The following is a 51,796-nucleotide window of genomic DNA, read 5'->3' on the forward strand; positions in this document are numbered from 1 at the left end:
AAAGTCTTTGTATTTCGTGTGTCTTCAACAGGTACTCAGGTGAGAAATTAGGTAATTTTCCTCTGGAGCATTTTTTGCAAGCTCGGTACTCGTGAGCTGAAACCTAATGAAACCTATTTTTTTTTTGCTCAGTGTTGACAAGCTATCTTTGGGTTTCAGATACATCGCCGCTAGATGGCGGCAGCGAACGCCACAACACCAGTCCAATCATCTGCTCATTCACATTTTCTTTGAAGAATGATATACCTGTGCAATCGGACTAATTATGCCATTAAGTACAATAAATGTCTGGGCAATAAATAGTATGGGCAATTAAGTTAATGTGCGATAAAAAAATAATGATAATATTTGAAAATGTTAGTTTTACAAATCATTTAGGGGCACGCACATATCGTTTGATATCGACTTTTCCTGTACGCACGTTCATCACAGAGTACTTAAAAAGGGTCTTCTTTGGTTTACGACATTAGGAGATTAAACAAACGGTAATACGTCGTCACTTCGCTTGTCATTCGATTGTTGTAAATTATCTACAAAAAGTGATTTGTTTTCCAGATATTAATGCAAGTAGCGTAAATTTAAATTATAGATAGACTACGATACGTTCCGAAATATAAGAAAAAAATCGCTGTACGTCATCGCCATAGGAACGGCATAGCGTCGTAGGTCGAGGACCCCCTTTGTAGTGTATTATTTGCGCATGCGTAAAGGAGCCCCCAACTCGCTTGCTGAGCAAGCTCAGCTGACGCCAGGCAAGCAATAGCGGCGCATCAGCAACATCTCTCGGCGGAAGATGATGGCAGACTCTGGAAGTCTTGAAGAACAAGTGGCGGTGATCGGCAACACCGACATCACGCCAACGGAGTCGGAAAACAATATAATCAACACGGTAGTACAGTTATTTGCTTTCGTTTCTATGAAGTGCACGTTGAATTCTAAGTTATCTTTAGCATATTTAGCTAGCAGGGTTGTGGGGTTAATTCGAACGCCATTAACAGGCGTATATTTGAGTAGAAGCAAAGCTTTTGGTATTTCACGAGACGTTTAAAGTTATTACACAACTGCAATGTTAAAAGTGTAAAGAGTATGTTGCTTTCAAATACGTTGCTGTACTACAAACTTCACTCGTGATGCTACATGCTAGCTAGCTTGTACACTCGCAGTTGGCGTTAAAGGAGTTTGTCTTTCTTGCTCAACTTTAAATGTGTTCTCTCGTCTTTATTTTATTTGTTTATTATACTTGTTTGTTTTATTTTATTCCAGTTTTGGAAAGGCAGAAATACGGGGTAAACGAGGAAGTCGTCGGGTCTCGTGACCTCCTAAATAGTTACAACCGTTTGCACCTTTCGGCAGGGTGTCTAGTAGTTAGCACGTCTGTCTCATAGTGTGAGAATCTACAGGTGTGGAGTTTGTAGGGTTTCTCAAGGTACGCGACTTATCTACCTCATTCCCAAAAATGAATGTTAGGTTGATTGAAGACTAAATCGTCCATAGGTGTGAGTATGAGTGATTGTTTGTCCATGTGTACCCTGTGATTGGCTGGATGGCCAGTCCAAGGTGTACCCCAGTTCAAGTGCAACCGACCCCATAATGATGATAAGTGGTGGATGATAAACTTGCACCTGTGTGTATTATCTGTCCATCTTTACTGTCTTACCTTATTGTTTTATGATTCAGCAGTTGTGATGCTAAATGTGCATTCTATGTTGTGCAGATGGTGGAAAAGGGGACGTCACTGTTGAAGAAGCTGGATATCAATGTGGCGGAGGCTGAGAAGAGAACGGGCAAGAACACGGTCAACATGCAGGAAACCTACACCGTCTACCTCGTAGAAACACGGTGGGTTTCAGCTATAGGGTGGTGTACACATATACCAGTTTTTAACATCCAAACTATTTTTTTGTGAGACCCCACACACACGATAAGGAAAAAAATCATCCAAGTGTGTGATGTACTCTTGATAACATACCACACAGATTGATAGCTCCATGACAGATGTGAATTTCCTTCCGCAAACCGTGTTAGTTGATGTAGCAGGACTGACCTGTGAGAGGATATGCAGCATGGTACCACAGGGTATCTAAACTCAACTCTTATTTGTATAGCGCTGTTAAAACTGCAAGCTACCCAAACTGGGTACTGTATTTGCTGTATGTAAAATGTATTTTTTCACTAATTCAATCAAATGTGTCGAACTGGTGAATTGTTGTTGTTGTCACGTGTGCAGACCATCTGAAACAGTCCCCAATGTTTCTCCACCAACCACACCTGACACTTTGTGGAGACGCTACAGTGAGTTTGAGCTACTCCGAACGTACCTGTTGGTCACCTACCCGTACATCATCGTCCCTCCGCTGCCAGAGAAAAGGGTGAGTGGAAGCAGAAATGTTCACTCACTCATTCATTCTTGTCCATTGATTCGCGGTGTGGTCCGATTTTAGGCGGAGTTTGTGTGGCACAAGCTGTCAGCTGACAACCTCGACCCTGACTTTGTCGAGCGGAGGAGAGTAGGTCTGGAAAACTTCCTGCTGCGCGTGATGTCACATCCTGTCCTTTGTAAAGACAAGATAGTTTTCTTTTTCCTTACAGAGGTTTGCATCAGTTTCAATATACACAGAAATTTTGACTTTTATTTTTGTACTCAGTGGTCCCTTGCTGGTCAACCTCCGATTTGCTCACATTGAGAAAAAATATACTGCAAATGTCAACTGAAAACCTCCTGTGTTTACTGTCAAGCATTTTTTTTTTGTTTAGGAGAAGGGGTGGAGGGATGCAGTTTTGGAAACGGGTTTCCAAGACAAGGTATTTTACTTTTATTAAGTTCTTTTTATTTCATGAGTTTAATATAAATTCATGAAACGCATAGGAAAATATTTTTCGGAATGCTTATTGCGATGTAATTTCTTTCTTAAAATATTTTTCAAATTCTTTCATTTGGAGAATTTGGGTTTTTTGTTACTTTAAGCTACAATCATCCATATTATAAAACATGAAATATTTCTTGAAGTTTTCACAATATTCAAATACATTCAGATGCATCTGTACTAAATTCTATCTGAGCAGTGCTGGAAACATTATGAAAAATTATCTTCCTTGTTAGGCGGATTCCAGACTGAAGTCCCTGAGTGCCATGTTCAGAGTCAAGAACCCTGACAAGTCGGTGTCATTTTCTTCAACCTTTTTTTGTCTACCTCACAGACTTGAGTTACGTTCATATTGCCGTATAAAAATAATGGATGCTGACTGGATGTTGTTGTGCTGCGTTTCCCAGGCGTTTTACAGCACTGAAACAGTATAGCGACGAACTGAACACCGCCATTTCGCAGCTTCTCAGAGTGAGAGCGGTGAGTATCCGCACGTGTATGCAAAACACACATTCTGATAACGCTATTGCAATTTGTTCTGCATTGAGGTGACAGAGTAATTAAAAGTTGCGCTTACCTGTCATCAAGGTCCTGTAAGATATTTTTTCATTTGTACTCTTCATGGTAGTTGTCTGTGTTTATCGCAGAGAGTAGCGGACAGACTGTATGGCGTTTACAAAGTCCATGGAAACTTCGGACGAGTTTTCAGGTGAGTGCTTTGTGTTTGCATTATTTGTTAGTGCCACCAGGGGGTGCCACATTGACATGTTATAAATCTACTGGTCGATAGCAGGGATTATGTGCTCCACAAGATGTCATGTTGCTGTCATTTGACATGACAATTTACAGGAGGCATTTTGTGTACTGTTGTCATTGTTGTCTGTCCAGTGAATGGAGCGCAATAGAGAAAGAGATGGGGGATGGACTACAGAGTGCCGGTCATCACATGGACACGTAAGTACAAATTGACTTCCAGCCATCTGTTTTTGTCAAGAACTTGGCTGGTGATCTTGAGCTTGTTCTAGTGAATTCCAGAACATAGAGACATAGAAATATTCTCACCAATGGACAATTTTGCGGCTTTAGTAACGTGTTTTAGGAATGTGGGAGGATGACATAGTAGAAAGAAAGAGCAACAGAAAGAACCAATTGACATTGAAGTTGAGTAGTTTTTCGCTGCTCTTTATGAGGTACAAAACTGACACCATTGTTTTTGTGTAATGTCGGTTGATACATTTTTTACATGTGGCCAGATACGCTTCATCAATAGATGACATTTTGGAGGAAGAAGAGCACTATGCTGACCAACTGAAGGAATATCTCTTCTACACAGAGGCTGTGCGGTAAGTTTTCAATGTCAATCATTTCAATGTCAGATTTATTATACATAAATGTTTTGGTCTTTAATGTTAGGCTTATGTTAAAATAAAGGCGAACGAACCATGAATTAATATGAGAAACAGTTTATTTATCTACTTCAGAGTCGTGAACTTACTAAACACTTTAACCTTTTGAGTACTGAACTTATTTAGACATGATAAAAATAATAATAATAATTACATACAATGAAAAATAAAGCTTTCCGACCAACTGAATGAAGCAGAGTCAACCCCGAAATTGCAGCCTTTGCAATTTTGAAAATTACCTTCTACTGCATTGCAATATAGATTTGAATTTTTGTAATTATTCAGCTCTAGTTCCTTCCTTATGTCAGCATTACATGTATGTTTTGCATCGTTTTGACCGCTCAGGTCGGTATGTCGGAAACACGAGCTGATCCAGTATGAGTTGGAAGTCACAGCTCAGGACCTGGCTCACAAGAAGCAGCAGAGAGAAGAACTTGCCACTGGGGTAACAAATAGATTTATGGATGAGGCAAAGCTTCTTCTGCGCTTCACTTACTTACTGTATGTGTTTCTATGTTGTAGATGGTGCGTGTCTTCTCCCTGAAGGGGATGACCAGTAAACTATTTGGCCAGGAGAGCCAAGAGCAAAGGGAGAGCAGACTGGCGGCCTTGGAGCAGAGCATCCAAGAGGGAGAGCAGACGCTGAAGGAGAAGAACGCCGAGTGCCAGTGAGCTCATATCCTCATCCTTAACCTTGCTGGCTTGTTCTTATCTTTTAAAAAGGACAAGCGATCCAAGGGCTTCTTCTGTTGAGTCGTCATCTGTTCTTCTTTGCAGAGAGTTTGTGCAAACAGCCTGGGAGGACATTGAGCGGTTTAAGGAACAGAAGGACAGAGATCTGCGCGAGGCGCTCATCAGCTATGCCATTATGCAAATTAGCATGTGTAAGAAGGTAGGTTTGCTGGTACACCAGCACAATCTATAGAGAGACAATGCAAGAGGACTTTTGTAGGTTGCTCTTAGCGGTGGTGTATCATTTTGTCCTTCATAGATACTTGTGCATTTCAATCATTTGTGGAAATTGAAAAGTGAAAAGAAATTAATTTCTTGTTTTTATTATTATTATTATTATTATTATTATTCAGTATTCAAAAATGAAACTCGTAGCGATATATTAAAAATTTTACCTTAATGAAAATCCTATTGTTCTGTTAGATTATGGTTAATTTATGAACGAGAATGAGTTCACCTATGCACTTGGGTAGTTACAGTTACAAGTTTATTATTATTAATATTATTTTTTGCCTGCTGGGGTACAAACAGAGGCATATATTTGAAGTAGGATTTTATTGATCTGATGTCATAATTTTGTTGTATTCTGTCGCTGCTTTAGGGAATCCAGGTGTGGTCCAATGCCAAGGAGTGTTTCAACAAAATGTGAGCCACTTTCCAGCCAATCACCAACCCAGCCAAAAAAACAATTGTCCAACTCAAATATTCAGCCTGGTACCACGCTGGTCAGGTGATGTCTGACTAGTCTTTTGGAGATAAACTCCGTGAACCGTTTAATCTCACGTTCCAGCCCCAGGTTTGTCCACAGTTACTCTCAGCATGATGTGGAATCATTTCATCCAGAGAGCAGGTACTATTAACACGTCACGCTTAATACTTAAGTACAAGAGATGTTCTTTGTGAATAACAAAAGTGCATGATGCCTCAAATGTTCTATTTGGGGGTTTTCCAATTTAAATCTGGGGTGGGGAACCGATGGCTCGTCAGACTTTATGACAAAGAAAGAGTATTTAATCTGACCCACTATAAACTTCTTAAATTAAATAAAACCTCAAAGTAACTGAGGTGGGGCGGTTGTGAGAATAAAGTTTTCCACCCCTGACCTAAACAAAACTGCAATTCATTGTGTCGAATACATAATCTCGATAAGAAAGGCGTAATTACTCAGCCAAAGCCTTTAACTTTTTGACATGTGCTCTGATAAGAAGGAGTAAACGTTGGTAATTTATTTTGACATGTTCTATTGTGCAAATAAACCACAGTGAGTAAAAGCCACTTGAGGCCCCATTTTGCAGTGTATTTTTTTTTCTTTTTTCTTTTTTGAATGACTGTAACGTGCCACTCCCACTAACTGTCCCATTAAACAGGTTACCAAAGCATGCATGTACTGTACATGTCGACCCTTATAATCACTTTAACAAAAAGGGTAACAGCCAAATAAAATCAGTTAAAGCTTTGTTTTTCTTCTGCCCCAAATGAATTTGTTTCATGGGAGATCATTTTTGTATGTTATTGTAATTGTGGTAATACACAAATAATAAATATTTCTATTAAAAAAAAACGTTTGTGTATTATTCAGAGTAATGCAATCAAGACTATTAATAATTAATATAATAAGAAATAAATTAAATTTAGTTCCTGTCGTGCATCTGTTAGGATTATTAATGAACATGTAAACATTCAAATCCATGTTCTTTCTTGTTAAATTATTGAAACTGGTTGGGTTTTTTTTAACCATTAAAAAAAAATCAAAAATCGTTCAAACGATTTAAAAAGAAAAAAGCATGACTGCGATCTATAATACAGTATGTACTCTAATTGTTTTATTTCTTGTCTGTGTGACTCTTCTGCTCCACCGAACAACGCTCAATTAACCCCCAAATTAATTCGTTTAAATAATAATAATTTATGACCAAGAGTGTTGAAGTGATTCTGACTTGACTACTGTGCTAGTGACGTTTTTCAATTTAAGTAAAAATATTGAGTTACGCCCGAGAAGTGGAATCCCGACGTAAACTGAGGACCATCGTGATTTGTAACGCATAACAGGAAATGGTGTTTCCATTTAGAGTCAGTTAAGGTATGTGACATTTTTCACTTACACTATTAAATGTGTAGTTTGGGGGACACAAAACGGCCAGGGGTGACACGGGTCTTTAAATTTAAGAGGATAATTAAACGAGAGGGGGGGAAGCCGGCTCCGCTCATTCCTTGTCTGATTTTGGGAGGGAAAAATATATAGCCCCGCCCACCCCAATAAAGCCCGGAACCTTCTTTCCTCCAATCGAGACAAAAGAAGCAAAAAGGCGAGGGAGAACCTCATCGCAGCACCTTGGACACGGCTGCCGGCACCCACACTCCCTTCTGAACCTTTCCACCTTTATTTTCCAATAACTACCATAACCCCGTCCATTCGAACCGCTGAGCGCCGTATTTCAATGATGTCATACCTGTGGATCATCCTGCTCTTTGGAGGCTTGTTGGCTGGACGTGCTAACACACAAGGTATGTATGATTAAAAAAAAAAAAGAAGAGATTTTCGACCTATCTTCACTGTCCATTGCAGTGTTTGTGTATCGATACAGACTGTTAACAAGCTCGATTAATAATGATGATGATGAATAAATGGAAAAACCATCAAGGGGCTTTCTTGGCCCTACTGTCATTTACTAATTGCTTTACTTAATTACTTAATACTTAAATTGCATTTCTGTCCAGAAATATTCGGACAGGTGCACATTTTTTGTTATTCTGTAATTTTGCCACCCCAATGGATTTGAGCTAGAGCATGGGATTAAATTGAAGTATTTTAGATTTATTCAAAGAGGTTTTGTTATGCAAAAACTGCATTTACCATGAAGGGATTTTAGCTCTTTTATGCTTCAATTTTCAGGGGTCAAAAGATGACGTGACATATTTGCAAATGTAACCATAATTATATGTAGCTGAAAGATTGAAATCTGGAGCCTAATGGAATCACTAAATTCAGTATTTTATCCACGGAGATCCTTTTTGCCAGGCGTTCACTTCGTAATGCTGTATTCCATTTCTTTGGAATTTGCATACACGCATTAGGTTACACCCAGACAATATAATCAGATCCAATACAAGTATGTCAATCAAGTCGGCCTTTACAAGTTTTGTTTGTTAAGTTTGATTGACACTGTCAGACAATCATTAATGTGTATGTTTGTGCATGTGATTTACCTGTAACTGCCGTGCCTGGTACCAATATATATTTAAGGTAAAGGTAAGCATAATATTATTGTAAAAATGTGCGAATTATCATCCGCACTCTTTTTCCATATTTAACGATAAACTTAGAATTCGTCCAACTAAAATGATCTCATTGAAAGATTTTAAAAACTCATTGACCTTGGGAAATTTCAAACAGAACAGAACAATTGGACGCAAATTAGTAATCCATTAGAATGACACTACTAGTATTAGCACCTCAATGTTTACAATATGTAAATCCTTTAAATGTTAACCTCTGTTAACAGTCATTTTCTAGATTTACAGTTGGAACTACAAATCAATACTTCCTTTTAAAGCAAACATTCCATTTTTTTCATATATCAAAACGGTTCCCAGGTGTTTTAGATCGCTCATCAAAAAGTACAGTATTCAGATTTCTGACTTGAAAATGGCTCTGGATCTTCACCTTACCTTGACCCAATTCATGGACTTGGTATTCGGTAAATTTTCTGAATTGAAACATCACAATTTAAAGTAAGAACTGCTTGCTCACAAACAGGCAGATCAAATATTTACTTGTTTAATTTCACACTTGATGGGTAGCATACACCGTACTAGTATACAAGCCATTAAAAAAGTTAATTTGTTATTTTTTCTTACGCCCAAAAAAAAAAAAAAATTTTTTTTTTTGAAAAGCTGTTGCATCTCCTCAACATCCCCTGGCGCCCTCTAGTGGAGAGTAGCCTCACTTTTAGCCGCAAGTTTAGCACGTGTACCTAATGAAGTGGCCAATGAAAGTGATAGCAAGCTTTATGCGGTTGGGCTTTGCTGGACGAATGAGTTTGTTGGGCAAAGTGGCTGTACCGGTTCCCTTATGGCTTTAACCGACAGACAACCAGACGCACACATGCTCATTTGTGTCCCCTCACACCATGTTCTTAACCGCCAGCATGTGTTGACACTGGAAAAAGAGAAGTGCTTGCTCGCCTGTTTGTGTGTATTAGTTAGCCTTTACGCCCTATGTAAAGATATAAACGTGACGTATGTGCAGGGAGTGTCTATGTAATCAGAGCAGACATCCAGCTGGAGGAAATACCCCACAACTTCACTTTCTCTCCCCTCGGGGGTCCTCAGCATATGTGTGTGTGTGTGTGTGTTATGTATGCATGAGTATAGACAATGTACAGAACATGTAGTCTTAAAAGTGAAATGGAAGGTTCCCCAGCTGAGATGAAGGCTTGTATAATGTGTGCCAGGTGTGTGTTTACACATTTAACTGCCCTCTGGTGACTGACTATGTGCGTGATTGGGGAAAAGTGCACTTTGCGTCCCACAAACACAACAATAGAGAGAAATACCTGACGCAACAGTGTGTGCGGTCGTATCGCCTGACAGCACGCACAAATCAACACACATTGAGGTGTGATATTACTCACAGCAAGGTTTGGTTTCTGGTTCAAGTACAAACAACATTTGCAGGTGAGCCATCAAGAAAGTTGGCATTATTGTAGTGGTCTTGTTTGCCAGCGTGGTGGTGCCCTAGTGGTTAGCATGTCTGCCTCACAGTTGGAATGTTCTGGGTAGGGCTTGGCGTAATGGCGAAATAGATCATCACGATTATTATTTTTTTCATGTCGTCTGATCTTGGTTTCAATTTTGTTTTGTATGAAAGGAAAGTAAGATCATAATCGTTTACGAAATGATGAACAAAAGAGATTGCTCAATCACATTACAGCTTACACATTTTATTTATTTATTTACTCTTTTAGGAAAATGTTCAAATCCTTTATTGCAAACATCACGTGATCAAACCAGAAAACAAGTAAGCCGTGACATTTGCAATGCGAGCCCAATTTCAACAAAATGGCTGTTCCCTTGAGGTTGATTAAAAATGAATATCCAGTTACTGGGGAAGACAACCCTCCCCCAAAAAATTCTTGACAATAATATGTTCTACGCAGCCCTACTAGTGTAAATACAATATTTTGATTAATATTGTGTTAATTTCATGAGTAAAGCAGCAAAATCTAGCAATTCAAAAAAAATCTGTATCAGAAGGCGGCCATTTTGCCACTTGCTGTCAAGTGCAAATGACATCACAATTGCGCAAACCTCAGGTAACAACCAATCACAGCTCAGCTTCAGAAAACAGGTGAGCTGTGATTGGTCGTTGTCTGAGCCATGAGCTACTACGATGTCATCTTCAGTCGACAGCAAGTGGCAAAATGGCCTCCCCCCGAAAGTTTGACTCTGGGATTATTTCTATTTCAAAATTTGAACGCAATCATGTGGTACCAGGGTGGCATATCACAATAGTGGTGCCTGCATCAAACAGGCGTGAAAGGTGATAGACGTGGAAAAGTTTCTTAAGGTGGTGCCTTGCCTGTTTTGTTTGTAAGACTTTGTTAAGCTCTCTGCTTTCTCCACTGCACCCGTAAAATGCAACCCATATGTAACGGAAGAAATAAATATACAGGATGTCACTGTAAAAGAGTCTGTCCATATCGCATGCTTACTTTTACACAAACTGGCTCATAAATCAATGTCATTCTTTTCAAGGAACTTTTTCTTATTGCCAAGTATATGAAAAGACGAACGCGAGAGTTAGTGTTTTTAATGGGCTTTTGATTGTTGGTTAGCAGGAAGAAGCTAAAATCTTGATGTAAAATATGGATGGAGGAATTTATTTTTGATTTTCACAATGATGCTGCTCCTTTCGACCCATATTGTTAAACCGTGGTTTAACATCAGAAAATAGCCTGCTAGCTGAAATACAGACGCTCTGCAATTTGACTGTTGGTGTATGTCATTTAGATAGTTTACCCGTGACGTCAAGCACCTCTCTGGACACGTCTGAGGTCACCATTTTTAAGGTCAACACATTGTTTTGTTCTGGTGCTTATTGACTGTTTTAGTAGAACATACTTGTATGCTATGTTTGTAGCATGTAGCCTACAAGTACGCCCGAACGTATTAAAATACAAATGTGGCAATTTCACATTTCAATGCAAAATATCAATATGCACATATATATTTTTGCTTGATTTATTAACAATGCCATTTGTTCCTCAAGTTAGGCTGCTCCTCGCTGTTCCGAGTCGAGGGTTAACGTCCGGGGTTTGTTGGCTTTGGTTTGACATCACCATGTGGTTTGGACTCTGAGGATCGCGTGCGACCACGCAGAGACGCAGATGAGTCAGAAGCCTCCAGGGAAACATGTGGCGAGGAAACGACGAGAGTGCGAGAGACAAAAGGAAAGAAAAGGAATCAGTGAGAACCTTTTAGATGCAAAACAGAATCACCCAAAGTGAAGCAGAAAATGTTAACACCTTTCCTTTTAAGGCTAGTCCTGTACTTTTGTGTATATATTGGCAGCGTTGAGATGGAGGGAGGGGTGTTAATGGTAAACCCCAGCTCCCAGCCCCCAGCCCCCACCCCTTTTTAAGAACGTGAAGGTAGTAGTTAGCAAAGGAAGTGATAAATGAGAACACAATGTTCTATGAAGTACTGCTACAAGCACAATGATTTTTTTCCTTCTTTCAACGAGGGATGGTTTGGGCGTAATGTAAAATGAACAGGCCAGCTTGGTAGGCAAATTATTTATTAATTGCACAGCACAGGCAATGTTTGACGTAACATTTTACCATTTTCAAATTTCATACATTTGGCATGAGTCCCTTTGTCCCTTCAATTTTCTGTCCACCCTGTCATTATGGGCTAGCTGCCCCTCTAAAGAAACCCCCATAATGTTTTCGTTAGGACCAGTATTTTGTCAAAGGTGGCAAAAACAGTGGATAGTTATGTGTGCAATTGGATGTTGTCAAATTTAACATGTCCACTCTGTCATAGGGACATCAATTGATAAAGCCACCAGAAATTCAAAATATTAAACTGTATACAGTCAACGTGCTATCTGAATCCTGTTGCAAAGTCAGCTTGCTGACAGGGTGGACATTTATCAAAAATGTCCACCCTGTCAGCAAGTTCACACAGTGGATAGTTTCAGTGTAAATATTTCACTGATATTTCACTTCCATCATATTATGTGTATAATTGGATGTGAAGTTTGTCCACTCTGTCATAGTAAAATATCAACTGATAAAAACAACCTTTCAGAAATGTGAACTATATTTGTTAAACGGTATACAGTCAGCTTGCTAACTGAATCATGTTGTAAAGTCAGCTTGCATTTTTGACAAATGTCCATTCTGTCAGCAAGCTCACACATTTTGCTGTTTGTTTACTTTGTCTGCTTGCAGTTAATTTATATTTAAAAAGTTCAATGGAAAATCCCCAAAGGCGCCTTATGGTGATATCGTCTCAGTTGTCTTCGTAGTTTATAGAGTAACACCACAGCTGCTGCCACTAAAACACATTTGTTTTCAGTTACTCAACACAGAGGCGAGAATAACCTTTGCCATGAGCCGCATGCTGCTTCACCTAGTCAAAAGACAAAGACTTTGTCTGCTGACATGTAGCAGCGTGCTCTGGTTCCGTTACAAGCTCGTACACATCTGCCGCCTCATGACTCTTCAAATAAATGATTGAGCGCTTGTGTTTACATTAGACTCGGGCCTCGGCACTGCGCCACGAGGTAGGGAAAAACAACCAACAACGTCGCTCTTATCGCATTTACTCAGCATGCATGCGGGTGTGCTTTTCGGCTGTTTTTGTGCGGGTGTGTTTTTTCAACATGCCGCTGAGATGTGTTGGTGCATGTTAAGTACTGTAAGTTTGTTTATGCATAACTATTTTTTTTTTGGGTTGATCCTTGAAGGTGTGTTAGTGCTCGGAGCGTGCCTGGTTGTCTCATTCGGAGGATTTACAAGGCGACGTGCTAACCTTCGAGCTTCCACTGACTTGGCAAACAGAGATGTTCTGTTACCAAGCTTGCATATATAATGTGGAGAAGATGAAGAATCGTTTTCCATGACAGTAGTGGCACTTAAATCATTATATTCAGTCAGTGTATTCATTTGTTTTATATCGTCAGAGGTGGTGAATCCAAGTCCAGAATGTAAAAACCCTGCCACAGTTTGGCTTTAGCCCCTGATGCTAGCTAGCTTGCTCCCTAAAAGGTAAACAAGCACCATGGGAGTTAGCTAGCTCCCTAGCTAGCTCCCATGGTGCTTGTTTACCTTTCAGCTAGCGTCCTAGCTAGCTCCCATAGTGCTTGTTTACCTTTTAGGGAGCAAGCTAGCTAGCACCTGGGGCTAAAGCCAAACTGTGGCAGGATTTTGACTTTCTGGACCTGGATTTGCCACCTATATCGTGCTTGCTTGTCCTCCTCAAGTGGGGCTTACCTCGCGTGAGCTACACCCTGGACTGGTCGCCAGTCATGTACACAAGCAACTGTGATCACATTAACACTTTTTAAAGTCTTCTATCAAGCTAACATGCATGATTTTGTCATATGGTAGTGATCAGGTACCAGGAGGAAACGCATGCAAGCCAAATCATCAGCCGAGATTCGAACCCTGAGCCTCATAACTGTGAGGCAGACTTGCTAGCCACTAGTGCGGCGTGCTGCCATAATCAGTACATTGTCGCTTCTTTCAAAGTCAATAGCAATGTCGCCTCCTTGGTTTACACCCCAAAAAAAAAAGAAAAAAGCACGTCTCTCTCAAACCCTCTCGCCCATCAGGCTGCTGGCTTTGCTGTCTCAGCTCCTCACACGCATCAACAGAATGTCACAGCGCCGTCTCAAAGACGCACAGGCGCACGCCAAACAAAGACGGGCTCTTCTTATTTTCTCATTAGTGCACACTCGCAATGCCAGGGTGGATGCAAGCTTTTTTTTGGGGGGGGGGGGGCAGGTTGGATATGATTGATGTCATCCTATTGTGGCTGCAGCAGGAACACATTAGTACAGGGTGGGGTTGTCTGGTTGTGTGTGTGTGTGTGTGCGTGTCAGGGAGGTTGTGCATGTTGGAATATGTGGTGAAACTGTTTTTACCTTTCAGGCAAAAGTTAGAAGTAACAGATGGACAACTCATGTAACGGTTATACAAATCCTGAGCTGTCTTGTTTTATATCTTTGTGGCTCATTCAAATACACGCAGTGGAGCCGCTAATGTTGAACACAATTAAGTATTTTTCCTATGGGCAATAATCATTTCAGGATCAAACTGTCATCATAAAACATTGTTTACTGTACCAACGAATTGCAGTAAATCATTTTAGAACGGTTTAATATCACACTTGATGGTATTCCACGTATACAAAGGCACTTCTATTTGTATTTCCTTGCTTCACATAACTCCTCACTCTTTGTTTATTATGTCCATGTCTTCCTCCATTAACTGCCGGTTTTTAGATGACGAGGCCCCAACAGAGGAGGCTGCCGTCCATTCAACTTTGGAGCCCGAAATTGTCGAGCTTGCAGACTTGGAGGCCGCTGAAGCCGGAGTAGAGGTGAGGACATGTTGGTTCATTGTAACCGACTAACCGGTCACATTAGCAATCGTCACTCAAAGACTAAATTGCTAAATCCCTAAAAATATAACATTATGTTACAATATTTTATTTAGGGATGCCACTAATTAATATTTATAGAATTGATTAACCTATCAATTACGCCATTGATTACTTAAGGTAGTGAGACTTTGGTCCTCTGTTAAATACAGGAGATACTACCAGCAAATGAGCCCGAGCCCACTGAAGATGGAAACCATGAAGTGACTCCAGCTGAAGGAGAAGCAGAACCGGAGGCTCCGTCAGATACCGACCCGGAACCAGAGGACCCTGCAGAAGTTGACTCACAACCAGACACTACTGCAGGAGAAGCAGTGGCAGTTCCAGAAGGAGAAGAAGAAGAAGAAGCTCCAGAAGCAGACCAAGAAGCTACAGATGAACCAGAACAAGAAGCTGCAGCGGAAGAAGAACCAGAGGCTGCGGAGGAACCAGAACCAGAGGGTGCAGTAGAATCAGCAGCCGTACCAGAACCAGAGGATGCAGCCGAACCAGAACCAGAGGATGCAGCCGAACCAGAACCAGAGGATGCAGCCGAACCAGAACCAGAGGATGTAGCAGAACCAGAGGATGCAGCAGAACCAGCAGCCAAACCAGAACCAGAGGCTACAGCAGAAGGAGAAGCAGAACCAGAGGCTCCATCAATCCCAGGTGATAAGAAATGTTCACACTCAACACGACTTCCTACCTGGTGATGGTTTGAAACATCTCCTGTCTGCCGTCTACTCTTTCAGCTCCTGCAGCTGATCCGGAAGATCCAGAATCTGCACAAGACATTCCCGATGTAGATGAACAACCTAGCGCCAGCGCTGATGCAGCTCATGCCCACGAAGAGGTCAGTTAGTGGAAGTCTTGTAAGGCTTTTATTCTATGGAAAATAATTGGATTCTGCTACAAATTACAAACTGCATTTTAAAGAGGAACTGAACCCAAGATGTCAACATTTTATTTTCTGAAAGTGCATATCTTCTTTGTCAGCCGCTTTTTATGTCACCAGACGAAGTAAGCGCCACTTGAGCTTTGGCGGCATTTCTGGTGTACAGCTTATGATGATTTCGCTGAAGATGTTGAACCCTTACATTGATTAATTACTCCGTGTTTTGACGAGTGCTGTCACATGCAATCAGTTTTTGCAAAAATAGAAATTGGAGGGGATTTAGTTCCTCTCTAACCCGTCCAAGAGTCCCTATGTTAAATAAAACATTTTCACAGCATGGCTCCAAAGATAAAGGCACAGCAGGAGCAGATGCAGCTGTGACACATGACGAGTCAGCTCATGCAGGCGAGGAAGTGGACGTTGGCACAGAAATAAAGGACCAGGACCCTTCAGGTGAGGATGCGCCGTATCGTTTAGGAATAATACACATTCAGATGTGCTATATGTATAATAACCAGTGTGGAGTCATCATTTTTTATGTTTGAACATACTTGCTAATACATTCAAATGCACTTGCAAATATGTTTAATGCTAATAACTTAGCATTTGTCCCCATAATGCAGCAGGGTAATGACTTGCGCATGCAAGTAAAAAAAATAAAACAACATACATTTTTAGCAATTGACCTACATTATGCCAATACATTACATTAAGTAACTTTTATCATTTATTCTTATGTCTGCAAGGTAAATGCTAAAATGCCACGTTTTTAGCATTTAGCATACAAGTCTGTTTGAACATACTTTCAAGTTCATCGGATTCGGAATGTACTTTCAAAATACGCTCCAACGCACTTGTAGGCTCAATGCTAGATGCTAAAAACTAAAAACTCCCATAATGCCACTGGGTATGCACATGCTCAAGTCAATACCCTGTGGCATTATGGGAAAAATGCTACATTCTTAGCATTTAGCCTACAAGGATGTCTGAAAGTATTTGCACGTACGTTGGAAGTTGGAACGTACTTGCAAATACGTTCCGATGTATTTGCAAATACAGTGCAAAAAGGTGCTTGTGGGCTAAATGCAAAATAGAAAAAAAAACCTCATAATTTTGGGCATGCGTAAGTCAATATCCTGTGGCGTCATAGGCAAAAATGCTAAGTTTTTAGCATTTAGCATACAAGCATGTTTGAACATATTTGCAAGCACATCGGATTTGGAACATACTTTCAAAATACTTTCCAACGCACTTGTAGGCTAAATGCTAAAAACTAAAAACTCTCATCATTTTGGGCATGCGCAAGTCAATACCCTGTAGCATTATGGGGAAAAAAGGCTAAGTTTTTAGCATTTGACCTACAAGTATGTTTGAAAGTATTTGCAAATACGTTTATACGTACATGCAAATAAATTCGAATGGATTTAAATACGTTTAAACGTATTTGCAAATACGTTCAAACGTCAGTAAAAAATTTTTTACTTCACATCGGCAGTTACACATTTCCGTATATTGTAATACTGTTTTGTACTAAGTAGGATTTTCTACCAATGTTAGCAATGTACAATATAGCGCATTTCATACACAAGGTAACTCGACTGTACTTCACATCGTAGCAAAGCAAAACAAACAAAAAAGACATTTAAAAGCAAGATAAAGAAATAAAAAGTATCTTACTGAAATAACTACCAGAGCGTACAATGCAAGATTATGGAAAACATGAAAACACTCACCTTCACCTCTGTGGACAACTTATAATCTTCAGTAAATCTAACATATCATATTTTGGAATGTGGGAGGAAGCCAGAGTACTTAAGCACGGAGAGAACATGCAAACTCTACACAGGAAGGCCGCAGCCCAGATTTGAAACCAGAACCTCCGAACTTTGAGGCAGACATGCTAACTAACCACTATATCACCCTTTGACCGCGAACTATATCATAACTCAAAGCTAATGAAAAATAACATTTGTGTTTCGTGTGTGTGAGCTCTTCTTTCTGAATGACCGCTGCATTTTCGCCAGTGCGTCATGCTGTAACGCGACCCCACGAATATCCATGGAATAAGTCAAACATGTTGCGTAATCATTCATTTTGACACATGTCCAAGTTCTCATGCGATCTCCTGTTTCATATTGGACGGCAACTCCCTGTTTTTCCAGTGCATTAATATGAAACATCCTTTTGGGAGGTTCTCTTTTGAACACAAATGACCTTGACAGGTTATGAGCTGGGTGACTTAATTCACCTTGAATTAAGAGTGGTTATGTTATAAGCAAGTGTGACTTATTGACTGTGGAGGTATCGCCCTCCGGTTTTTTTCTGTCCGTTTTTGATTCACTTTTTTTTTTTTTTCTCCACGCCTTGTTCTCACTTCAGCCGTTATTCATCTGTTAAATATTAGCCCTGTGCTGTGTCAGTTCCTCCCTGATAGCCTCGTTTTTATCAGTTATGAATAACGGTGGAGTCTTGCAGGTCCAACACGGCTCAGATGCTGCTTGACCTTTTATTTGTGGATAATTTGCAATTATTATTTTTCTCCCATAGTAAACGTTGGACAGTTTTTTCCATGGTCAAAACATTTGTTAACGTTATGTTTAAAAAAAATTATTTCATGTTGACTGGGTTTATATGAAGTCCTGCAAGTTTTGTGCGACTTTAAAAGCATATTTTGTGTCCAACCTAAGCCACGTCCCTCACTAATGTGCACAAGCATGATTGTCAAATTCACAGCGACTATGTAACCATCTTTAATGAAATGAGTAATACCAAGCTAGCTAGCTGTAAGCAAGTCAACGTTAGCCATGGCTCCTACGTTCATGGAGTTCTTCATGGAGTATTACAATAGCAATGGTATCGGATTGAAGTTTGATTTGTTGGAATGTACAAACATTTTAATTTACCACTCTCAGAGCACATGGACAGTAACAAATACGACCCAAAATTGTTTGTTTTTTGTTGTTGTTGTTGTTTTTTAACTACAAACTCCAATTTTAGGCCTATTTTTTGGTTGTGACTGTGATTTTGATTGGGTCTATGTCGTTGCTCTGGTCCTGGATTTGTTCCTTGTCAGGATAATGTTGTCAGTTACTATGCAATTGCTACGGTCCTGTATTTGTCACTCTTATTGTCTTTTAACTTGGGTCATTGTGATCTTATTGGTTGCTATGCATTTGCTATGGTCCTGTATTCGTCACTTGTTACAATATTGTTAAGGTTGTCAGTTGCTATGCAGTCACTATGGTCCTGTATTTGTCACTTGTCACAATGTTGTCAGTTGCTATGCAGTTGCTACCGCCCTGTTTTTGTCACTTGTCACAATAATGTTAATGCTGTCAGTTGCTATGCAGTTACTATAGTCATGTATTTGTCACTTGTCACACTGTTGTCAGTTGCTATGCAGTTGCTACTGCCTTGTGTTTTTCACGTGTCACAATAATGTTGTCAGTTGCTATGCAGCTATAATGGTCCTGACTGCTGTATTTATTACTCCTATTTTGTCATATAGGTTGGGCCATTGTGATGTTGTCAGTTGCAATGCAGTTGCTAAGGTCCTGTATTTGTCCCTTGTGATGATGTTGTCAGTTGCTATGGTCCTGTATTTGTCACTCTTATTTTGTCATAAAGGTTTTTATTCTGTCATATAGAAATGTACCTTGCCCTAGAAGAAAATATTGAGTGACACTTTTTTCAATGCGTCGAGGTGACATTTTTACTAGAATTTTTTTTTGATGTATGTTCGCAACCTCCATTTTTTATGTCAATAAACTGTGTGGATATATTTTATGCTGTACTACTGGTTGGATATTAACTCATGACATTGCGGGTATCTGGCTTAACGCTCATCTACAAAGAAAGTTGTTTTTCATCCAAGCCTGATTTATAATCATAATTTACTGCCTGAAACCGAAACTAAACTACCACGAACTGTAAATAATATACCGATGCTACTTTGACCTGCCCTGCCTTGCACTGTACATGCTGTATAAATCTTCCCGGGTTTTCCCCAAAGTGCACAGTGCGAGGCTATAATGTATTGTTGCTGTGTGATGATATCCTAAAATGCATGTCATCACCAGTTCACACAATCACAGTCAACGCCCTTTGCTGTTATTATTACGGGCCTGTTATTGAGCACAGCTCTGCGAGGTTTTTACTTATAGCCGTGGGGGGAATGACATGATGATGGAAGGGCGAGGTTGCTATGGTGACGGTGGGAAGAGACTCCTTCGTCTTGCCGGGGTCGGGGGGGAACATCTGGACAATATCCCACTTGGGTGGAGATGGATGAAAAGTGACCTGCGGGGATTAATTTCGCCTTTCGCTCACCGGTGTGTGCGTGTGTGTGTTTGTGTGTGTTTTGTCAGATGGAGGCTTTAACTTGGAAGATGCTCTGTCACAAGGCGATGCGCAGGACATGCCAGCCCACTCAGGGAGGAGCAACAGTGCCGGATCAGTGGGTTAGTAGCTTCAAATGTTGAAATAGGAACACTATACTATAAGCATGTATGAAGAGCTGTTTTTTTTGGGGGGGGGGGGACATAAACATAATTTATGTTGCTTTTCAAGTTCTGTCTACAGTTCTATCTTCACACATTTTCCTTTTGCTGTAACTAATGACTGAATTCTTAAAATGTATTTTATGTGGGAATGACTTAAGACATATTTGTCTCTGTTTCAAATCTGTATAACCTTTAAGAGTTGTTTATTGTTTAAAAAGTTTCCCTCTGCTTTGACAGGTAACAATTAATCTAACTAATCAATTATCAGATTCATCAATAATTACTTTTGATATTCAAATAATTATTTAGAAGCCTTGTTCAAATGAAAATTGTCCCACTCTTCAGAATTTTGGCTTGGCGGGTGCAATATGACTCAAGGACACTTCATTTTCAAGTTCCATTTTTCGATTTGGTTCTATCCAGTGGGATTATTATTCGATTCGATACGGCTCAGTTCAGTTAAGATGCACTCACATCTTTGACATCAAAACTGACTTTTTTTCCAATTCAAATTGTTTTTGTTACGCGCCTAGTATCTAAAACCAGTTACAACCGAAGAACCATTTTTTGATCGAACCAAATCGAATCGTTCCATTATGAAATGTAATTTATTGGACACATTTACAGTACTGATAAATTCATTCAAGTGTAGGTAAAATGACAACCAACAAGTCATTGCATCATACACTCTCAAACTGAGCCGCATCGAATCGAAACGTAATCCCACTGAGTCGAACTGAACCAAATCGATCCACTTTGAAATTGAACCGTCTTTGAATCATTTCGCACCCTTAGTACCGTTCCCCTTTTTGCTTGATCAAAAACCATATCGAATCGCCTTTTGTTAGAGAGATGCACACCCCTAATGTATATGCATATTTTGTTCCAAGTTTTGGTCCAATTCACGTCACGTCAGTTTATCTTAGTTAACCCATTTGAAGGATCACAAATCAATACAAAGCTTTGGTTCATAAAGTATGCTTGCTTTTACCTGGAACCTGAAAGTTATACTTGCACCCGAAAGTTCGTCGGACCATTGCAGTGTGATTTAACACATCTTACTAATACTTCCCACGCAGTGCTTTTGCTTTCCATTTTGACAATAATGTGGGAACAAGAATTATTTTTTTCCTTAAAGACCTTTTATTCTCCACCTGAAAGCTGAGTCATCCAAGTCAGTTTAATCATTATAATCGAGTAAAAGGCACTCCTCCTGTGTACTCTGTCATTAGTGGCTTTGTGGGACAAGTTGAAGCAGGTGCTAAGGCAGTCATGACGACGCGTGTACAAACGAGGACAAAAAAAGCTCTTGAATTTTTAGACTTTAGCTGACTTTAACATCTTCTTTTTTTTCTTTGAAGCCACAGCAGAAGCTAAGCAGTCCCCTATCATATGTCGTGTACGGACAAAAGTATTGGGTCAAATCCCCGGCATCACTAGATTTATGTAGAATGGTACCTTGATTTACGAGTGACACGACTTGTTTTTTTTAGCTACAAGCAATCTTTTCTTTTTTTAGTTACAAGCATCCAAACACAGACAAGATAAATTGGGAAACAGAGAGTCTCTATGTACAAAAATACAAAGTAACAACAGAGAGCAGGGCTGAATTCAGATAGCCTCGAACAAAACGGAGAAACTGTAACAGACCGCATGGAAGATAACTTGCATCGGAAAAACCTTCAACGTGTTGAGAGAAACCTCGGCTAAGGAACCTCGACGAAGTGACAATAGTGTCTATATGGCAGAAATTAAAAGCTTATATGACAAAATAAGAGTCACAAATACAGAACCTAAATAAGAGTGAAAATTACAGAAACATAGTAACTGCATATCAACTTATGCCATCAAAAGGGACATAGTAATTGCATAGCAACTGAGAACTTCATCACCATAAGGAACATAGCAAGTGATGATGTCATTATAATGGACATAGTAACTGTATAATACTATACAAGCTAAGGGTGGCTAATATATCACCAAACATAATCATAAGGGCCATAGCAACTGCATAGCAACAGAACTTCATCATCATAAGGAACATAGCAATTGCATGATACTAGACAAACTAAGAGTGGCTAATACATCATCAAACCTTATCATAAGGGACATAGCAACTAGCAACTGACATATCATCACAAGGGACATAGTAACTGCATAGACTAGACAAATGAAGAGTGGCTAATGCAATAACAAACATTATCGTCATAAGGGACGCAGTAACTGCATAGCAACTGATAACATCAAGGTCATAACACAATGACCCATGACCTGACAGTCATAAATAACAGTTTTGAGCGTGGTCATGGAACAATTTGAAATTGTAAGTCAAGGCACCACTGCATAGACAAAAAAAAAGAAGAAAAAAAACCATTATAAAATCTGCATTAGCCACAGGCAAGATTTTAAGCAACATTTTTAAAATCACTGCCACACAAGTGTAATAAAGAATTTGATCTCTCTTTTCTTTTCATTTTTTCCATCAGACGCTGATGGTAAAGGTGAGTTTGTGCGTGCGTGTGTGTGTGTGCGTGTGTGTGTACTTCCTGTTTCCCATTTTTTACTGCACGACAACAGCATTAAACAACTTTCCAAATGTGCTTCTCATAATTATAGTCCAACAAAAACACCATTGAATTTACAGATTTTAATAAATCCCTTCAATGATAAATCAACAAGCAAATTGCAGTGAGCAAATTGCGCAACACGGAGTTTCGCTTATCACCGAAACGCTTCAATCCCACGCTTTCCCTCAAGCATGTTGCAGCAAGCACAGACACCAGAGCTAGCGTAAACCATTCTGCTACCAGCAAGGTTAGCTCGTCTCCCCCACTGAAAGATGAGAAGAAATTTGGGCAGTCCTGATAATGATCCTCATTGTTTTGCTGTACAGTATGCGCCTTTGTCTCGTTCTTTGAATGAACAGCACAGAAAGCAAAACCAACTTAAAGCACTTAATTGTAAAACGGTCAAGTTACGCATCACTTTAGCATAGCTTACCTTCCTTTGACAGCAATTATTCATATTTTCCTTATGAGCCTATGTTTTGTCGCCGTCTTGTGACATGTTAGTTACCCGTTACAGAAGGAAACAAAATATAGGTGGTCCATGTAGAATTTGTGATTAGTTCACTGTACTCTGTTGCTAGCGTTATTTTTTAGCATTAGCATTTGTAATTTACATGGAAATGGAAGTGTTTTGATTTGTTTTTGACAACTGGCAACAATTTGAAAGCGCGCTACTGACACCCACACGGCTTACATGTATGTTAAACAACTGTTTATGTTCGAGGTCGTCTGTTGACATTTTCGAGGTTAAGAACGTCACTAAATGAACTAATTTGCGCAGCAGCGTAAAGGCACTCAATCACCGCCGTACTTTGTTTTTCCATAGATTTGTTTTATTTTTACGGCCTCGAGGCATAAAAATATTTATGTTAATTATGACTTTACTACTGCCGAGGGAGCTGATTGGTAGACGCAAAGAACCGGACTGACAAAATGAACAACATACTTAAAACAATGCAGATCATGACACAAATATTTGTATTTGATTAAAATGTAATTACGAAGCATCCAGTTTTATTTGTTTATTAATTTTTTGAATAATACAAAAATTTCCACCCAAATGTGCTAAATGCTTTGCTGTTGTCCTCATTGTTGACGTACAGTGTGTCAGGTTTTGTAAAAAGCTTCGGAAATGGCTGCTCTAGATAGGCCACAACATTAGGTACACCTCCAAATTCACAATCAAAAGCATCGCTCTGTATCAGACATCACGTTGCGTCATCCATGCGGGCGTTTCATGACTCATTACTCCCCCACAGGCATATTTGACTTAATTTATTTTCTGACTCATCATGCCAAATTGTTTTAAATGGCCGCCTTTATTCCTTTCTTTCTTTCCCTCACTTCACCCCTTTCCACCCAGACATCCTTCCTCGCCGTCATTGTGTTACAATGGCGGCACAACATCCTGCCATTATGATTATTAGGGGCGGGGCAACAAAAAAAAATCACTTATTTTCAACAACAAGCCAAATTATGCAGATTTAATTTTGAGTCAGGCAAGCGCGCGTGCGTGTGTTTTGTGGCGTCTGCGAGGTATTGAATATACGCTGTGTGTGTGACTCGGCATGAAAATTATTCAGATCTGTGTTGCCATGGTAACCAGGTCACAGCTGTAGACTGAGCCATGTCGCCACTGTCAATGTTTTTATGGGTGATAATTACAACATAAGAGCGGTAACTGCGATAATAAGCACATTCATCATTCTCTCGCTCACACTCTGACAAACACAGGAAACATTTCCTTTGAGATTTTCTAGTCCACCTGAAACTCGCAGTCGCACACGGAATTCTAACACGTTAACTTCATGTCTAATAAACTGTTGGTATGTGGCCATACAAAAACAGACACCGTTAAATATGAACGACATTACAAAAATGACTTGCAAACATTGTGCGCTTACTGCACTATGCAGCTGTTTTCCACATATTAAATTTTATGCTTTTATTTAATAAATTAAACATTTATTTAGCATTGATGTTAATTTTTATTATTATATTATATTTATTATTATTGTTATTTTTATATTATATTATTATAATTAAGTTATTTAACATAAAATTAAATAATCATAAAAAATATATATATATTTAACATATGCAAATATAAAATTTAATGATCATAAAAAATATATATAAATAAAAATATAAATAAATAGTATAATTACAAATGTATATGAAATATAATGTAAAATATATATAATTAAAATTAGTTTTAATTTATTATATTAATTAAATTGCATTCATGTATAATGCAGTTTTACACATTTTAATCTAATATATTAAAAATATTAAATAAATACGCCAATACCAACCTGGGACGTCCAAACTACAGCTCGGGGGCCATTTGCGACCTGCCATTCAATTTTCAGCGCCTTGTGGCAAATACAAATAGACACCGCTAGCTGTAATAAATTGGTCTTTTGAGCATTTCTAGATATACGACAATACAAATAAACTATTTACGACCAAAATAACACATCAAAACACTGTGGGGATTTATATAATTACATTTTAGAGGTAAAAATACTTTCTTTCACTTACTGTTCTATGTTAAGGTCTGATTATAAATGTTCCTCAAGTAACTGTTTTTTAAATGGTCAACTTACTACAGTTCTGAATGTGAAAATGGAGGTGCAGGTGTGGCTCTAGTCGAGAGCCAAGGTCACACCAAAATCTTGAAAACCCTCAACTCTTTGCCTTACCACATAACATAAAGCTGTTATGTAGCAATTTTTTCAAAAATGACTAGAGAATGTAAACGATAATTGCTTGCTTCATGGATTGATTTTAAATAAATTGAAGTTAAAAAAAGAATTTCAAAGTGTCCTTTGCATCCTCCCATTTTTCTGTCTGCGGCCCTCAAATGAAAACCTTTGGACACCCCTGTTGTAGGCTATACTTAGCGGTTTAACTTTTCAAAATACCACCCAAATATTCGACTCTTTTTCCTTTCTAACATTCCATTTTCTTCTGCATGAATGACCACACAGACACCGGAGGCTGCCATGGATTGTGTTTGAATGTATTTGTTTGTGGCTTTTAGAATCTGGCTCGGGCTCCTTGGCGGCCATTTTGTGCGGCGTAGGTGCTGCCGTCGTGGGAGCAGGCGCGGCATATTTTACCTACCAGAAGAAGAAACTCTGCTTCAAGAATGTGCATGGTACGGACATCCTTGTCTCTTTACCAAGACTGCTGCGATATATAGATATAATGTAGCATACATTTAAACGAGCTGGTCTTAAAGAATTTGCCCAAGCATGATGTGAAACAAGATGTTTTTCCGCAAAGTCGGTTGGAAAAATGGTGTTATCACCATCAATACAGACACAAACGTTGTCTTAATACTGTCAATTCAGCATCTTTGTTTATTTACAGTCAACTTGAACAGTTCATTCAGTGCTGTAGGAAGGCTTACCAAGCATACACACATCATGTCAACAAAAAAAAACTGAAACTGCAGAAGGGAACTCGAGATTTGTTTCAACACTTGTTGAATAAGTTATTTAAAAAAACAGACAAATTGTATGGATTTGTGAAAAAAATACGAGCTTGACCATATTTGGACGTACAGGATTTCTGCCTGACTTTGTAAGTTCACGTGAGGTAATCGCAAGTTCAGTAAAGATTTTATTTCAGAGATCAAACGTTCATGGGGTTGTGGTGTGTCCCAATGAGAAGAGATTTGATTGGCTAATGTGACGTCTTGCCTGCCTGTTTCAGAAGAAGACCCCGAGGCTGCGCGCAAAGCCGACGCAGGCGAGGCTCAGTCGGACCCTCAAGGTACAACAAACGCCCACACACATATACACAACCAATATTAGTTGCGTAGTATTGAATATTTTTTTTTATGATGTCTTTTTTTATAGTCCTTAGCAACCTGCTGAACTCCTCGCAGAGCTGAGCTGATCACGTGACTCGACTTGGACCAACCACAGTCAAGCAAAATGGCAAGCTCACTGTTAGGCTTTATCCACTGTGGAGCTGCATTACTGTGAGGCCCCCATTGAGGGCTCTGTGTGTCTGTCTGTGTGTGTGTGTGTGCGTGTGTGTGTGTGTGTGTGTGTCAGAAAGAGTATGTATGCGTGTGTATTCATTAGCACAGTATGTGGCTAAAGCAACTTGATTTGCAAATGACAATTGGCCAGACGTTTGTTTGTCCAAACTTGATACGATTTCATGACCGAAATACTTTTTATAATTTTATTGACACGCCCATCCATTTTATAGGATTGAAAAAAAACAACAACACTGTGACTGATGTCTTTTTTTAATGTCAATTCTATTATTGTATGTTGACAGGGTTGAACTTTTTCAAACCAGCCACAATATTCACTTAATTGCATAATAATTGATAAAGACGTAATAATGCTGCTCACAAAAAATTCTACAAATAAAAATCATGATAAGCGGGATACATGTATCGATTCGTAACTTGAGGTGAGATATTAGGTCAGGGTTTCCCCAAACTTACTGGAATATATCATGTATTGCGTAAACATTGAGATATACTGTATGATAAAGAGAAACAGTGCACAACTCTCAAAAATAAATTTCGGAAAACTGCATTTTTGACTACGTAGTTTTTGACTACTACAAGGACTGATTTGGATTTGGCAACGGCTCCTTTTCTGTTCCAGAAGGTTGATTGACGATTGTGGACTTACGGGCTGCAGGGCAATATCCCCACCCAAAAGAAAAGAAGCTGTTAGCGGCCTTGCATGGCATCCCAATACTTTTGCTCATTTAGGTGTATTATAAGAGGTGTTCGAATAGCGTTTTAGTGGCTTCGGCCAAGTGTCACTGTGAGTTTTGTACTTGTTGTCAGTCTAGTTTTTCTAGAGGGCCTTCACTGTCCCAGCCTGGCTTGTCCCGTGTGCAGACGCACTGAATGTCTCTTTAATGAGATGCTCACTTTGATGTTTGGGCCTGAAGCACTCTCGAACGCATTTACAAGTCACAACTAAAAAGACTCACCTGCCCTAAATTGCAGTAAATCCAGTCAAGCAGGAATGAAGAATTTGAAATAAAATGTTTTTATACACAAATTTGATTCTGAACGTATTAAGCAATGCTGTTGATTTAGTGCACATGCAACGCATTCATCGAGCGTCATGTAAAATACAATATAATTTTTTTGGGAGTTATTTTAGTGTCATAATAATCCACTATGATATGGTTAAAAATGTCTCCAACTTGAAATCGAAAACTGAGAAATGAATTGAAATGTTGTCATTTATCTCGTTAAATAATTGTGTGATTGAAATAAAACACATTGACATATTCCAAATTTTATTCTAAATAAAATAAATTACACATGAAGATGTAATTGGTATTGTGGCCCATGGGTGCATTGCACAGTGTCTACTACTACCTACAACTCATCAATGTGTGCCTCTTAATCTGTTCAAGCCAGCTGTCCTTTTCTACCATAATCACCATTTTTTTCTATTTAAATCCGATCCAATGTCTATTGTGAGGCGCCTCAGACCGATTGTTTTTGAATAGCGTGTGGTATCTTTATTAGTGATTGTTATTGTGGAGAGTTGCCTAAATATGCGGGACCGCATCGACAATGATTGATTATATACTGTAGCACAAACTACTAACATCTGAATGTCTTTTTTTTTCTGTTTGCCTTACAGTAGCCGTGCTCCCTTTAATCCTTGCTTGCTGCTTATTGGTTCAATAGGGTGTTGTAAAAAAATCAAATTAAAATTAAAAAACGCCACACGGCTGCAATACTGTACATGACAAAGGCTGTTACTAACAGTCTGGCCACAATTATGTGTGATATCAGATATTAATTCATTACAATGTATGAGCTGGACGCTGCAGAATGTCTCATCAAAGATTTGTTTTAAAATGCCTTGATTAAAATCGCAATAACAAGGGATGGGCTAATTTGAATACATTTTCTTAATATACCGATCGGAAATATATAAATGATCAATAAATTGTTGGATCATTAACGTCCGCTTATTTTTAAACCGACGAGCCGGTAGAGGCCATATTTTCAAACAGAGCAAAGTCTAACTTTTCCTATAGGTGGCGTTTTCTTTCTTTTGATATTTTCAAGTAGAAGGAATCTTGCCTGAGCCTCAATCAAATTCATCTGCGCCGCAACTTAGACCTTTCTTTTAGGTAGTCTAAACTCTAGTCTACTTTTGGACACCAAGATGCACCAAGTGGCGTGCAATAGAATACGCCATAACTCCTATCAAGGCGTAATGTGTCAAATTCACAAACACGCTAATCTAGACAATCCCTGGCACAAAAATAAGGATCCACCCGTTTTCATTTTGAGTGCACTTGAGGGCGCCTGTCTTTGAAAATATGACCGGGAAGGTGTGACTGATAGGTGTTTGCAATAATTTTTCCGTGCACGTAGCCTTACAGCGACGCGGTAAATCACTTATTTTTCATTTTTCATTGATTGTATATTCCAATAATAAAGCATCGAACCGGTAACATTTCATGTTTTGTAACACTCCATCCTAACTAAGTCACGCTAGCAATGCAGCAGCCGCTTATTTACAGTGCATGTTATGTACAGTGCCCGTCTCTCGTCTCAGATATAGCATAAGGCTACTTTCAAATCTTTTTAGCAGTTAAAAAACTGACTCCTTATTTGAGTTCCTAATGATCAATGAATCAATTATGCCCATCCCCGATTGCCGGTGATGTATTTTAAACAAAATTCTTCTTTTCAAGCTGTCACCCGAGAATGTATGCACATTGGGCTTGACTTTGTTACATCATCAGCGGACCAGTCCTGCCTTATCAGCACATCTGGATTAGAAGCAAAAAGGTTATGAACACAAATCTCTAAATTCCTTTAAAAATATTGAGACATTTCTTTTCTATGACTATTCAGCGTTTGTGTGTGTGTGTTTTTTAATGTAGGATCTGTATACTTCATATTTGTCATCAAGCACTTGTGGTGTAAATAATGTTGAAGAGGTGAATTAAAACAAGCAGTTTCAGTGGGAGTCGTCTTGTCTGTTTTATGTTTGTCTGCACGTGTCAATTACTTTTTCAGCACCTGTGAGATGTTAAGTCATAAAATGCAGGGAGGAAGGGAGAAAAGAATGAAGCGTAAATTAATGGTTGTAAACGTGAAATGTTTGACATGTCAGGTATTTGGAGAGACACCTGCGTACTTCATTTTTCATGTATTTGTGATGACTTCCATTATGGTAAAAGGAAAAGTGGCAGCGCACGACACACGCCCACTTTTGTGGTTACGGCAGAAGGCCGTGCTTTACGGCAATGTTATGTGCAAGCAGGAGAATAGACTTCTGTCAAACTTTTGCGGCCATGCGGTAAGTTTGTTTTTTAACAAATACAAGTAAAATTTGGAAAAGCGCATTGAGTCGCATATGCTCTTGTATTCTTTATGATGGCACAGACGTTACGATTAGAATAACACACTTATTGGTCATAAATGTAACTAGGAAAAGGACAAAAGTCCACTTTGATTCTACAAAGTTTAACGTCGCTTCACCTGTCATGTGCTTTAGTATGACTCGTGGAAACAAGGCACACATGCCCACAACATAAATAGATGCAGAGAAGCTGATATATATATATATTAATTATACTAAACAGCTGTTCATTGGTTTATGACTGGCCGTTCGTATCGCGTGGATGTAACACGGGTGTGTACGTAAATTGAAACGTGTCGTACCACTAAATTACGCTAACGCAGTAGTAAAGTCATAACAGTCAAAATATGCGACATTTGCTGCTTTGTTGACAATAGAATTATTTAAAAAAAATTAAATGAATATACTTTTTAAAAAACTAATTAGCAACACATGTATTAACTACGCGTGTTTCGTTTAGCAGCTACCGTTAGCAGCGCAGTCCAGTTGCTGGGTAGTTCAGAGGTCACCGACCTCAAATTGGGAGCTACTGATTAATGCAGTTAGAGTCCCATTTTTCAAATAGCCTATGAGAAGAAACGATTTCTTATTGACAATGGTTGTAACAATTAATAGATACAAATGAATGTGCAACGTGGTATTTCTATATCTGCTATATATATTTAAAATGATCCTTTCTACAACATACAGGTAGGAATTCATGATGTCCCATTACTAGTGAGCTAGAACATGCACACACTCAAACAGTTAGCTTTTTTTTAGAGGTTAAATGCTAATGTAGAGCCGGGAAATAACGCTTTAACATAAAACTCTACACTTTCACATTAAGCGCCTCCCTGCTAGCACCTCTCTTCCTGATCCCGCTGCTAGCGAGTGACATCATAGCGAATGAGAGCGTCAGGAGGCCCAACTTCGTTCTTGTAATGGCGGATGACTTGGGAATCGGCGATGTGGGTTGCTACGGTAACGACACAATCAGGTCAGTCCAAATTGGTGTTACAGTCACGCACCTGTGGACAAGTCAATGGTACCAGCTTCCTCCCTTATGTGCCTTTACAGGACCCCCAATATTGATAAGCTGGCCTCCGAGGGGGTGAAGCTGACTCAGCACATCGCAGCGGCATCGTTGTGCACGCCGAGCCGGGCAGCTTTCATGACGGGGCGCTATGCTGTCCGCTCAGGTCTCTTAATGAACACTTGAACTTCACTTGCACTCTTTGTTTGTTTACATGCAACTCTTTTCAGGGATGGCGGGGTCAGGAAGGGTAAGGGTTCACTTGTTCCTGGGGGGTTCGGGCGGGCTGCCACCCGAGGAGACCACTTTTGCCAAGAGGCTGCAGCAGCAAGGATATACCACTGGCCTAGTTGGTGAGCGCTTGGTTGTTTATTGTGCCAACTTCCTCTAACAACAAACTGTGGTCCGTGAGCAAGCCCTAGTGGTCAATCAGTGTAATGCTTCAAACAACAGTTTATTATCAACTAGCATCCTTTTACTCTAATACAGTGTTTACTTGAATAACTCTCAATGTATTCACAAATTTAGTTACTCAGTGTCTTTAAATCTCGGACCTCTTATTTAGAGGTGACATTTTTTTTTCTTGCTACTAAATCGCTGTCATGTAAACTCACTCTACATCCAATGCAGGTAAATGGCACCTTGGCATGAGCTGTGAGCAAAGAGGGGATCACTGTCACCACCCCAACCAGCACGGCTTCAGCTTCTACTATGGCCTGCCTTTCACCCTCTTTAATGAATGCGCTCCGGGCATGGGTTTCGACGTCTTGGCCAACGTGCGGCACGCACTCCGAAAAGTGTCTGTGTTGCTTGTCGCTGGTCTTTTTACACTGGTAAGGCTGATTACTATGGAGGACCAAAACTGCCTAAATGAACTCCTTTACTGCCATTGACGGCTATAGATATCAAAAATTCATTTGAGCTATTTCTAGTAGTTTATCATTTTTTCCACTTTTGTTAACAAGAGTATGAAAACCTAGAATTTTTTTTATTGTACATTTAGAAAAGATATATAATTTGTAATTAATCATGAGTTGACTAGTGAAGCCCCTAATTTCTAACAATCTTTTCTTTTCTTTTTAAATTGCGTCAGGCGATTAAATGTTTTAATTGTAAATAATTGCATAACTTCAATTGTTAACTCACGATTAATCACAAATGTTATATCTGTTCTAAATGTACAATCTTTTTTTTCTAGGTTTTCATATTCTTGTTAACAAAAGTGGAAAAAATGTTAAACTAATAAAAATAGTTCAAATGAATTTTTGACGTCTATAGCCGTCAATGGCAGTAAATGAGTTAAAAATAAATAAGTGAATGTATACTAAAAGTGAAAATAAAAACGAATCTAAAAAATATAATTCATAGAATAAATACAAAAAATAAATAAAAATAACTATATATATTAGGGGTGTTAGAAAAAATCAATTCGGCAATATATCGCAATACTACAGCGCGCAATTCTCGAATCATTTCGATATGCGGCCGAATCGATTTTTAAACATCAATTTTTTTATGGGAATATTCAACAAAAAGTCTTACTTAGGGTTGGGATTCACACATTAAGCATGGAAGAATTTTATATTAATGGAACGTTAAGCCTTAATATTTTATTTCAGTGCTGTTCAAACATGAAACATACCTGTTTGTTAAATGCAGTGGCTGTTATAAGCCAGAATTTTCCAGATAAATAAACACATTTTCATACAAATATTACAGTGTACATGTACACGTTTACTGATTAGTATTTTCTAAATTTGAGGGGGGGAAAATCGCAATAATTCGTATTGGGATTAATCTGTATCGAATCGAATCGTGATACGAATTGAATCGCCAGGTACTAGGCAATTCACACCCTTAAAAAAATATATATATATATATATATATATATATATATATATATATATATATACATACAATCATTTTTTAAATAATATTTTTGAATTATATTTTTTATATCCATTTTTATTTTCACTTTTAGTCATTTATTTATTTTTAATTTTGGCAGTTTTGGTCCTCCATAGATTCGAAGCGTTTGTTCCATTGCACAGTACCAACTCGCTTGACTTCTGTTTTGTACTTCAAGCAATAGTTTGGGAAGAAAAAGAAAGTTATGCAGATGTCTGCGTGCAGGTGTGTGTTTCTGCTTGCGGCCTTGTGGACATCAACTTGTGGCTCTTGGCGGCGCTCCTCTTGATGAGCTTCCTGGCAATCGCGGTGTGGTACGCTGCCTTTGAACTGCTGCCCAGGTGGAACTGCATCATCATGAGGGACCAGGAGGTGGTGGAACAGCCCATGACACTGGAGACGCTGCCCGGCAGGATGCTGACTGAAGCGCAACGCTTTGTCGAGAGGTTGGAACACTAGAGAGGACTTTTTCTTTTCTTTTTTTTTTTTACAGTGTTTGCGATCGTTCACATTTTTCTGAACAATAAACCAGCAGTTTTGTGTTTATGGCGGGGTATGTCAAATGATGTTGTATCTGCTTTTTTTCTCTTCAGGAATGCTCATCATCCGTTCCTTCTGTTTTTCTCCCTGGCTCACGTCCACCAGCCGCTTTTCCACACGCCGGCTTACGCTGGCAGAAGCCGCCACGGTTGCTACGGCGACGATGTGGAAGAGATGGACTGGATCGTGGGTAAGCGAGTCTGGATTAAACAAGAGAACCTCCGAATTAGACTGCAACATTTGGAGTTGAACCAAAACTTATGAAGGTAGACATGCCTAAATAATAATGTGCATGTGAAATCATAATGAATTGGAGAATCCTAGAACACTCATAATGGTTTCACTGTACATCACAAGTCATGCACTCTAAAAAGGGAATTGTTGAACGAATTTAAGATTACAAATTGAATTGTTGACCAATTAAAATGCTTCAATTGGTAACAAACGATTAAGTTAATCCAAAGTGAAGATATTAAATTGAATAAATTAGAGTTCACATTCACATTGGATTAACTTAATTCAAGTGAACATATTTAATAGTTTAATGAACAAAATTTAATTTAAAGATATTAAATTTAATTAGTTTAAATTTAATTAATTAACATTTTAATTCATTTAAAGATATTCAATTTAATAACTTGTGTTCATTAAACTTAATATAGTCATTTGAATTAAATTAATCAAATGGGAATATATTAAATTTAAGGAACTCTTATTGATTAAATTAATAAATATTCACTTTGGATTAATTTAACTCAATCGTGTGTTACCAATTGAAGCAATGTTTTGGTCAACAATTCAATTTGTAATCTTAAATTGGGTCAACAATTCCCTTTTTAGAATGTGATAAATAGTGACGACTGTTGTGTTTTTGGAGGTGAGCTAATAAAGACGGTGGATTCGTTGGGCCTGGCCAACGACACTCTGATGTACTTCACTTCAGACCACGGAGGACACATCGAGTCTTCGCATCCTCTGTTTGGACAGATGGGTGGATGGAACGGAATTTATCGAGGTATTTAGCACATTACCCCTTTACATCCACTGTCGTAAGGCTCCTATTTTCTTTTGCTTTGTATTTTTTTAAACAAGATTTTACTAAGGTAGATAATGTTTTCTCATTTTAAATGGTCATACAAGTGTGCATACAAGTTTGTTGTATTCATGTGAAAAGTAATGGTTCAGCAAAGAAAAATGTTTTACAGTTGGTACAAGAAAAAAAAACACCAAACCAATCAATTAAAAAAACCAACAACGTAACCTTAAATTGAACCTCTCCTAAATTTCTCTCGTCAAGGTGGGAAAGCCATGGGGGGCTGGGAAGGCGGCATTAGGGTCCCTGGTATCTTCCGATGGCCGGGCAGATTGGCAGCTGGTAGAGTGGTGGACGAACCCACCAGCCTCATGGATCTCTACCCCACACTGAAATATCTGGCTGGAGACACACAACCGGACAGGTCTTGCTGAGCTTTTTACCCTAATTTTGACAATAGTGCACTGTTGTAATGTGAGTTTTAATTAAAGACACTTGGATGGTCACAACCTCATGCCGCTGTTGGAGGGGAAGGTGGATCGATCGGATCATGAGTTTATGTTCCATTATTGTGGCAGCCACCTACACATGGCACGCTGGCACCCACCAGACAGTAAGTTACCACCAAGCTATTTTTTTATTTTTTTTATTTTTTAGCATTTGGCCTACATTATAACAACATATAAAACCATTGTTTATTCGTAATTGTTATGGCTATATTATGTCTGCACTGCATGTTTTTTTTGTTTTTTTACCCATAATGCCATGGGGTATTGACTTTCACATTCACAAACCCTTTGGCGTTATATATGTTTATTTAATTAAACGTATTTGCAAATACATTTGAATAGGGCCCGACCGACTAATCGGCCGCAGATTATAATCAACCGATTATTGCCCTTCAAACATCAGCCAAAAAAATAGGCCAAATGGCCGACGTTATCATCGAACATAACCGAAGTTTCCGACGCTGTGAGAGTACCTTGAATGCACCATTTTGCTTGTGTAGCATTAGCAACTAGCAAGTGTGTAGCGTATGTTGTATTCTGCTGTTCCTAAGTGTCCTTTAAGCTGTCTAATGACACCGCAGTTGGAGTTAACTGTAAGACTAAACACACGACAATAAGAATTACGTCCACTGAATATTTAAATACAAAACATGCTTTGTTTTTAAAACATCGCTACCCTAGCGCTGATGCTAAAAGCGAAGGGAAGATCCCATTCAAACGCTAACAGGATGTTATTATTGACTTCGGGAGTGTTTTTCCTTCAAACAACGAATATTCACACACAAATACTGAAGGAACACAATTTTATGCGTTAAGTATATATATATATATATATATTTTAAATAATAGGCAGATTAGTCAGTAATCAGTTGTTGTTTTTTTGCCAAAAATCTGACCTATTATGTTTTTTTTACTGAGTCCTCACTGCGTTTATTATTTTGGCGCCATCTTGTGGCATGTTGGTGCAAGGAACTATGTTAAAGCTAGTTGCAGCAAACTGTAACTGCAAATTCACTGTAATGCAAAATATGCAACGTGTCGATAATTTGACCTACCATATCAATAGTTTATCGATGCTGCACTGTGAGAGTAAAACTACACTATTTCTTTTTTGGTCACATTTCCTGGCCAATATTAAAACGAGGTTGATGTCGTTGATACTTTACTGTGACAGATAACAATGCGATATACGGCGTTATCAATATTTTTGCACCACTCCTAATCAGCGTTGAGTTTCTCTGTGATTTTCCCCAGGTGACTCCGTCTTCAAGGTGCACTTCGTCACCCCAAACTTTTCCCCGCCGGGAGCTGTGGGTTGCTATGACAGACAGATCTGCTTCTGTTACGAAAACCACGTGACGCAACACGACCCGCCGCTACTCTACGACCTTTTTCGAGACCCCTCCGAGTTGCACCCGCTTGGTCCCGACACGGAGCCGCGCTACGCGGAAGTCCTCCGTCGGACAGCCGAAGCGGCGGACGGGCATCGGCGCTCCTTGGCGGACAAACAGCCGCAGCAGCTTACCTGGGAGAAAGTTCTGTGGAGACCCTGGCTTCAGCCGTGCTGCGGAACATTCCCATTCTGCGGCTGCAAAGAAGACACAGGGTAGTCGAAAAATAAGGTTGGAGTTCAATTACAACAGGAAGATGGTTGTAATTTACACTGTTTGCCTTTAGAGGGCAGAGTGAGACTGTGTTTGGGTTATCAGCTACAGCACAAGCCTCAATTGGGATACTTGACTATGCATTACTAATTACACTAAAACATATATGGTTGCATAGTAGATTTTGGCCTTATTCAGTGTAGTCCTCAATTCTCACTCCTTTCAAAATGTAAGGATGACTCTATTGATTTTGAGTTTAAATCACACATGATGTCCATGGCAGAAGGTCATTCCAGGCCGTGTGAGATCCATGTTAAATTTGAAGGCAATCAAGCCCAGCCTGGTTCAGGTCGCTCCATTCAAAGGGCACAAACATTGACAGTAAGGTTGTGTTTTCCTCGTCAGGGCTCTCCCAGGCACAATTTGCAACGTGCCTTACTGGCATTTTCGTCTTAACGGCAAGAACGACGATTATTTTCAAGGGTGATCGGCGCAAGGTCGCCTTAGTAACCGACATACATGATCATCATCATTTTCTCTACCAGTTGCCCTTTTTTTCCCCTGTTACTGCTTTGCGGTGATTGCGAGAGCAGTATATAATGTTCTAGTTCTTTCTTTCGCTTGTATTTTGTGTCTATGTACATTTCAAGTGACACATAAGGCTGTGTTCACACTGATGGAACATGTTAAAGAAGCCCAAACATAAACAATACACACAAGTAATAAAAATATAAACACTGCATTTTGTTTAATTGGTTAAGGCAGACTTTTCTCACTATTGATTTAAATGAAGGTAACTTGCACCAAGTTTCTGCCAGTCTCACGTGAGCCAACAATTTGGCTCCCTGAATTCTGCCTAGCAACAAGTGGATGGGACCATGACAACGTCAACTTGATTTAGCAGATGTGTGTGCACTTTTTCCCCCCATTTTAAAAAAAATTCTGCCCAGCAACAAGTGACCCGGCTATCAAATCTAGGCCATTCTTAAGTGTTTATTAATTATTTTTATTTTATTTTAGGTATTCTTTTAGTGATAAAATAAGACCAAATTAATAACTTTTAAGCAATATTCCACAAGATTTTGAAACTAAGAAATACTTCTGATAAATGTGAAGGGCTACCATACTATGATGTACTTTACATTTCTGAGTCCACTTAAGGTTCAACTACATTTCAACTACACGTTATACACAATACGGATGTGAATAATGATTATTTTCATAACAGATTAAACTGACTAATATTTCTTCCACAAACTGATTATGATTCAGTTACCGGTTTGGTCCATAACGTGTCAGAAAAGGCACAATGTTGAATGTTGTTGTCAAAAGTGAAAGCAAATTGCTTGCAATTGTTTTGTTTTGATTAAACACAAAAGATGACTACTGTTAAGTTTTACAAAAAAAAAAATCGCTCAAGTGTGCTTCCATCAAAGACTACATAAATCAGAGAATATTTACTGTTAGAAGACTGAAAATGTGTATTTTGTATTTGGATTTGTACCATTTTATGTTAAACAATGGATCTAAATGATAAATTGATCAAAATAGTTGTTGATTAATTTGATAATCGATTAGTTAACTTGTGATTAATCAATTAATTTTGGTACCTTTACATTATTTTGCTTTGTTTCTATGTTTACTAGATATTTATTTCAGTTGAGACATTTTATGACTAATTGAAGGATTTATATTGTTTGTGTGATATTGAAAAGAACACAACAACAGAAAACATCTTTCAGTCAGCCTCTTAGGTGTGGCTGGGCTACAATAGATTTACATTGGCTTGTGGGGAACAAACTATTCGACTCTTCGATTGGGTGTGATATACTTGTGCACTTTTTTTTTTAATCAACGTAATGATTGTTCTTAATGAATTCTCCCTAGCAACAAGTGACCTGGCTAACGAATCTGAGCAGTTATGTTCTTGTAGGTTGCTGTTCCCTAGGTTTAATTTCAGTTGAGACATTTTATAATGACTTATGAAGGACGTTTGTTGTCTGTGTGATTTCCGAAAGACAGATTTGAAAACAACAACAGAAGACATCTTGTTTCTTATAATATATAAGAAATAAATATATACTTGTATTTATTTGCCACGGCAAATTCTGCCGAGTAACAGATGTACCGGACCATGCAGATGCTTATTGGGCAGGCCAGGCATGTGGATATTTTTTTTTAAATCAACCTAAATGAGAGTTAATGTCACCACACTGAAAATCAAAGGTCAATGGGGACTGGCTTTATCGCTATCTGTCACCGTGAATTCGCCTTGCAAAAAGTGGACAGTGATCAGAAAAAGAATCGAAGCAATGTATACTTGTAATATTTGCTATGTGATTTTAATTGTGTGGGATTTCTTTTTAATATAGCCTAATGAAGTATAAAGGTTTGTGATATATATATATTTTTTAAATGCAGCCTTCTGAATTAATTTATGCATTTACTCTGTAACATGCTCCTGCTCCCCCTCCTCCTTTCACCTTGTTTTGGCATATGTCAGCATTGAAATTTGCTTTTAGTTCGGACTCTTTCCCGAAGTCAAAAGCTGGATATAGTCCCAGTGGGCCTGTCAGGATACCCTGTGGCTCTCCATATACTGTATCTTCACCAATAAAAGACTGTAAAGACTGTGTGAACCTCTCCAGCCTCAGTGTCATCATTCATCATCATCAGCACTTGGCCCGTCTCCCTCCAGCAGTGGCTGACTGTCAAAACATCAGAGTTGGCTGCGGCAGAAGCCAATAATTGCTCTCCTTCCCATCCCCTATCTCCTTCTCCTCCGTCTCCTCAAACTGCTCTCTTCATCTTCTCCTCCTCTTCCTCCTCCGCCACGCCTGCGGATATTCGGCTCGCATCTGCAAGTGAGTCGGGAAACGTCACGTACATCATTACAGTAATCGTTGCAGTTCCTCGCGTAGTATTTACTCCTCGGCCCCCACAGCAGAGAGACGTGCCTCCAATCCACTTGAAGTTCATTACAGTAGCTCCTCTGTTCCATCTGCGAGAAGTAAATCACGCAGCCGAGCGTACCTAATAACATTCGCCTGGGCATCAAAGTTAATGATGGCTGGTGGGATCGAATGTTGCCGGCCGTTCATCATGTCACAGTCACATCACAACATGGACGCACATGTCTCTGCACACGCACCGTATATCATGTTGGGCCGCTTTCCGCAAAGGTCAATGTTGCAGAAGCCATAAAGCATTTCTGCAACACCCGCTTTGACACACACACAAACACAGATCTGGAGAGAAAAGCGGAATGTTAAAGGGCGGCTTGAAATAGCTGCTCTGCATCGGGGGGGTGAGGCGATGCGAGATGTGGCCTGAGGGAAACGGCCCACAACCGACACTTGATGTGCACCTATCGAGTATTACCTTGTGTGCTTAGTTCAAGTGCAATACAAAAAATATATGAATACTATCTGGCTTACTGTATGATTAAGGAGGTGTTTGCCTGAATGAGACCGTATTGAATTTGGTTGAGTTCATAAAGCTTTAAATAATGGATTTTTTTTTTAAACTACTCGCCCTTTCTCAAATGCCAAATATTTGTGATATAAAAATAATACAAATGCATATACAAATCTTCTAGAGTGGAAATAATGATTGCACAAGTATACACACCCCTCATAACTGTCAAGAATTAGCAAATCACATTCAACCTCATGTTAAATGACATGTTTATCGTTCGAGTAGTACACTGTCCCTGGCGTCTGCTTATAGTCACATTTTAGAACACAAATCCACAAGAGAGCTTCCATGGCATCAGAGGGATCTCATTGTTCAAAGCGATCAGTCAAAAGAAAACTATGCCATGGAACAGAGTGAAGACAAGGTTGAGTAAATATAGCATAATAGTAACAGTAGCAAGAACTGGAGGTCTCCAAAAGTGATGAAAGATGAGAATAAAAGTGGTCAGGGAGGCTGCCAAGAGACTGACAGCAAGAATCTGAAGACATTTCTGGTAAATTTTAGTTTACTGACAACAGCTGCTCATGTCTCGTGTAGGGTAGAGGAAGCCTTATCTTACAAAGAAATACTGTAAAAACAAAAAAGTAATGTTTTGATGAAACCAAGGCTGGACTTTTGGCCACAATTCCAAAATATATTTTTGACAAATCATATTTGCGTATTGCGTTATGTTTAATTATATTTATGTTAATATTTTATTTTGTTTAATTTAGTCTTTTTAAACTTGATTTTTTTTTTAATTACATTATTTAGTAGCATTTTTTCCAATGTTAAATCGATTTTCATTATTTATTATGTTTAATTTATTTCTATGCCTTTTTTAAAATATTTTTTTATATCTTTAATTTACACCCCTTTTTATTTTGTTTTATTTTTTTTATTTTCGGCGAGACATTCCGTTGGTATATGTGAAGACTACAATTCCCAGCATGCACTGCGCAACAACCTGCGGCTGTGAGGACGTTTTGCCGTTCGGTGGAAACAAACAAGTTCAAACAGTAATTATAGTGCCATTGATACGATACGGTGTGTAATTGTTTTCTTAATTATATCTTTAAAAACGTTAGCATGTGCATGCAGGCTAAGAAGATACACGTTAGGAGCTCAAGGTGGCGTTGCAAACATTACGACCGAGCAGGGTAGTTGCTCGCCAAAGGAACTTGTGTTTTCACTTTTCGTGTTTTCACGTAAAACTACTAATTAGATCACCCAGAGCCGTAATTTTAACGGCTTGAGCTCTGGTAATGATGTAATTGCTTAAAATTATTATTGCACGTAAATACAAGCCGTTTGAGTAGCTACTAAAGCTATTTTGTTTATTAGATTTTTAATGTAAATGTAAATGATGTATTGTAGCTCCTCTCCTGGGAGTCCACACAGTACCCCCCCCCCCCCCGCCCCCTACCAGTCAGACGGTAAAGTTGAGGTGTTGGATCTTTCAGATGAAACCTGCCAGCTAACTGTTGACAACTTGTTCATTTTCCTTTTTTGTTTTTCTTTTTTTCTTTTAATATTTATTAGTACATTTACATGGTATAATTAATAGGGAGTAGGACTAGATAAGTTATTCCTACTACTTTTGAACATGTAAATTATGACATGGATGAATTATTTTCTTTCTTCAAATTTTTATTTTAACTTCAATTTATATTTTGTAATGTGTTCATATGTTCAATAAACCAACCAGCCAACAACAACAACAAAAACTCTTTGGTCTGTAGCCTCCTCTTCGGCCAAGTCTTCTCCTCGTTGCTGACGGGATTCCACGATCTTGATCTTTTTTTTTTTTTTATGTCAGCCCATGGTAACATTTCTCTTAATGCTTTGCTGAAAAGTGGTTGCTATGGAAACCCGACAGCGTTGTCAGCGGTGCAAGAATAATGACTCGTATAAATATTTTCATGTTTTTTAATACACTAAAATGGCAGCATAGGGATGATATACATAAAGGCACATGAAAAGTCAAAACGCCAGAAAGGCAGAAACATTAGATAATTTTGTAAACAGAGTAACAACACATCAAAGTTTAAGCTTCAATACAGCTCTGGTTCTACTGTTAACAAACGGCGCCCTTGACAGCTGGTCGAGGTTCTCTGAAGGAAAACAAACGGCGATGGCCACTACCGGAAAAAGGTGGTGCAATATGAGATTTTCCCAGAAAAACGTCACAGCGCTTTGTGCATAGAGTCAGCACAAAACAAACATTTATTATATATTCTGGGTCCCTCTGTTTTTAACCTATAATGTTTGTCAATGCAAATTCCGAAATATCAAAAATATACCTTTACTTAATCATTTGATGCTGAATTCTCAGCTTTTCCACTTAGTTTAAAAGTTTAATATCTCCCAGTATCACATTATCATGCTTGGCTTTTTAAATAAAAATAAACCACAGGGTATCTTGTGGAAATGAGTTTCTCACATTTAATGGCGGCTGCATTAATAATCGAAAACAAGTATTGAAATAATAAAATATTACCTATAAAATAGTAATATGGCTTCACATCAGCCTTGGCAGTGGTACTCTCAAGCTTCATGCGTGTTTACTTAGTCAATGTGTGTGCTTTTAAGTGCTAACTTATTACATGTGGACATGACTGGCCTTCTTGATACTAATAATAACTCCTTGGATGGATTTACACGGCATGTCCAAGTGTAAGCGCCCAGTTCGGATTTAACCCTTTTTATCCATTATTTTTTTGTTTGTCCATTTCCATGTAGATTTCACATCTGATATGGCGATGTTCACCCTGGCAAAACACGAGGCAACCCCCATGCACACAAGTTGTAAGTAACTCCACAGGCAGTGACGCGGAATTAAACATTAATACATAAATAGTACAAATATTATGCTACATAACGTTTAGTTGGCCTGGCCTTCTCTGCTCCCATTGAGATAACCTCCACATTCCTCCACTATCTAATTATTTTCCTTTTTCAGTCGTTGTATTGATACAACTTAGAGCACGTCATTGTCTATTCTTTCACTGTAGTTTTCCTTTTATAGCAGGTATTTATTTGAGTTGTTTGGGCCATAGCGGACACATATCTCAGTTGCGCCACTTGAGAGCAAATCAATTGTCACTTGAACCATACGGCATACATTATATCCAGCCTTAATGTTCAACAACACATAGTGTATATCATTTATTGTTGCGCAATCTTTAAAGTATCTTTGTACTCTTACAGTATTTACTACAACCACATATGCATCACACACTCCCTATAATTGTTGCTATAAACATGTTTCTTTTGTCGGTTACAGGAAATGTTTAGAGAGGTGGGGTTTGATGACAAACAGATAGCTTAATAAGCAAGCTAATGGGACAATTACTTTTCAAACCCCCAACCACGCACACACGCACACACACACACGCACACACACAAGCTTATCTTATCTCCTGGACCTTTTTATCAGAGAGAATTTGGCTGGGCGCGTGAGCTCATAAAGCTCTTCTGGGTGTACTACTTTTCCACGTTAACGAAAAGAGTCCACTGCCGCAGAAAATGATGAATGAGTCTCGCTTATTGAGAAGGGGTCAGAGCAGCCATTTTAATTTGGGCAAATTGCAGGTTTTCATCAAGCAAACCACCTCTTATGTTGAACACCTGATCCTAGACGCATGCATGCACAAGCTGCCTCAGTCTGTATTACATCTCATGCTGCAGATGTTCTGGTCATGTCTTTTTTTTTTTTTTTTTTTTTTTAAACATTAGGCTGTTTAAAGCGTGATGTACAGCCCGCATCTGTTCCCTGCTCGTGATGGAAAACCCATGAGTCAACGATTTAGACAGTTCGCTTTTTTTATTGTCCCAGACTTCCTTTTGTTAAGGCGAAACTCTCCTTTTTGTCCCTAATAAAGTAGGTCAGCTCCCACATGCTTGGTGGGACACTATGGAATTCAAGTGTCTTATATAGAAGACTTCAAAATCAAATGAATGCACTTTTCCGCCTTAGGTATGAATACATTTCCTTGATCGTCAATAGAGGAAATTAGGGTCGAGACGGTGAATTATTAGGTTTTTAATAGGGTTGGGCGATAAGGCCTAAAAATTCAATCACAATTTTTTTGCAGTCATTCTGGAAGATTAAGTAATAAATCCACCAAACATTTATTTACAGGTTTCATTTATTCAAAAATAAATCCTGTGCAAAATGTCCAGACAACAAATAATGTATACCGTTTTTAAATAAGCTATTCATAGCTTGTGCCAAAACATTGTATTAATAATAATCATGATAATCATAATAATCATTATTTAATTAATATATAATTTCACACATAATTTAACAAATAATTTAACACATTTATGATGTTTATATGCACCTCATTTTCAACAATTCAATTTTTAAAATAGCGATGAATCAAATGAATTTGATTTGTCGTGGCGGCCGTGGCTCAGGGTGTAGAGACGGTCGGTCGTCCAGTAACCAGAAGGTTGGCTGTTCGATCCCCGTTCTCCCTGAGTCATGCGTCGTCGTGTTCTTGGGCAAGCCACGCTTCCGTCAGCTTGCCCCAGGGCAGCTCTGGCTACTTAAGTAGTTTACCGCCACCAGAGTGTGAATGTGTGAATGCGCGAATAAACGCATCCACTGTGAAGTGTCTTTGAGTGTCCAAAAAAGCGCTATATAAATCTAGTGCATTATTATTATTATTATTGCCCAGCCCTAGTTTTTTTTTTTTTTTTACCATTACCTTGATTCCTGTTGTGAGTCATATACTGTAGATATGTAGCGGCTGTAACATAAAGGTCTGTGTGGACTTAACTTCCTAATAACAGCACTTGTGGTCCATTCAAGTGCAGACAAGTGTTTTGTTTCCATGGGGATGACATAACCAGAATTTCCACAGTTGGAATGCGCTGTTGCTTGTCAATCACCAATGCTAATGCGGTCGTGAGGCCATCATCACAGTAAAGGGTGCTTCAAAGGTCACTCTGCCTGTCCTTTTTTTCAATTCATTTCAGGTGCCATTGTGACCCGCATGGCGCTCCCTCGGAGCATTTAACAGCTTAGTGTTTGCAGCTTTTCTAAATAAGCATGCCGTTTGTTTGCTCAATGCTTGCTAATGGACTTTGGCACAGCGTTAACATGAGGTTTTTCTTCAATTAGCGGTATAGAAGATGGATGGATTTTTGACAACAGACATCAAGTCAGACTCGGTTCAGCAAAAACATCATTTGTTTTGTCAGTCATCTAATAACATTCCATACATTATCCAAGGTTGTCTGCACTTGGTGTATTAACACCAAGTGATTGTAGTTCCTCTTCAACGTGTTGAAGTCTTCACTTCTCTTTCAATAACGTCTGGTTTGGATTTTTGTTTGCTTGTTTTAAAGGACAGTTCTGGCGGTAAATGGAGAACAGTTGTTGTAAAACTTGTTTTCACTGCCTCTTGAGTGACTATTTGAGAAGCTCACCATGTTAAAAAAAAAAAAAAGACACCGTGGTGCATGTGACACAATGTTTTCTCTGTGGATTAAATGTACAAAATAAATGCGGTCGGAAAAAATGACGGCAGCCAATTTAATCTGAGACGTTGAACCAGAAATTCAAGGAGAACAAGTGGACGAAGGAATCATCACAGCTCGAGTGACTTAGAGGGGGGTTTGAATAATTGCAAGACTGATCAAAACTTGAGGGTAGCATTCAAGCAATGAGAATGATGCACAAAGCCTCATGACGGGCGGAGGGAGGCCACACATCGGAAGAGTCCTTGACAAGGAGAAATTGAAGTGGTCCTGCGTCACAAAACAAGGATGAAGTACGTGAGGCGGCATCGAGAAGCTCTCACTCCTTTAATTAAAACAACCGTGATGAGGTACTTGAGGATTTAGACTGTTAGTCATGCCTGCGTTTTAATTTCGTATTATGACAACTATAAAACAAAGCAACCCCTGTTTATCGCTAGCTCCTCAATGTAAACTCCTCTGAGTCTGTTTTTGTTCCACTTGTGCCTGGACTCAACGCCTTGTGTCTTAACTTGACACAAATGCACTTCCACAGAAAATGATAGCTAAATTGCTACTATGCTAAAAAACTTTATCGCACTTACATCTATTTGTATGTCTACTACTACACTCTCTTCTTTTGGATTATTTTTGGCAGATTTTCCATGAAAACATTTCTTGACAAAGAACTCGTCAAATTATGGTGATAATCACGATGAAGATGCTGGAATGAAATTATCTTCACTTTTCAAAGTGTATACAGCCACTAATGGAAAGCACCAAATAGCACATTGTCATAAATTCATCATTTGTAATCTTTAACAATGTATTTGCTACGGAAATCTTAACTAACTAAAATAAAAACAAAAAACAGGTTGTTTATCAGGATCAGCACTTTATTGTAAACACCAAGTATGCAGTTTCAAGATAGAGCATTTTTTTTCTTTCTAATCCTATTAAATTTGGGGGCGCTGAATTTGTATTTTGATGAGGTGGCTCACAAACAATGATGACTTAACTTCCTTGGCGGAATTAATATGAGAAAGTGACAACACTGCAACAATAAAAAGTCTTAAGGACTTCATCGACTAATCTTGTGGCATGAATTAGAATACAACAAACTATTCCATCTCATTAAATGGGGTACACACATAATAAAGTTTAACAACAGGTCTGAATTGAAATGAGTCGGACGGTATGAGCAAAAATATCAAAGTATTAAAATTGCAGTTATAAAATGACCTTTTTGGAAATCCATCTACGTTTGTACATGTCTTTTATCTTACGCACTCCCTCCTCTTCATATTCATTGCTCCCCCCTCCCCCCTCTGCTCAACAAGAATGAGGGGATAAAAGTGAATTAAAGTCAATTCACTTCAACGAGTTGGCTCCTTTTACTCAACACTGCAAGCACTGCAGCCAATCATATTGTTCGCTGCAGCGCTTAGGAGTCCCCCCCCCCCCAAAAAAAAGGAAAAAAGAAAAGAAGAGCTCTTTATTCGTGACAGCCAGTATTAGCTGTTATTGAAACTGGTAATCGGCCAAGGCCTGGTTTCTTATGGTGTGCCCGGGATGACCAACACAGCACAACACGCACTTACCCTAATCATAAAGTGTCCCGTCTAAAATTGCTAATCTGGTACTTTACCAAGACTGACCTGTTAGAGGCAGCATTGTGCTACAGGCCAGCCAAACTGTTAGAAAATACTGTACAAAGAAGATGGTAGTACAGTAGTAGTAGTAGTACTTTGAACACACGGGACAACATAGGATAACCAATCAGAATCTTTTTTTTTTAAAGAGACATCTGACAATTGGGCCTTTACTGACTTTGATTGATTGGAAGATGGGAAAAATGCAAAAAATTCAGCCCAATTTTTTGTACATGTGAGGTTTACATAATACAAAAAAAATAAAGAGCTACACATTTCTGGTTGCCATAATTGAAATGTACTATGACAGTGAACCGAGTGGCCACTGGCCAGTGTCCTGGTTGATGTAATTGCAGAGCAAAGCAGTCGCCTACATAACACAAAATAATTGCTCGTTACAGCGTTTGGCTCTTGTGTCATTCATTAATGGTGTTGTCCAATCCAAGCCAAAGTCCAAGTATAAAGAAGCCCACAGTGTCTGGGTGCTGAGCATACAATTACATACAATAAGGCTGATTTGCTGGATTTCAACCAAAGTGTTTATGCCTCTGATTCAGGAGACGGTGTTAGGTAAAATGATGGATGTTGTGGGGCGGACATCTTATCATGAGGGAGAAAGACGGATGACACTAAAGTGAAGGGGCAGGAAGGAGGCAACGTAGTCTGGACGACTGATGGAAGTGTTTGTCATCGCAGGATGGGATGGCGGCACCGAGGAGAGTTCAGGGAGGGCATAATAATGACAAAATGCCAGGAGCGTAATCGAAGCGTGGGTCATGTTTACCCACAGGTGTTGGGAGCGAGTCGCCAGCAACGGCCAAGAGTCGGAAGGCAGAGAGGGGTGACAGAGGACTGAAGGGTCGCTCTGTTTGCTGGGGGAAAGAAGGAGATTGAGAGCTATTGATGTGTAGACGGAGGAGAAAAGATGAAGTGAGACAAGCCCGAGATGGAGAGTAGGCCTCTGGCTCTGAAAAGACAGAAGGGTGATGAGGCAAAGGGGGAGCAGAAATAATCAGAGCCTGAGAGCAAGACAGACTCAGGAGGAAGAGGTCATGTGAGCAGTAATCTAAAGAGAATACCAAGTCCACACATGCAGAAAACATAAGAAGCTCTTTCTGCGGCCTTATTGAGAAGAGTTATTCTTCGGGGACAAGTGCCAGAAGACGCTGGATGATTTATCTGTTCTCTGCAAAGGGAGATGCACTCTGAGGGGGAAGCTAGAGATGACTCCACAAGGAATCGATAGAGAGAGACATATCATCTGCAAAACCTCTGTCAGACCGGACCTGTCTATTGCTGACGTATGGACTTCAGCCACAGTGACTCATGTCCCTCTTCTAATGGTCTCCAACTTCAGCTGAGCACCAGAAATAATTGGCTGGATAATCAACGTTGAAGGTTGTGGAAACATGATTGATTTGGTTTGTTTGTGCGTTTCTCAATGAACGTGAAGCGTCGTGTATTGTGCTTTGTGTAAATTTCGGGTTTACACAAGGAAGGAAGTCTGTTTCACTCGCGTGACTGTTGATGGCACTTTAAAGGCAGAACAAGAAGCGATTGTAGTTTGTCCAGCAATTGGATATTTGTTCTGCTACAACTGTGAGGGGACCTACACATGACGAGGGATAATCAGTAAACGTGTGTTTCCTGATCTTGTTTTGTGTAGTATATTTGAGACACACCACACACACATATCGATATAACTACACCCCAGATTCTTGTTTGTAGAAACCGCCAATGCGGTGGACATATTGGTTAGAACATTAGGTACACCCTCAGATTATTTTCTGTAGGTGTCCCTAATGCAATTTTCCACCTTGCAAGCTGCGGGAATTTTCTAGTTTATTGATACTGGACTGTGAGAGCTAATGATGCTATATAAGTTATTCTCTCCCACCCGTAGTATTTTTAACTCTTTGACTGCCAGACATTTTCAGAAAAGGGATGCTGTCAGTGCCAGCCGATTTGAGCATTTTGACTGATCTTTCAAGGTCCACAGAAAATGTTCTGTTTGGACTATGGAAACACACATACTACCAAATGAAAGATTGAACTTTGTTTCTACCTTATTCCGTTCTTTAGTAATCAACAATAGAAAATGGTTAGTTTCACCCAAATGCGCTTGTTTTGGACCAAAATACGGAGAAATCAAGCTTTTAGTGAAACGATATTATTTCATGCACTCTAGTGAATTTTACACTTCTTTTTGTCCATGAATGATGCCACAAACACCTAAATAGTGCTTTACTTCTATAAAACACTACCACCAAGAATGAAAAAGTGTTTTTTGATAGCAAAATACGTTTATTTACATTCAACAGTGTAACAATTTGACAACAATTTGGCAAACTATTTACAAATGTGTGCAACTGTGGTACTATTTAAAATTATATGGATGTTTCAACGACAGTTTTTCTTTTTGTGAAACACTCCCCTGCGTGCAAGGAGACGCAACAGGATTTGCACAACAGATTAGTTTCACTGCGATTGCCTCTTCGCGTGCAGAAGCTCCACTTTCTTGCAGGCCGTTTTTTCCGGGGAATAGCAAGTATATACTGCAGTGTGTGTTGCCATCAAGTCTAATATCAGGATCATGCTACGGTTACGTTACGGTGGTGTTACGTCTGGCTTCCTCATGTCCTTCAGTTGCTATACCGGGTGGTAAGAGATGTTCTGATCCATCTTATCCACTCCATTCATGGTGGCATCGTAGTCCAGAACCAGTGTCTTCTCCGTGATTAGACTGTACCCGCTCCTTCGATGAATATGCATTGGACTCGGGGTACTCTTCATTGTCCGATCGAATGTCCGCTTGTGCAGCTCCGCATTTTCCGGCGTTAGCAGCGCTAGCCGGTGAGGCTTTATGACGTGAGAATAAAGGCCGCGTCAATGCTTCCAACTGTGGCGTCAACCTCGGGATTCACCATCATCATCATCATCAATGTGCATTGGTCGATGCTTTTCGACTACTCTCCATCGCCCGATCGAATGTCCGCTTGTGCAGAAGTACCCGGTCGGTTGTGCTGCGCGTTTTCCGGCGTTAGCAGCGCTAGCCGGTGAGGCTTACTACGTGATCATAACGGTCGCGTCAAGGCTTCCAACTTTGGCGTCAAGCTCGGAGTCATCATCATCGTCGACATCAATGCGCTTTTTAGTATTGATCGATGCTTTCCGTCTTTGAAAAAAATGCTCAAGCGTGAGCTGCTTGCAACCGGTCGCCATTGTTGCTTCATCAGCCATTGTCCCCTCAACACTCTAGCTCCGCCTCACGTCTTCTACTGACGCCCACGGTGGGCGGCCCACCCAATCTTGTCCAAAGAGAGTCATCGCTGCCATCTAGGGCCCAAAACGAGTCATTTTACTAACTAGATCTGCTTGATACTTTCAGCACAGCTGCCCAAGGCTTTTCTCCACCCGTTTAAAAACAAAACAAATAAAAACATAGTGAACGTCTTTTAACGTCCTCGGCGCCCCTCCGTAGGTTTTTACTAAACGTTTTATAACGTTTATGGCGGTCAAAGAGTTAATTGGATAGGTTATCACTTTTCTGAATGTTCTGAACGACCTGCTTCCATGCCGGTAGGCCTATTAGTTACACTTGAAAATTATTCACATAGTTGCGCTTGAATGTGGATAGAACTCAACTTCTCATAGCTGACATCAACTTCATTAGACAAGTACTTGTCTATGCTTGATGCAGCATCAACAGGCAGCACACACATTTTTGTCTCGGTTGCCCCAAGACAAAATCCATCCAATGTACACACAATCCACAGAAATGTATCAATTATTGTTATTATATTTACATGCTCAATAAATCAATCAATATTAGATTTTGCTTGATTTAGCATGTGCCCAGTAAGTATATTCCATGTCTCTTAGAGCCGTGCTCATCACGTATATCGTTATTGATGATTTGTTGTCCTCTTTCCTGGGTTCTCGTTCATTGCCATGTCAGAGAGGTGAGAACGTGACAAGCTGACCGAGAATCGGATGAGCTGGAAACCATGGAGAAGAAATTGCTGAGTCACTTAAGTTGAAGGGAACATGGGAGGTGAGAGGTGGGTGAGTGCAAGCATCAAAGGGTACGGTGAAGGTAGGAGGAGAGTGATAGATTAAGAGGGTAAGGGAGATGAAGCATGGAGACATTGGAAAGGAGGGGGGAGTTTTATACAGAATGTATTTTATGTGTAACAGCGAGGCTTGTTAGTGGTGTTAAATTTCAAAAGATTCCGGACAACTAGATAAAGAAAGTGCCTGGCTTTCACAAGGCTGGCGATAATTGTTAGCAGGCTGCTTCCATTGTTTGTGTTCCCCTTTTAAAGATTTGTTGACAATAGTCAAGGTGAGCGCTTTCGTTTGGATTGTGCCCAGCAATCCAAAGTTATAACACAGAAGAAGAACAAACGCAGCGAAGCACAATCAATGGACAGAAAACCCCGAAAGCTAATGGAATAGAAATGATGACAACATCAACAGGCTTCACAAGGCCACAATGTTTTGTTTGAATTGAAAACGTTTAGCTTTTGTAAAGAGTTAAGGTTAAGGTTCAACAACATTCATTGACTTAGGTTCAAACAATATGTTCACAACAAAAGCTGA

General features: G+C 39.3%; 3 protein-coding genes across 4 annotated transcripts; all 3 read left to right on the top strand.

The window, feature by feature from the left end:
- Positions 1-704: 704 nt before the first annotated feature.
- On the top strand, positions 705-6,459 carry snx4 (sorting nexin 4). The gene is made up of 14 exons (XM_086090360.1): positions 705-889; positions 1,715-1,839; positions 2,228-2,369; positions 2,442-2,591; positions 2,755-2,802; positions 3,101-3,156; positions 3,272-3,344; positions 3,512-3,573; positions 3,753-3,818; positions 4,118-4,207; positions 4,616-4,715; positions 4,793-4,938; positions 5,048-5,162; positions 5,604-6,459. Exons 1-14 carry the CDS (start codon positions 794-796, stop codon positions 5,649-5,651), a joined length of 1,317 nt encoding a protein of 438 aa, XP_085946486.1. The 5' UTR covers positions 705-793; the 3' UTR covers positions 5,652-6,459.
- Positions 6,460-7,274: 815 nt separating this feature from the next.
- On the top strand, positions 7,275-29,609 carry LOC147164619 (uncharacterized). 2 transcript variants are annotated; one of them, XM_086091273.1, is made up of 10 exons: positions 7,275-7,507; positions 14,517-14,614; positions 14,827-15,322; positions 15,406-15,506; positions 15,884-16,001; positions 19,916-20,008; positions 22,537-22,551; positions 25,664-25,780; positions 26,341-26,400; positions 26,487-29,609. In XM_086091273.1, exons 1-10 carry the CDS (start codon positions 7,441-7,443, stop codon positions 26,519-26,521), a joined length of 1,200 nt encoding a protein of 399 aa, XP_085947399.1. In that variant the 5' UTR covers positions 7,275-7,440; the 3' UTR covers positions 26,522-29,609. The 2 variants fall into 2 exon arrangements, with proteins under 2 accessions (XP_085947399.1, XP_085947400.1); XM_086091274.1 differs by lacking the exon at positions 22,537-22,551.
- A 271-nt stretch (positions 29,610-29,880) lies between these two features.
- Positions 29,881-39,247, top strand: arsh (arylsulfatase H). Its single transcript, XM_086092058.1, has 11 exons — positions 29,881-29,942; positions 30,835-30,984; positions 31,065-31,186; positions 31,251-31,373; positions 31,651-31,853; positions 33,154-33,374; positions 33,522-33,658; positions 34,346-34,483; positions 34,766-34,925; positions 34,993-35,114; positions 36,265-39,247. Exons 1-11 carry the CDS (start codon positions 29,890-29,892, stop codon positions 36,618-36,620), a joined length of 1,785 nt encoding a protein of 594 aa, XP_085948184.1. The 5' UTR covers positions 29,881-29,889; the 3' UTR covers positions 36,621-39,247.
- The last annotated feature ends 12,549 nt before the right edge of the window (positions 39,248-51,796 follow it).

Source organism: Leptonotus elevatus, chromosome 12 (genome assembly GCF_054856555.1).
Source record: "Leptonotus elevatus isolate MCC_2025b chromosome 12, RoL_Lele_1.0, whole genome shotgun sequence".
NCBI lineage: Eukaryota > Metazoa > Chordata > Actinopteri > Syngnathiformes > Syngnathidae > Leptonotus > Leptonotus elevatus.

Excerpts from the sequence above, each read along its gene's own strand:
- snx4 (XM_086090360.1), top strand. The coding sequence starts at position 794 with ATGATGGCAGACTCTGGAAGTCTTGAAGAACAAGTGGCGGTGATCGGC. Across the intron at positions 3,819-4,117 it reads GCCGGTCATCACATGGACAC|ATACGCTTCATCAATAGATG; the intron begins GTAAGTACAAAT and ends ACATGTGGCCAG. Across the intron at positions 4,716-4,792 it reads GAGAAGAACTTGCCACTGGG|ATGGTGCGTGTCTTCTCCCT; the intron begins GTAACAAATAGA and ends TCTATGTTGTAG.
- LOC147164619 (XM_086091273.1), top strand. The coding sequence starts at position 7,441 with ATGATGTCATACCTGTGGATCATCCTGCTCTTTGGAGGCTTGTTGGCT. Across the intron at positions 7,508-14,516 it reads TGGACGTGCTAACACACAAG|ATGACGAGGCCCCAACAGAG; the intron begins GTATGTATGATT and ends GCCGGTTTTTAG. Across the intron at positions 15,323-15,405 it reads AGAGGCTCCATCAATCCCAG|CTCCTGCAGCTGATCCGGAA; the intron begins GTGATAAGAAAT and ends CTACTCTTTCAG.
- arsh (XM_086092058.1), top strand. The coding sequence starts at position 29,890 with ATGTTATGTGCAAGCAGGAGAATAGACTTCTGTCAAACTTTTGCGGCC. Across the intron at positions 34,484-34,765 it reads ATGGAACGGAATTTATCGAG|GTGGGAAAGCCATGGGGGGC; the intron begins GTATTTAGCACA and ends TCTCTCGTCAAG. Across the intron at positions 34,926-34,992 it reads GGAGACACACAACCGGACAG|ACACTTGGATGGTCACAACC; the intron begins GTCTTGCTGAGC and ends TTTTAATTAAAG.